The sequence below is a fragment of the Caretta caretta genome, chromosome 7 (assembly GCF_965140235.1).
Source record: "Caretta caretta isolate rCarCar2 chromosome 7, rCarCar1.hap1, whole genome shotgun sequence".
Lineage (NCBI taxonomy): Eukaryota > Metazoa > Chordata > Testudines > Cheloniidae > Caretta > Caretta caretta.
Window position 1 is genome coordinate 110428336 of NC_134212.1, and position 72089 is coordinate 110500424.

Below are 72089 nucleotides of genomic sequence, written 5' to 3' on the forward strand. Positions count from 1 at the left end.
AATAAAGTAGAAAATGTTAGAGAGAAAGACAATGTGCAATTATGTATGAATACTAACACCCTAAGGGACAAATTACCAACAATGACAGTAAAAAACTGCAGACTTCTTTGTGTTGCTGCATAATTGACTTATAGCTATACTCTGGTTAAAAGAAAAAGCTTAGCTTGGGAGAAAAATTTTAAAAACTGAAATAGTACATTCACTGGAGAATGTATATTCATTATTTTTCAAAGGTATACCTACCGGCAATATTTGTTACTCTTATAAGAACTTATTCTTCATTTCAGTGACTTACTTCTATTTTTTCATGATACAATTTATTGTATGTCTTCATGGCTCCATGTATTCTATAGTTTTCTAACAGTGTTTATTTAATTTACTTATTTGATGCATTCAGCATAAACTCTAAAATAACCCCACCTGGGTTTATGATTTATCTCTGTTAATTAAAAGAAGAGAGAGAACTCTCCATAGTGACTTGGAAGAGCTAAACACCAAAGGGCCGATCCTGCCCATCAACTACGTACTTCGTAAAATCTTCTACGCAGCATGTGAAAACAGTAGCTGATGTTACACGATAAGCAGTGATGCGCAAACACCAATTTCAGGGCAGAATCGGGACCTTAATTTGAGTTTTGTTGTTAACCTCAAGGAAGATTAGAGACTGGTCAAGGTTGGTTGCTCAGAATTCAACCCACCTTTTTGATTATGTTTGCAAAGTGAAAGTGATTAGATCTGAATTTTTTTTTTCAAAATAAGTGCATCATCTATCTTGTTTTCTTTAAAACAGCAAAACCCAATGCCATTACTCATTAACATCCCTATGATAACAAAAGCATTATGCACAACCCAGCTCTCACAAGCAACCCTATAATATACTGATATGCTTGCGATGGCTTTTCCAGATGAGGCATAAGGAAGGTACCCTATCAATTAATGCCTCCTAACAGTACCTAAGAAAAAAGGAATCACCATGACAGAGATAACGTATCTTCCGATGAAGTGAGCTGTAGCTCACGAAAGCTTATGCTCAAATAAATTGGTTAGTCTCTAAGGTGCCATAAGTACTCCTTTTCTTCTTCCCTTGTAGGTCAATTTTGAAAGCATTTGTCACATGGAGGAATTTACAAGTGTCCTGTTGGAGTAGGATACATACATATAGTTACTACTGCCAGTATTCATCTATGCATTTTCTATGCCAGCATTGATAATTCCTACAAAAAACATTTTAAAAGACAGAAGGAGAAATAAGATCATTTATTTAACATCACATGAAAAATTCGAATCAGGTTCAATTTAACAGGGGAGGATTTAAATGACCAAATCTGGAACTATATTATTTAATATCACCCTGAACATTTAAATCAGAAAATTACATGCTCAGTTTAACAAAGAGTGATGTAAATGGCTGAATCTGGGACTGTACTACATAGTCTGGCTCAACCGAATCCTTAAATTAATTGACTCTGCTCCTGCCCACACTGTATGCCAAGAGGATATATTATGATTTGCGTAAATTACACTGTTCTGTCCTTAGCACAAAATATCCAGCCAGGTCATGGTTCTGTTAGCAAGTTCTGCAAAACCAAGACATTTGATGGATACTCATGAAATATATAGAGCTAATACATATATATCATCCATCCATTCTGAAAACTCCTAATGTTAGAACTGGAGTGATGCTGCTAGTTGAAAGCTAACATCAAACAGCTGGAAATGTGCTTGATGAAGGGTCTTTAAAATCTTTTGGTAGCCTGATGCAACAACATATTTTGAGAGCCTTAGAAAAGAGACAGCATCATCTTTTTTTAAAATAATGCTAACAATCTAATGCATACCTCAAATTTAGCTAGGCAATCAGCATATTGTAGACAGCTCTTAATAACATCCATGGCAAAACTAGGGCTAAAATGAGGCTTGATGTAATATGGCCATCTAGGGAAGTCAGGCCCATACTCACTTCTGCATGACCATATTTAATTTTGCTACATCCTAAGCTCCTAACACTACTCTTTTATTTTAAACATTGTGTCCATTTCCTGTGTTCTATACACTGAACTAATGAGGTCTCAGCTTTCCAGTCCATAGCCATAGACTAATTAATGTATTGTTTCAGGAAAGTTCAGTTCCAGTGACAGTAGAAAATACAATACAGAAAGATTATGGCTTGCTGGATTGCTCTGTTGGTTCCCTTGTCATGAACCCTGTGCTATAATCATTTATCTTACCAATCAGATCTGAACTAGTGTTGCCACTAATAAGTTTCCATATCTGTTGCCATGCCTGGTGACAGGAATGAAGACAGAAAGGGACAGTTCTTAAGGCCTGAGGATGCTGATCAGTCCTAGATTTCCCTGTGCTGAAAATTCCTCTGTTAACACCTTCCTGTTGGTAGGGTATTCTCCTTTCTTGTCCCAATAATTCTGCCATGCCGCAATGTAGCATTCCTTCAATATCATTGGATCCATTGCAGTGATGCCACTTCTTTGCAATTGACACATGATCCAAACATAGAAGGTAGAAAAGACCAGCAGCTGTGCCCCAGGACAGGCCTGAGGGAGTCAAAAAAGCTCTACCTGTGGTCTCAGCATCAAAATGCAGCCTAGAAACCATATTGGTAATTTGGTTGCACATCTATAATACGAGCTGAGGGAACACAGCATATACTGTCAATCTTAATAAAAGTTTTAGAGTATGACTGAACAATGTCAGGGATCTGGTCTCATTAGTTGCCTCCTTGCCTCCATTGATTGAACTGCTAATAGGCCTAGGAGAGGTTTTGCAGAGAACAACTGAAGAACTTCCAGCAGCTATTGTCTGTGAAGACACTGAAGCTTGTGTCGTTTTTGCCTCCTTAGTTGATTCTAGCCAATATGCTCTCTTCTCCAGGCATGGAGAAAGACACAGTTTCTGATCTGATAATGGCTGAGACGCACAGAATCTCAGAGTGGATTAGAGTCAGGGAGGGAGTGATATTGGTGACTGACTGGTTCAGCACATGAGAAGTTCCCCTCTGACCTTATGCCCTTACTGCATTCAATGGCCTTCTTCATGACTTTGACCCTAAGCTATCAGATAAGATTATGTGGCCTTCTTCATGGCTAGGCAAGATGTTTTGGCCATATTTGCCTTATATACATATATATAATAAAAAAAACCTCTCTATAAAATATATAGTACACACTTCTGTAGCATCTTCTATCCAAAAATCTCAAAGTGATTATACAAAGGTTAACAATTAACTAAGGCTTCACAACATGTGAGATAAGGGAGTATACTATCCTCATATTACATATGGGGAAAGAGGCTTAGAGAGGGGAAATGAGTTGCCCAAGGTCACATGGTTTGTGGTGCAACCCCCAAAACAAAGGAAATTCACAAGTACTTAAACACCTCTGCAATTATGGTCTGGATCCAACTCCCATGATAGTAAATGTGAAGTTTCCATCAAGTGCAATGAAAGTTGAAGAAAACCTTTAATATTCTCAGCAGCTTACTGTGAGTAGAAGGGTTAGTTTTTAATTTCTCAAATGTAACACTTTTTTCATAGTGTGATGATGATGTGTGTCAGTGACTTGGGTTTCCCCCCTTATTTTTTAGCTATATGAAAATTTGCATGCCAGCTGGTTAAACTGGCAAATATTAGCTTAAACACCTGTGCTGCAGACATATATGTTAATACTACCGTGTGCTGCATATGCCAGTTGCATTACTTACGGTGGTTTGGGATAAAGATTCATTATAGAAAGTCACAGGCATCGTTAAGATGCATGGCATATATTTTTTGTCTCCCTGAACTCCTTTAATCTTCTTAGGCAATGATCAGGCTAGGTGGTTTCGGTGTAACTGTGAGCATATAGTATTTGAACTTCAGCCCACATCCAGATGTTTGTACAGTATGGTTATGTGCAATTGTTTTATTGTCTATGGTGTTTATAGCTTGAGTGCGCCAGCTGAGGATAAGATAGGATACACACACACACAGAAATACCAAACAGTAGTTAGTTAAGGGGGACCCCCAAAAGTTAAGAAGTTGTTCCTAATACTTTGCTGTCATTAGCAGAACTATTCTAACACTTCCCTTTTTTTGTGCTTTTAAAGGATACGTTTCAACGTTCAGCCTGTAGCTTCAGAATATATAGATGGAGAATATTTGATTGTAGGGAATAAGTTGTGACAAAGTTTCTCCTCTACCGTGGTGGGTCCCGTGCTTATTGGTGGATTTTCTCGCCTCAGAGGTTCATGGCAGCCCTCAGTTTGGCCACTTTTGTGGCTCAGATCTGCCATTCACTCAGTTAGCCTCATCACTGGCCAGCATGGGAAAGGAAGAAGAACAATCCCTGCAGTCTCTGCTGATCCACTTAGTGGATCGGGGAACAGGCCAGAGACCCTCCCCTCTGGTGGAACCCACAGTCCAGTTCAACTCCTCCGGTATCAAGTAGGGAGTTGGGGGGATGGAGGGATGGGGGGAACCTGGGCCCACCCTCTACTATGGGTTCCAGCCCAGGGCCCTGTGGACTGCAGCTGTCTATAGTGGCTCCTGTAACAGCTGCGTGACAGCTACAACTCCCTGGGCTACTTCCCCATGGCCTCCCCCAACACCTTCTTTATGCTTACCACAAGATCTTCCTCCTGATGTCTGATAATGCTTGTACTTCTCAGTCCTCCAGTAGTATGCCTTCTCACTCTCAGCTTCTTGTGCCTCTTGATCCCAGCTCCTCACACGCACCACAAACTGAAGTGAGCTCCTTTTTAAACCCAGGTGTCCTGCCTTAATTGATTTTAGCAGCTTCTTGATTGGCTGCAGGTGTTCTAATTAGCCTGTCTGCCTTAATTTTTTCCAGAAAGTTCCTGATTGTTCTGGAACCCAGGGAAAAGGGACCTACTTAATCTGGGGCTAATATATCTGCCTTCTATTACTCTCCTGTAGCCATCTGGCCCGACCATGTCACAATGTGTAAAGATGCTGGGGATTTACTGATCCTCCTGAGTGGAAAAAAAACTTATGCAAATGATTTGTTGCTCAAGAATAAAGTCATTCAAAGGCTGTCCAAAAGTTCTGTAAAATAGCACCAAGTCTCTCATTTTAGAAACATGGTTGGATCACATGAGCACGTTCCAGACTAATTCAGCTGCACACCCTTCTATCACGCAGTGGCCAATTCCCAGTGAATTCTGCAATATAGTGACTGTAATGGAAAGCAAAATGATCTCTAAATAATGGTTTAAGATAGTTACTTGATAAAGGGTACCACAATAATTATGATCAACGGAGCATGGATTCAATATATATTGCCCATTTAGATGTACCAGATTAGTTTAACAGCTTTCTTTAATGTTCTGAGTTTGTGTGTGTGTGTGGGAGAGAGAGAGAGAGAGTGAGCACTGCAAATTGCAGTATATTCTTCATTACTTCATATTTATCATTGCAGATGAGTGACATGCTGAAAGGAAAAATCGAACTTTAAAAGTTTATGATCAATTGAGGAAAAACAAAGCACCAAAGGAGCTTTTTGGGGGCTAACTTTGCTATGTTCTATCAGAATTCATATATACATGCCAACAGACAAGTGGGAGGATTGTAGTGTGTCCACAAATAATATCTTTAAAGGTTTCTTGACATACTCATGTATAATAATAGTACAAATTTGGATATTATGTGCTGTTGGTTTGGCAGAGTGGTACTGAAAAATGGAGAGCTGGTTTAATACTATATGATGATAAATATTTTAGCATCTTGTGCTTATGTAGCACTTTTCATTCCAAAGCATTTCACAAACACTTAGTTATTCTGTGAGGTATTATTTTGGCCATCTTTTCTCTAGGTAAACTGAGGCACAAAGACATGAAGTGGTTTGCATACACAGCACAAAGAGCCAAATTCTAGGATGTAAGTGGGTGCAACTTCACTGAAATCATTTGAGCCATATGCTCCTGGCTCAATTTGACATACAATTAGTTCCAGAGGTGGATTAGATGAGGACACATGGCCATGTTTTTTCTAGGACAGAGCTGGACACAGCCTTCTAATTAACATTTATTGGAAATGGTCATTTGTCATCTCACCCTTTTTGAGAAATAAACAGTGATGGGACTCAGGCTAAATTGTAAGGTGTTCAGGATGTACCAAAGAGTTGAAAAGTCATTAGTTTAGCTTCCCAGGAATAAAGTGGTGAGAAGTACAAGTTTCTGCAGTAAAGTTCAGTATTAACTTGCACCCTCAACAGCTGATTAAAAAGTCACCTCTATAACAGCTCAGCTGAATAAAAAATTTCATCTATAGTGATTCCTGCTGAAATCAATGGAAGTTTTTCCACTGGCTCCAATGGGAGCTGAGACTGGCCAGTAGACAGCATAATATAGTTTACTAATATAGTTTGGTCAGACAATATCCCTTTTTGGAGATTCCAACACCAGCTCTGCCACGCCTTGTGATCTTGGGCAAGTCACATAATGCAGTAATGCCTCAGTTTTTCTTTCTGTAAAATGGGTGTACTAATATTACCTACTTTACTGGGAGATTGTGAGAATTAATTAATGCTGTAAGACACAAAAATGTTCAGATGAAATGCATTATATAAGTATATTATTGCACTGTGAAAATTCACAGATTTATTGGTAGCTGTAGATGGGTTCAGTGAAGATGCCCCATGTGCCCATTAGGTAAGTCAGTCCATTATGAATTTGCTTCAAATTTTCCATGAAAAATACTACTGAATATAACTTCTAAATGATAACACTTCACTCTTAAATAGCACTTGTCACCCATAGATCTCAAAGCAGTTCACATAATAAGTATCATTATCACCATTTTACAGATTGAGGAAACTGAAGCACAGAGTGGTGAAGAGACATGCCTAGGGTCACACAGAAGATCAGTGCCAGAGCTGGGAACAGAAGTCAGAAGAACAGAATAGAACTGAATGGAATAGAAGTCTCCTGATCCTCATTCTGAGGCCTAACCACTGGACCATTTGATATTCCAAATGAAGATAGGAAAAACAATCTCTGTATTATAGATTGACTATTACTCTAAGTTAGGGACAAATTCTGTCTATGCACATAAGTCCCAGTAAAGTCAATGTGAATTACTCACACCGAGGGCAGGATTTGGCCCATAGTTTTAAAGACCAAAACCTGTTTTTGAGTTGCAGAGTCAATGGGGGGAAAGCTAGTCTAACTAGTGGCTACTGTATGAAACCTGGTCTTATTTCCATGGGAATGTAGTTAGCTTCAAGCATCCCAAAAAACAACATAAGGGTATTCGCTTCAAAATAACTGGCAAACTAAATAAATATTAAATGAAATACTTCCTTTAACTGTAATACTGCACTCCTGGTCTGGTTAGCGAGAAATGATGACGATTCTTGAAATGATAGTAATGTATGATATACAAATATTTTGGCTGAAATATATAATCAGTTAATTGGTTTATTAAATTATAAAATCTTTGTTTGCTTGAAAGAGCAATAAAACTAACTAACTAAATGAACATTCGCCCCTTTGAAGACTTCTTACATTAATTATGTTTATGCATCACTTGCAGCAGTAATGTTAGACAAAGGGAGCTTTATCTTTATATGCCATAGCTACATTGTATTGTGGTACAAATGATGGCACCGACTTTGTGTCTACATAATTACTGAAATCTTATCCCTTTTGTGTTTGCACATCATTTTCCATTTTTTGGAATAGTTAAACTCCATTTTACTTTTTAATAACATTTTAGAAATCATTCTGATTCAGGTAAACAGAATTTGATTGCTTTGATGGATTGAAAATGGTTAGCTCAGCCAGAGCTTATTTGATTTGTTTCTTCAGGGATTACAAAGAATAGGATTTTATCTCTGAACTGACAAAAGAGGCAATCTCTGCATTTTTGCCTATGAAATGGCAGATCCACTAAGCCATAGTTCCTTCATATAGGAAATGTATTAGGGGTTGCTTTTTATTCATTTTCAAAGTTTTTATTCTATATTGTATATGGTGTCAAGCTTCTTTGCTCTTACAAATTAATCTGGAAAAAAATACAGTCAAATACAGTTTGGGGAGAATCAGTGGCCCAGTAGATTTAAGAAAGATATTTAAAACAAACAAGCTCTTTTCTTGCTAGTAATGGGCATCTTATGTAAATGCTCTTCAACGAATGCAATGGATTTAAAAACTTCAAGTACCTAACTGCTGATTGCTTGCCAAAGTTGACCCTGAGCATTCTCATGTGGGTTTTCTGAGAGCTACAATCCAGATTATGTGGTTTTCCTGGTACCACTCTTCATTTTATCCTGTGTGACATGACATTTGTAAAGCAGACAGAATCAAGAAAATGTCAACATACAGTATAGAGATGATACAAGACACCTTTAATAATGTGTTTGCAAATGTTCTTACACCACCCAGCGTGTTCACTGAGTCCGCTTCAGAGATGCTGCCCATCACCTGGGATCTTATCCTTGTTCTCTTTATTTCAGTAGGCTATCAGATTATACTACATTGCTCAGCAAAGCAATGAATAATTCTCCAGTGTTTTTGATTTAATAGCTTGTCATGTCTCCTGGACCCCCATAGAAAACAAAAGGGGGGGGGGGGAACATAACAATAAAACAGTAATTGATTGTTAGTTTGTAATACTGCATATAGACAGCCACAAAAATGTATTTCCTTCTCACAAATTTCCAGTATTATCTCCATTTCTATTTGGTCCTTCCTGATACAGGGAGAAGTTTCAGCCCTGAACCCACAAACATTTATGCACATGCTAAGCTTTCAGCATGTGAGTTATCCGATCAAAGTCAGTGGGACCACTCAGGTGCTTAAAGATAAGCCTGTGAGTAAATGATTTCAGGATCAGGGCCCAACTCATTACAAAATCAAGAACAGAATTCAGGCCTCATGTGCTGAAATCAAGAGAACACAGCTGGATTTCTTGTGTGCACCACAAGTTCAGTTTGGTACAGTAGATGCTCTCTTGTCAAAAGAGGCCAAAGACTGAAATAACAGGAATGTTCTAAATTAAGACTGAGGTGCACAGGCACAGTCCAGGTGGAAAATTTAGAGTGACGGCTTATGTAAAACTGATCTCCATGTCATCCTCCCCGGATATCAGATCTTGGGTTTGGTATGTAAGAGTCAATGTGCGCTTTGTGTGTTCTTTAAACAATGCAGTGAAAAGTAACAGCAACAATTAACAATTTCATTCAGTATAACAATGAAACAAATTAAACTGTTTACCTAAGATTTAAACAAAAACAGTTAAACTAGTAGTTTACATAATCACGGTAAATAGGCTCAATGGCCTGTGACGGGATGTTAGATGGGGTGGGATCTGAGTTACTACAGAAAATTCTTTCCTGGGCATTTGGCTGGTGAATCTTGCCCATATGCTCAGGGTTTAGCTGATCACCATATTTGGGGTTAGGAAGGAATTTTCCCTCAGGGCAGATTGGAAGAGGCCCTGGAGGTTTTTCACCTTCCTCTGTAGCATGGGGCACAGGGTCACTTGCTGGAGGATTCTCTGCTCCTTGAAGTCTTTAAACCACGATTTGAGGACTTCAATAGCTCAGACATAGGTGAGGTTTTTCGCAGGAGTGGGTGGGTGAGATTCTGTGGCCTGCGTTGTGCAGGAGATCAGACTAGACGATCATAATGGTCCCTTCTGACCTTTGTATCTATGAATCTATGAGAACCTCAGTTGCCTGTATTTCACTTATGTGAGATGAGAGAGAGTCGTGCCCTGCTCTGTCTTTCCCCCGGGACACAATGGAGCTGTCTAGCTTCCCCGATACCACTTGAGCATGGGGAAGCCTACTGACATTGGGTGCCCAAGTGAAAAAGCATTAAGGGGGTCTGATTTTCCAAACTTGCTGGATACCTACCCTCTGAATATCAGGCCCTTTTATCAAGTGTCCTATGTTTAATAGTCTCAGTTCTCTGTGGACAATTACCACCATCACAGTATCAATGAGCACCCATTTCAGTAGTCTCAGGGAAGAAGCTAGAGGTTAATGGTAATAGAAATTGCATGACCAGCTCACCACTTCGGGTCAGCCTTGAGGCACATTGCAAGGACCATATGGAGAAGCTCCTACTGCCATTGTCAATTCTAGGCCTGTCTTCCCCCAAAACAAGATGTAAGTCTGCTACTGTGCTGTCATGCCATCTCCATTCATCAATAATAAAGTGTACTTTAAATGATATCTTACCCCTTACAGAGCATCATCCTCACACACCGTACTTTAGAATAGGTGGACTCTACCAAACAAACAAATTCCTGCTCCAAAGCACTTTTAATGTAATGATATGATTTAGTACAATACCAAGCACAGTAGAGACAGAATGGTTTATGGCCATTTATGGCTACATGCATGGAGGCCCATTGCAAAGGATGGCGTCTGCTTCCCTTGCTTCCTTAATCTTTGTTCCTGTTCTCTCTCACTCTCCACCTCACTTCCCCATGGCCATGCACTTGATAATAAGCCCCATTCCCCTGTCTCAGAGAGAGAGTTGCAAGCTCTCCTTGTTCATTTGAAATCCCCATTGGGCCTGCCATCTACACAAAGCTACTTGTGCATAAAAAATGACTTCTTCAGTATAAAAGCCACAGCTGAGCATAAAATTGAATGTGTTTCACAAGCCTTGTTCATGGGTTATTTAAAATCATACAGCAAATGTGTCTCTCTATGTGGTTTTTTTTTTTTTTTTGTAGGCATCTATTGATTACAGAAGAACATCTTTTTTGAATGTATTTTGCTTTTCTAATTAAGGAGCATCTTCTTGAATTATGGGATTCTGATGGCAGAGAAAACTCAACTGACGAAACTTCCACGAATCCCTTAATCAATTTACATACCATATTCCTGTTGGCCAGAATGCAGTAAAAGTTCTTCTTAAACTCAAAGAAGCCACAGTGACCCACTCTTGGCTAACCTTATCCCAATATTTTTGAGATCTGGTATTACAACATCGGATGAGAAACAGATGTGTCGAACCACGCTTTTGAGGAACTCTAGAAATCAGAAGTGTAGCATTGGTGCTAATAGCAGCCCTTCTGACACATACATTTTCCTAAATGCTGGAGACCTGGAGCGTTTTTGTGGAAGAAGTGAACTTTGATCTGTAGCAGCTGAATCTGTATGGCAATATTCCATTCACGCAGAAGGCTATGCCATGAAAGAGTTAAAGTTTTTCCAACAGTACCAGGCTTGATCATGAAGTTTTCAATGTTTTACAAGGCCAGGTGAGCTCATTCATGAACATCAGTAAGTTCATTGGCAGTGCCCCTGAACTCCCCCTGCTTAAACCTGAGATTTGAGTTGCATACCTCTTTGGCTTAATCCTGTATTTAATTAAGTGAAGGTCAGGATTGGGGTCAACTAGACTAGTGAACTTAATCCAAGACCCACAGGTTATACAATAGCTGCTTTGGGGAAGTATAATTGCAGATAGGAATCAAGAGAAGAAAAGACAATATAATTGAACAAGTTATATGATAAAAGTTGGGAGGGAGGGGCAGGGGAAATCAGGACTGACTTAGCCTGAATGTATTTTACAAAACTAGCCACTAGATAGCAGAATGAGCATGAGAATCTCAGTTGCTTTGTTGGGCCAAAAGAAAGATAAACAATGCCTCAATAGAGGAGAATACAATGTGTATGACTGTGTTCAGCTGGTACAAATGTTCCACAGTAGACAGAGGTTTTTCAGCTGCTATTCAATATGTTGTTTCCTGCTGGTCTTATCGCAGTCTGAGCTTTTTTTTTTCTTTCCTCCAGCCGGGTGAAAGAGTAGCTTTTTTTCCTAACTGCATCAAACCCTGACTTTGATCAGGAGGAAATATTTCTTAATGAAGAAGAAGATAGTCAGCTCACTTCAGGGGAGTGCCTGGCCAAATAACCTACCAAAATAACCCCAATGCTTCCCAATCAGAATGCACACCGCACTGACAGCGGGATGCTTGCATTCATAGCGGGAGCGTTATTTGCCACGTGTAAGTGTTCCCAAGTTTTAACTGAAAACTTTTTGATATATGCTTCATGGCATGTGATTTCTGATGGAGAAATATTCAAGTTCCCATTCTGACTTGCTACTCCCCTTAGCACCCCCTTAGTAGCACCCCTTCATTGGAGCCATACTACCAAGGACACCCTTGACCCTTGCTACTAGTTGTGTCCTCCATCAAAGGAGATTCCACATCACAAAGTAATTTATTGCAGCTTCTTTACTAATGGCTAATATACTGCTCATGGATCAATGTTTGCTACGACTGTGATAGCCCAACATCCTGAAAAGTCTATTAGGCCATAGGCAGCCTCCTTACTATCTTTTCATCTGCTCATCTTATTAGACAATAAAAATTGATGCCAAAAACCTTTCACTTGACATTTCAGGCCTATATTACAGCTTACTGGTAATTAGATAATGATATCCCTCTCAAAGGGCTAATGTGGTTGTCTTAAGATGGCCACTCTCTTGTCCACCAGATCCAGAAAACCAGCCACTTCTGCTTTTGAATTTGACCCAGAACCAAAACTCCTAGGGGCAAGTTCCCCCCCAGATTTTGAGTAGGGAAGGATTTTCCTTGAAGCTTATCTCTGGGTATATCTATAGGTACTAGTCAAAATTATAACAGTGCCAAGAGAATGGATAGAGTCTATGGCCCTGATGCTGCAAAAATTTACTCACTTAAATAACTTTATGCATGTGAGTAGTCTCACTCAGTTAAAAGTTACTTGCATAAGTGCTTGCAGGGAGACTAAATTATAAATGCCTTCTTTAGAGGATTTTTTTTTATATTGACCAGCTAGACCTGTACAGATTTCAGAGTAGCAGCCGTGTTAGTCTGTATTAGCAAAAAGAAAAGGAGTACTTGTGGCACCTTAGAGACTAACCAATTTATTTGAGCATAAGCTTTCGTGAGCTACAGCCCACTTCATCAATAAATTTGTTAGTCTCTAAGGTGCCACAAGTACTGCTTTTCTTTAGACCTGTACAGTCTATTGCCGGGAACAGATCAGGAATGGAGCCTTACAACTCCTGTAAAGTTAGTAAGTAATCTAGCTAGAACATGCGTTAGATTTTCTTTTGTTTAATGGTAATGGTAAAATAAGCTGTGTCTTTTTGCAACTTAAGGTTTTGCTTAGAGGGATTCTCTGTTTTGAATCTGATTACCCTGTAAGGTATTTACCATCCTGATTTTACAGAGGTGATTCTTTTACCTTTTCTTTAATTAAAATTCTTCTTTTAAGAACCTGATTGTTTTTTCATTGTTCTTAAGATCCAAGGGTTTGGGTCAGTGTTCACCTGTGAAAATTGGTGAGGATTTTTATCAAGCCTTCCCCAGGAAAGGGGGTATAGGGCTTGGGGGGATATTTTGGGGGGAAGACGTCTCCAAGTGGGCTCTTTCCCTGTTCTTTGTTTAAAACGCTTGGTGGTGGCAGCATACAATTCAAGGACAAGGCAAAGTTTGTACCTTGAGGAAGTTTTTAACCTAAGCTGGTAAGAATAAGCTTAGGGGGTCTTTCATGCAGGTCCCCACATCTGTACCCTAGAGTTCAGAGTGGGGAAGGAACCTTGACGACACCAGTGCCCAAAATTCTGATAGCTAAGAATTTTGTCTTAAATTGGCCTAAATTTTTCTTCTGTAGCTTCAGGCAGTGGTGAGCTGGAGCCGGTTTGCACTGGTTCGCTAGAACCGATTGTTAAATTTAGAAGCCCTTTTAGAACCGGTTGTCCCGTGAGACAACCAGTTCTAAAAGGGCTTCTAAATTTAACAACTGGCCAAAAGTGGCACCTTAGGCGCAGACTCCGTGGGTGCTCCGGGGCTGGAGAACCCACGGGGAGAATTTGGTGGGTGCAGAGCACCCATCCGCATTGCCCCGCCCCGCGCCCAGCCCCAGATCACCTCTGCTCCGCCTCCACCTCCTCCCTTGAACGCGCCGCCCTGCTCTGCTTCTCCACCCCCGCCCTCCCCCCGCGCTTCCTGTGAATCAGCTGTTTGTGTGGGAAGCCGGGGGGCTGAGAAGCAAGCGGTAGCTTCACGCTCACGCCCAGGGAGGCGGAGCGGAGGTGAGCTGGGGTGGGGGCCGCGAGGAAGGCCGCCCACGCTGCAGCAGGTAACCTGGGGGAGTGGGGGCGCACAGGGGAACTGCTCCCTGTCCCAGTTCGCCTCCGCCTCCCTGGACCTGAGCACGAAGCTGCAGCTTGCTTCTCAACCCTCCACAGCTTCCAGCGCGAACAGCTGATTTGTGGGAAGTGGGGGGTGGAGAAGCAGAGTGGGGCAGCACGTTCAGGGGAGGAGGCGGAGCAGAGGTGAGGTGAGCTGGGGCTGGGCGCGGGGCACGGAGGGGAGCTGCCAGTGGGTGCTCTGCACCCACCAAATTTTCCCCGTGGGTGCTCCAGCCCCAGAGCACCCATGGAGTCGGCGCCTAAGGCGCCACTTTTGATGTGATCAGTGGGGGGAGCGGCTGCTCCCCCTACTCCCCCCCCAGCTACGCTACTCTGCCCCTAGGAGCCAGAGGGACCTGTCGGAGGCTTCCTGGGAGCTGCCCCAGGTAAGCACCGCCGGGACTCCCCACCTCGCCCCCCCAGGCAGGTCCCTCTGGCTCTTAGGGGCGGGGTGGGCACCACTATGGGGGAAGTCAGGGGACAGAGGAGGGGGGGTCGATGGGGCAGCGGTCCGGGGGTGGTGGCGTCAAGGAATGCGGGGAGTTGGGTGGGGCAGGAGTCCCTGGGGGGCGGGGGTGGGCCACGACCCCCTCGTGGGGTGAGGAGGGAACCGGTTGTTAAGATTTTTGGCAGCTCATCACTGGCTTTAAGCCATTGCTCCTGCTATCGAAATCTGAATTTTTAGCTTCAAAGCTTTGCTGAAATTAACAATAAATCCATATAATTCTTAGTGTGAGGGATTTACATAAGATGCAGTCAATCAAAAAGGACCTCAATGTGATCTTGACAACAGGGGAGATTTTACTACGTTGTGGTTCAAAACCAGATTGGTAACTTTTGAATGATAATGGAGATATAGTGACAAATTTGAAAGTACATCAGCTATTCTAAAATGTTTGTTAATGCCAGGAGAAAGGGACATTTGACCATTATTATTCAGTTCCAACCTTATGTAGAATGGACCCAAAACTCCATTAGTGATCAGTACACTAAAGTTTCACTAACATCAGTGCAATTTCCTTGCATCCTATCCTGGGAATATTTACAAACAGATCTGATATATCTCTAGAAATATATCATAAGGGAGAGACTTGCTTTGATGGGTGATGGGCTGTGTGGTTTAATAGGATTTTTCCATCTTTAATTCCCATGGTCCAGAACCTGAAACAGCCCTGCGTTACCATAAGGGTCATAGAAACCCTTATTGCTGGATGTGTGGGCTCCACATTAGCCTGACTGACACTGAGAATGGTTGGGCACACTGCAGGTGGGCAGAGGAGGATCGCTGTGCCCAACCAGCAGAAATGCAGATTGGTGGTATGGAGCGACCCTATGGGGGCAGGGTGGGTAAGAGTTAGGAAGCTTCTGCAATTGAGTTCTCTGTCCCCACAAACAGCTTTCTGCAGACCCTGCCTGCCCCTGCTTTGGGCTGTAGCAACCATTTTGGGGCTGGGCAGCCCATCACCCGTCAAAGCAAGTCTCTCTTAGACTTTTACCTTTTGGAAAGGGTTGTGGGAGAAGTCACTTGTAGGAGGATACCTCTCTTCCTGGTCCCAGCTGCTGTGGGAAATCTTTGTCATGATGAGCCTGCAGTTCCCCAGCTGATGGATCCATTTACAAACAGTCAACTGGGAACTCTACTGTTAGGTCTTTTCATTCTCTCCAGCTACCCAGCCCATTTGAGACTCCACAGTTGTCCCTTACCCAGGGACACTTCATCCTCCTGCACATATCTTAGGGGATCGCTATCTTCCCTGGTGTCATCCCCCAAAGCTCCAGTTGCCATATATAGAAGTTGAGGGTGCAGTCAGACAGACTGCCCATCGAGACGAGACAGAGCCAGGCAGCCACATGGGAGCTATACGGTCACACCAAGGAGCAGTTGGTGTGGAGCACGGGAATGCCAGGGAGCTTCGATCATGCTCCATCATGTGAAGGCAGCAAGGCCAGGATTTGTTTCCATTTCAGTTACACTCAGTTGCAGTTACATTGATTTTAATGGGGATGGATGGAGGGAAGAAGGTGGGCCAATAGTTCCATGGTTCTGCAAGTTACAACAGCATCAAGCATAAGTCTCCTTTCAAAGAGCAGGAATACCAAATCAGTGTTTGCAAAGGGAGCCTGCTGACCAATAAGCAATGGCTGATTAAAGAAATAAATAAGCTAATTGACCATACTAGACTCATTCCTCTAGGAGAAATGCAGGTTTAACATTGTCCACATCTGCCAGTTTACATGCAGTGCAAGACTGTTGGTGACAGAAAGCATCGTTAGCCTAAAGGAAAGAAACATAAGGAACAAATAAAAATGGCCTGGCTATGTAATTAAAGGAACTAATCAGTGAATCATTGTTGTAACCAGTTTAATTATGAATATGATTAAATAAGCAATTAGTTCATATCCTGTCCCAGATGAACAAAATTAATTTCCTGAAATATCACCATCTACCAAGAGGATTTATTTTTAGACAACTGTAAGTCAGGTGAAGTTGGGATGTTCTCATGTGTGTTTTTATAGTTCTACGTTTGTTATGAACAAACAGTGTTTTTTTTATTTCAGGCTAACCGAATGAAAAGGACATAGATTGCCATGCTTTTAGACCTCTTGACTATTTTGAGGAACAACATTACATGCATGTTAAAAAGCAGATGCTCTGAAACAACCTGCAAACAGGGTAGGATACCTTTACCTAATGGTTTATTTACCATTGACTCACTAAAGAACTCTATAGTTATTTACAAATATCAGCTGCTCTTTCTGTAACCTGTATTTCTTAAATCTATTCTTACAGCTGCAAATGCAGCTCTCCCCAAGTTTGTTTCCTCTCTCAAGTTTTTGATCTTAGGAAGTGACCCAAAATATAAGGACAGCAAAGCTAGTTGACCTCAGCATGAGCCAAATGCATCTCAGTCACAGGCAGGTGGCACTCCCTAGCATCTGCCAAGGCTCCTGGAGTATCTAAATGAGGTCACTGAAGGGTCAAGGCTCTTGGGAAAAAAATGCTTTGGAACTAGAGATGAGACAAGTCAATTACAAGAAATGAGCTGTAGATTATCTGCTGAAAATCGAAAGGATTTTTAGCAGGTGGATTTACTAAATGGCATGCATGTCTCTTGCTACAACCTATTGAGTGAATGACTTGTACATTACAATAATACTTTGAATGTACATTCCGCCTTTCCTCCACATAGCCCAAGAGAATTTATAAACATTAAGGCCATAGTGACTAATGATTTTGGGTGCCCAACTTGAGACACCTTAATGGGACCTGATTTTCAGAAAGTGCTGAGCATCCACCCTCTGAAAATCAGGTCCATTTAAGATGCCTCAAATTAGACACCTGAAATTCTTAGTCAGTTTTGAAAACCTTAGCCCAATTCATCAGAAGCCTCATAGACTTAAGAACATAAGAATGGCCATACTGGGTCAGACCAATTGTCTATCTAGCCCAGTATTCTGTCTTCCAACAGTGGCCGGTGCCAGCTGCTTCAGCAGGAATGATCAGAACGGGGCAATTATCGAGTGATGCATTCCCTGTCATCCAGTCCCAGCTTGTGGCAATCACCTCTGTATGTTAAGTAAATTTCATTAGGCCCACTTCTCAGATGGGTGAAACTGCAGTACAAAGAAGTTATAGGTGGGATTTTCAAAAGAACCTACATGACTTAGAGGCACAAGTCCTGCTAATTTTCGCTTTTGACTTTCAATGGGATTTATGGGAGAGATTTTTCAAAAAAAGCCTAGGGGCTTTAAGAGAGCAAAACCCTCTTCTCATGCTTCCTAACCACTTCTGAAAATTCCACCCTAAGTGATTTATGCAAGGTCCCACAGCAAGTCATTAAAGGACCCAAGAATCCCCGTTCTTTATCCTCTTCTCTAACCATCAGCCCACAGCACTATAGAAGCTCCCATTTTAAGAAGATATCATGGTTCATAAGGAATAACTATGTCAGAAATAGTTGTTACATAATATTTAATGTAATTATTATTGACTACTGAGATAACCTTTATTCTTTATTCTGCCTCTATATACAACCTCTTAGTCATTTATTTACAGGGTTTTTAAAAAATAAACATCATTTTATAAGCATGCACTTAGCACCTTGAAATGAGAGCCACATAAGATTCTGATCGATTGCTATCTTATAAGTACTCACTGAAACTCAGATACACAAGGGTGAGATTTTCTTTGCATTAGATAGAAGGAGAAATTCACTTCTGAGCTGAGGATCAGCACAGGTGCTATGTATCCCTTAAGTCTCATTTAGGCCCTGAAGTGGGACTTAGCACAGAGCCTTGTGCTTGACCATCTGATGGGGTGAATTTTACTCACAGTAAGAATGGGCACAGTTTTGCAGATTCCAACAGATACTCATGCAACTAGTATTTAACAATCACAAACAGTTCCATACTATGCACGAGCCAGGCCTTAAATTAGTAATGGCTGCAGGATCAGGTGCTTATATGCCTACCAGATGCAGAAGATAGACATATATGTGCCTATTGCAATAGATAAATTGCCCTATCTCAGAATGATTCATTCGTGCCATGGTATGGCCTTTATAATGCTGTCAAAATAAGCACCAACTTGAACGGTCTGCTGTCGATGTGAGACTGACCTTCCTTGGAACAATAGAATATGTCTAATTGCTTTTAAAGAGTGACGGGAATTACAGAACTCTGCACTACCAGATAAGCAAATAAGTGATACTGCATCACAAATAAACTTTACCAATTTCTTTGACAGGTGTAGTTTAGTTTCAATTATTCCTTACTAGGCTTCTTGGCATACTAGTTAATGCTCTGTAGTATGCTTTGAAATGTTATAAATCCTGGTAACAAGAAACCTTACCTTAATATTTTGCTTTTAAATCTTTGCTGAGATTTTAAGCGAAATTACTCGGGGTTGTGTGTGAATTATGCAGTATGAGGATTACTGGCATTGAAATTAATAAAGGCCTACTCTAGTCTAATTAGTGCACCCATGTTTTCAGATTTTTTCCCTTAACTTATGCATTGTTGACTCAGCCCAAATTATTTGTCTATGTGTCCGAACCTGGCAGCACTGCCTCATGGTGGTGATCTGGGTTGTAACACCCAGTGGGGAGAGTCAGTGGCTATATTGACCAGTGGTGAGACTTAGTGGCCAGGAGTAGGGGAACCCAGGCCCTCCGTGCTTCAAGCCAAGATCATGTGAATAAGAGTGCTGATATGTGGCCTACGGGCAGGCATCCTTATGCCTGTTCCCTGGGCCACTTCCTACCCTGGCTTTGGTTCCTTCTTCAGTGCCACTGGTCCGGTTTGAGATTCCCCCTAGAGTTCTCTTTGAATGCACACCAAAGGGTCTTCCTCTATCCGTTGTGGTCCATCATTCCCAGCCTCTTGAAGGGTCTGTGGTGGCTTGGCAATGGGGCCTGGTCTCAGCTTCATGGAGCCCTGGCAACTTCTCTGCCGGAGCTTGCAGTGCACAGATCCTCCCCTGCTCTGTCCGCCCAGACTCTGAACCACTCCCTTTTGAGCTCAGCCTCCAAAGTGAGCATGCCCAGCAGGTGTGACTGGGCCATCTGGGTCCAGAGCTGCTGTTTAACCCTTAGTTCATGCACCCCATCACATTCTCATTATTCTGCATCTTTTTCATGACAGGTTCTGAGTGGTTTGGGAAAAAATACACTCTACGTGTGTCTTATTTCTCCATTGGGAGGGAAATAAGTGTCTGCAAATGCAGAACATTATATTCCTAGTTTATAGAGCTAGTCAATATATTTTCTTTAAAGAGTAAATGTTGACAAAAAAAAAGCTTTTTGCTGAAAGAATATTTCCATGTAAAAATTTAATTTTCAATGACATTTTCTGGTTTTTCAATGAAAAACTAAGTTATCTGGTAAAAAAAAAATCTGTTTTCAGTTTTTTTAAAAAGTCCATCAGTTTTCATAGTTTTTACTGAAAACAGAGGGGCGGGGGGAACTCCTGAAAACAGTTTGGAAGAACTAAACATTTTTACCATAAACTTTATTTATTTATTTATTTAAACCAGAAATATTTCCCTGGAAATTTTGACCAAAAGAAAATTGAAATTTCCCATAAAAAATAATTGGCATTTAACGTTACTAGTGTATTTTACACACAAATATTTGATACTCTTGAACAGTGGCCATGGTTTACCTCCCAATTCCCTTCAGCGGGACTGGACTATTTACCTATTTAACGTTAAGTGTGTGCTTAAATCCTTTTTTGATTTTGGCCTCTTGTCCCTGCTTCAAGCCAAGGATCCAGAGGCTGTGGCTATTTTCCAGCCTCAGAGGGCTTTAGGCTCCCTCTCAAAGGGAGAGGATCCAAGAACTGATTGGAGCCAGACTGTAGTTTAAGTTATCCCTCAGGGTTATGAAGTGTGATTGTTGTGGGGAAGAGGAGGGTCAGAAAGTTAGGGAGGCCAATCCAGGCCACTTTCTTGAATCAGGGCCCAAGACTGGAAATCCAAAGTGCATGCTAAGCTGGAGTAACTACCTTACCCACAGTACTAAGGGACTGTGGGTAGGCGACACTATGAAATGTTGGCTGAAACTCTTGTTGTTTTCGTGTGTCCAGTTACTGCCTGAATTGATCTTTTATGAGAGGTTAGTGGAACAATAAGATGCTTGAACAAACAATTTGGCAAACTTGGAAACCACCTACAGTATCATTTTGACATTATGGTCAGGTAGATGAAACATGAAGACATGAATATAATAATGGCATAATGAGACATCTAAGCATTATTCAGGGCTCTGCGTTAAGAATGGTTAAAAGCTCTGAAATTGTATTTAATTGTCATAGTCTAAGTTTTAATTATAAGATCAGGGCCAATAATTCCTTTTGATTACTTATTTCAAGCCCATTCTTCAAGGGATAGTGAGGCATAATTCTAATGATTTTTGTCACTATTCCCCAGAATATTATTTTTCCGTTTTAAAAGAATCATCCTAAATGAGTAGAGCTCTTTCTATCTAAGCCTTTTAATGAGACAAGGTAGGTGAGGTAATGTCTTTTATTGGACCAACTTCTGTTGGTGAGAGAGACAAACTTTCGAGCTTTTCTTCAGGTCTGGGAAAGGTCACCCACCTTGTGTCTCTAATATCCTGGGACTGTCAGGGCTACAACTACCCTCCATATGCCTTTAATTCACATTAGCAAGTTGACTCTCAATATCATATTTAAGGCCTGCGATTTTCTTACTTTTCTTAAGGATTTCATGATGTCACATCAACAACAATGATAATAAATGAATAATTAGTATTATTTATTACCAGTAGTGCCCACAATTTACTGAGCACTATTTGGTTACACTGTGGTTCCTTGAAGTCCAAACTGGTAGAACTTCAGATTGGTTGGTTTTACAATAACGAATACACTGCAGTTGAATGTTCCAGGGAAAGTGGAATCCACTCTTTACAATCCAACCTTCAAACCATAGATCCTGAGGTCCACTGACATCTGAAATAAAAATTGGGATGCCTGTGATGGCTTCAAGTTTTGACCTGACTCCTATAAATTATGGAAAATGTGTCATCCACATGAACAGCCTAGAATACCAGTTGCCAGCTGTAATATGAAGAGGGATTCTACGGAAACTGAGAACTGGTTATGGCAGATATCCTGTCAAAGGAATGATTTATAATCTGGAAATACAAGCAGTAGGAGAGGCCCACCAGCTAGGCCTGTATCATCTGAAGCAATCAAATCCTGCAAATATAAAGCAATTTAGTATTACCATTTCCAAGTGTTCCCTACAATAAGGACTCTTGTACGCTGAAGTTTAATATTCAGAGCAGAAACCACAAACTCTAACAGCCACTCCTGGTCAAGATAGCTAATAAGAGTTCCCAGGCAAAGGCACTGTGGTAATAGTATTGCTTAAAGCAGCTGGGGATTTAGTTGTATGTCAGCCTCTACATCTGAAGACTAGGAAATGATGGTGGGTCAGACATCCATTTGCTTTATATATTGATATAATTTCATCAGAATTTATGATGTGGGAATTATTGCACTGGCAAGAAATGTAATCTAACCTTCATCTCACACAATGTAGTACAGATATTATTATTTTGAGAAAAATATACTGACTTGTTGAATCAGATTACTCCAAGTGCATTCCTAATGGATTTCAATATTCCCTTGGCTAAAGCACTGCTATTTGTATAGTATTTATTACATTTTAAAAAAACATATACAGGAGATAAAACCTTTTCTGACACTGTATGTTCTTTCATTTTGTAACGTACAAACATACATTTGTTCATTAATTTTAATGTCGAAACTTCTGCACAGGTAATGTTCACCACATTTATTCAACTGCCAATGATTTGGCTATGTATTCTGAATGTATAAGCCGGTTTAAGTACAACTATGGAAAACCATATACTGTCCTCTTTCATCTCCTTGAGTAGACAGTCTGGCCTTAACTGTCAAATTGATGCAGATATTTACAGTCCTTAATTGTCTATGCAGGTCACATGACATGAGACCTGACACTGGGGTTATTCCCAGATCTAGACGGGGTGTCTGTGGAGGCACACAGCACGATCAGGGTATCTTGTATTCTGATATTCCTGGGCTAGGAGAACAGCTTGTAGAGTAGTGCTTTTCTAACTTTTTTTCTCACAATCTAGCGGAAGAAAAACGCTTATCCCCATGACCCAAAACAATACGCTTTTGTGACTAGCGTTTTCATAAAAGCACAATAAAGGGCAATACATGTTTAGCTGTAACCACTTCACATCAAGTAGTAACTAAAATTAGACATTGATGTTACTTGTAAAACATTTTTAAATACAGTGAAAAAGATGATCAGGTTGAGTTTCAGTTACTTAATGTGATGGGTGGGCTTGCCTTTGGTCATGATCTCCTTCCAGTCTGGACCACAAGATGAAAGTGCTCCCCACCTACCAGGTATGCTGTTGAGTCAGTGTCTTTCTTTTGTTTTTAACCTTGTCAGAGTCGAAAATCCCCGTTCACACATGTAGGTTGCTGTGAACCATAGCAACAACAGAACGCTAATCTCACCTAACAGTGAATATTCTTTGAAAACACTTATCCAGAACTGTGACAACTTTAATGACTTGAGTGGTGGTGTGTTGTGAGTGTGCTACCACAGGTGAGTTGCAGCAGCAATTTTTGTTGCTCAGGCATCAAGTTTAGCTCCATTATTGATTCAGGATTTTTGAAAGCAAAAGGATCTTTCACCCAACACTTTCCCTTCAAATTTTCAACCCCCTCTGCAGGGAAATAGCAACTAAAATAGTGTAGACAGCGCAGCAAGATGGAACTGCCTGACACTTTTCATTTCATTCCCTTTTTCTTCCCTGTTGCTGATCTCCTCAGTGTGTAGTAACAGTGTTGGGAACATGTAGTAGCTTGGACAATTACTTTTCAGTCATGCTTGCCAGCGTGCTTCTGACTTTGGGAAAGTTTGTGTCTGTTCACAGGGTTGAAATAAATCATTGCCCCTTCCTTGTAAATTTCAGATTCGATTGGTTTAAAATTGAGAAAATGGCCGCTAGATATGACAACTTTATTAACCAACAGTCATCGTCAAACAAATTTGCCAAGTTAGTTTCTCAAGCAGAAAAATGGAAATCTCATTCCTGAGTTCATACACCCTTCCAAGCCCCCTGCCCCTGACAGCCACCATACTTCAGTGTGAAACAATAAATGAGTATGATCCACTCCCATTTCTGAGCACGACACTTCAATTTTCACTACTTCCTTCGGTACTGCCATAAGATCAGGGGACATACCCTTGGACGCCAAAGCTTTGCTGTAAATAAAATAGTGATTCCAAACACTGACCATTGATCATTACCAGCAGCCTCAGATAGTTTTTTCACAACTCTGTTATTTCTACCTGTTATAGTTGCTGCACCATCACTTATAAGTTCTTTGCAATTAGCCCTGTCATAAATAAAGGGAAGGGTAAACCCCTTTGAAATCCCTCCTGGCCAGGGGAAAGCTCCTCTCACCTGTAAAGGGTTAAGAAGCTAAAGGTAACCTCGCTGGCACCTGACCAAAATGACCAATGAGGAGACAAGATACTTTCAAAAGCTGGGAGGAGGGAGAGAAACAAAGGGTCTGTGTGTCTGTCTATAGTCTGTCTTGGCCGGGGATAGACCAGGAATGGAGACTTAGAACTTTTAGTAAGTAATCTAGCTAGGTATGTGTTAGATTATGATTTCTTTAAATGGCTGAGAAAAGAACTGTGCTGAATAGAATAACTATTTCTGTCTGTGTATCTTTTTTGTAACTTAAGGTTTTGCCTAGAGGGGTTCTCTATGTTTTTGAATCTAATTACCCTGTAAGGTATCTACCATCTTGATTTTACAGGGGGGATTTCTTTATTTCTATTTACTTCTATTTTTATTAAAAGTCTTCTTGTAAGAAAACTGAATGCTTTTTCATTGTTCTCAGATACAAGGGTTTGGGTCTGTGGTCACCTATGCAAATTGGTGAGGCTTTTTATCCAACATTTCCCAGGAAAGGGGGGGTGCAAGTGTTGGGAGGATTGTTCATTGTTCTTAAGATCCAAGGGTCTGGGTCTGTAGTCACGTAGGCAAATTGGTGAGGCTTTTTACCAAACCTGGTCCAGGAAGTGGGGTGCAAGGTTTTGGGAAGTATTTTGGGGGGAAAGACGCGTCCAAACAGCTCTTCCCCAATAACCAGTATTAGTTTGGTGGTGGTAGCGGCCAATCCAAGGACAAAGGGTGGAATATTTTGTACCTTGGGGAAGTTTTGACCTAAGCTGGTAAAGATAAGCTTAGGAGGTTTTTCATGCAGGTCCCCACATCTGTACCCTAGAGTTCAGAGTCGGGGAGGAACCTTGACAAGCCCAGTCCAATTTGTATTTTCCAACTATGCAGTCATGCAGTGCTTCAACTATCTGTGCTCCTCTTGTATTTCTTGGTAAAGTCAGACAACCAGTAAATCTTCCATAAGGTCATCTTGCCATACATACCTGATATAAACTAACAGTGTTTCACAATTTGAAATATCAGTACCCTTGTCACGTTATATAGCAAAATCCTCATCTGACTGTAACTGAAATATAAGCTGGGTTTCCAAGTGCTCTGCAATATCACATATTCACCGAAACATTGTGTTATCACTGAGAGGAATACTTCTCAATTTTTCAGCAGGCTTCTCATTGAAACTTTTATGTGCCATATCCAGAGATGCTGGAAGAATAAGTTTTTTTGGCACTTGTATGGGCCATTTTCTCCTTTGCCACACAGTATGCAATCAAATATGATGCCAGCTGTGTCTTATCATTCAAGGTAGTTGACTGACTAGGAACTTAGGCTGATAACTTTAATTTCTGTTGCTTCCTTTGAAAATATTCAGATGTTTATCAACAAGTTACAAAATATTACATTATTATATTACAATACATTACCATAATATATTACTAATTATTATCCAAACCTGTAATCACATCAAAGAATTAAATCAGGTTTTTTTAACAAGACCTATTTTCTATAAAACCAGGTTAACTAGCATTAATTATATTCATGTCCTTTAATTCTTTGTCAGTTGAATCCTGTATCAGGTTTCCATTTTATGTCAGGCTAACCAGCCTTAAGTTACTTGGGTCATCCCATTTACCCTATCTGAATATTGGCACAACAGTCTTCTGGAACTTTCATTGTATTCCAAGATTTATTAAAAATTAACATCTATTCACATCCTCAGCCAACTCTTTTAGGACTCTTGATTGCAAGTTTTGTGGACCAGCTGATTTTAAAATGTTTATCACGGGCAGATGTTGTTTAGCATCCTCCATAGCTAATGTACTGAAAGTATTTTATTCTCATGTGAGATGAGTACATAGTCCTGCTTCTTTCCAATACAGAACATAAATATTTATTGAACCTTTCTGCCTTTTCTGCTACATCATTAACAATTTTACCATCTCCATCTACTAACGTACCTATACCATTGCTAGGATTTATTTAGTTTCTAATATACTTTAAAAGAAAAAAACCTCCTCTTTATTGTTCTCAGACCTGCCAGCCATGGAGTTTACCCTGGTGTCCTTAACTTCCCTTATCAATTTTCTGCACTTCATTTCATAACTTCTAATTTATCTTGATTGCTATTACCCCCTTCTTCCACTCGTTCCATTTCCACAGAATCAGCATGACTTTTTAAACTGCATATTAAAACATACAATACAATGCAAAATAAAAAAATTAAAACAAAAAATCAAAATATTTTTTATTTTGAAAATGTCAAAATGGGACGTTTCAATGCAAAAAAATTTTTTTTTTGTTTTACTCTTGACCAAAATGAGATTTCTGTGAAATTGACACAATATTGCCAAGAGTATTGATTTGGACAGAACTGCATTTTGCATCTGAAAATGGTTCCAATGAAGCTTTTCCAACCAGCTTTATTTTTCAGTATTCTCATTTATGATTCAGGGCAATTAATGTCAGATTATTGAAAAGAACATGTTCATTTTCTGTAATTTTGGGCAGATCATGTTTAACAAAAGGGGCAAATGCATGTGTCAAATACACCTTTGGCCTGATTCTAATTTCACAATCAGAAGTAACTTCACTGAACTCAGAATTCCACTGAGGCAACCTTTTATATTTACTCACACAAACCACAAAAATAAAAACCCAGGCTTTACTTTTATTGAAAAGTGTACAGTACATGCACAGCAGACATGTCACACTCAAGGGCAAGAAGAGGGCTTTTCAGCTAGTTATTTACCATGATTAAGTGGTAGCGTGACTATTCTACAGGCAGAAGCCACACATGAGATTGGAGCTGCTTCAAAGTGCATATTTCCCTGGGCACAGGTAGGAGAGTTTCAGAATAAATGTGTTGTGTCTCTTGAGATTTAGATCACTGGTTCCTTCACTTATTCTTTTATCCTCATTTTTGAGGTGCATCAGAAAGCAGTCATATTAAAGTATCTATCAGAAAGAAAACTGTAAGATAGTAAAATCTCCTGAGGTTTGGCTGGGTATTTTTTTGTCTGGCTCTACACAAATGGACCCTTGATTTTTAAGCACTTGAATCTAACATAGACCAATATCTTCTGGTCAACAGATCGCAAATGACATCACCATATAGTAGCGTGGGGACCTATTCTGGTAAGAATTGTCTTGGGAGAAGAATTCCATCTCCCATTCTGCAACACTTATTTTGACTTGTGCTTTGTCAAGGAAAAGAATTTGGCCCTCAATGAGAAAAGCAATGTGATATTAATAAAAGTAGCACAAAATATTGTGTGTGTGTTGTAGGGAGGGGCTTGGAGCATTACCTAAATGCATTTATTACAGAGCGCAGCAATGAAACCTGAAGAAGCACCGTTTCAAAACAAATCAGTCAGCATTTTATTGGTGTCGGCCCAGCTTTGTACTAAACACCCAGATTAATGTTAAATCACAGCTCAGGAATTATTCATGAGATCTCATACAATGTAATTGCTGATTTTGGCATCAATAGTCTGCAGTCCCTTTATTTCCTAGATTAACTTCCCTTCCTGAACTACAGTATGTCATGCCAGAGACAATGATCTTGTGTGACATATCTGGGAAAGGGGGACTCACCTATTTTACATAAAACAACCTTTGTAGAATGTACTCATGTTGCTGAGCTGCCAGTTCCTACTGACATTTTACTATGAGCGCAGGGACCCCGCTGCGACGCAAGGAAGCGGCGTGCTAAATGTCTCCTTTCAGACTGTTGACTGAATGGTTAGTTTTATTGCACATCTTTATAAAACACTAATGAAATTACCCTTCACCTATCCTGAAGGATTAGCATTAATGCTCAGAACAAACTGCATGACTACTAATCTCTTAATGTCCCCTAAGATATGTACAAAATGAAATTTATAAATAATAAATGAAATCCAACTTTTTCTAGAACTACTAAACCAACTTCCTTTTTTAAATGGGAATTTTGTGCTCATGGAAACAGAGAGGCTAGTGGGGCTGGGGTTCAGGCTGATGCAGCCCTAGGCACATCACTTGTGCTGTCATCACTGTTTGAAAGTTAAACCTAATAGCGGTTTATCCAAAAGAAAATGGGTCTATTTTTCAGAGGTGCTTAGTACCCCAAACTTCCATTGACTTCAGTTGGATAAATGAATATGAGGGGCGATTAGCTTTGCACTTATAATTTTACAATGGCCAAATACACGGTTTTCCAGTTTTGCCAAAATAACATAATTAATAATAAAAATAAAAATAATAAGAATCAAATTACCTTGAGGCTGAGATCCTGTGCCTCATTTCAGCCCAATTTTCATGGCTGCGTTATCAGCGCCTGCATATTTATAATGGAATTACTGACAGCTCCTTGGAAGCAGACATTGTTGCTGTAAGACAAACATCCTCAGAGCTGGAAGAATTTAGCACGCACAAACCAAATACTAATAATGCTTTTGGTACACAGGACAATATAGAAATGAGAAGATACGTTTTACTTTCTTCACAAAGACACACAGCACATTCATCTGTAAATGATTGCATTTCTAGCTGCGACAGAATGGTCGCGCTGGGCATATAAATCTCACCTTCAAAATAAATTCTTTCCTTCTACAAAAAATGGCAAGAACCAGAAACTTCAATCAATGTCCTATACTTGAAAACTATGACACTGTCAAACTGGTGTCATTAAAGCTAACTAACCATATTAAATGAATATTAAAATATAGGTTTCTTTGCATAACATAATGAGTAAAACTGCTTTTAAGTTTTTCCCTGTGCTTTGAGGTGTAGGTGGCATTTTCATTCCAAAACTTTGAAGTCAGAACAAAATGTGCAGGTAGAGGGTACTAGATCAAATAATAATCAACTTCAAAAAGCATTTTGGTTGTTAGATGTCCCAGGGCTAATTTCCTCTAGACATTTTAAATGTAAATGTCTAAACTCATTTAAAAATTGTAAATTGGTCTAGGTTCAATCAAAACCCATCCTGACACAGAACAGGGAGACTGAGCTAATTGTCATTTGTTTGTCAAATGAATTCCATTTGGAAAGCAATGAAACCTCCAAGCTAATTCTTTTAAGGTGAGCTGGTAGTTGTATTATCAGTTAAATGCAGTAAAATGGATAATCACATGATGATAATGAAAACTGAACCTATGTTACCACTCAGGCTTAGTGTGCCACCGGGCATGTAGTGATGGAACTTAAGTACTGTAATGTTCCATTGGGCACAATGGCACCAAGTCTGCTCTTTAGCCTTACAGACACTTTCTTTGCATTTTAAAAAACTTTTATCAAAGCACCGTGGCAATATAGAAAATGTCAAAGTGAAATGCACTGTAGGCAAATTGAGATTTCATTAAGTTTAAATTTATTGCTTTTGACTGATGTATTACCATGCTTGTTAAGAACCAGTAATTTGGAATATCTGCCTGCCTGGTAAAATAGCTTTGTCTCCTTGCGTAATATTTTCCATGGACTTTGAAAGGCCACAGTAATTCAAAGAAAGTGTGGACTATTTAATTTTTTTCTAAAGAACAATTTCAAATATTTGAAGGCACCTGACTTAGTGGACTGATCAACTTAGGCAGTAGTCCTAAGTGTTTTGTTGGCACACTTGGTAGTTGATCGCAACATTCATGTGTTGTAGTTATACGAGAGTCATAAAAAACATTTCATTCATTGACAATGGAAGCCTGGGAAGAACTTAGTGATTCTACCTGGTCTGTTGCTTCTGAGAATATTTATATTGGAAGCAACTGGAAGTAGCTATGAGAGATAACAAACCCAACAGACTGGTGTAAGAGTGTGTTTTGGTGCAAATAGCCCAAAGTCTATTTACTGACAGGTGGTTTTGAGTGTCAGCCCCGGCACATTTGCCACATAAAGGCTTTAAGAGATTGGTGAAGAGTTAAAACATACATATTCTTACAGCAGTTTAAGAGAAAGTGTCCAGCTGCAAACTGGAGCAGAGGTGTTGTCTGGAGTCCTGTGGATTGTAAGATGCAGCTTGCTTTTACTATATAAAATCTCTATTCCGAAGCCTAGAGAACCTACTGTAATGAACTTGGACTAAGATACAGCGTCCTGTTACTGGAAAAACTCCTCTCTCTCCCAAAAGGAAACAACCCACTCCAGATGTCAGACTTTCCTGACTATTCAGTAGCTGTGGTTAGAGGGTAACAACCAAAGGAAGTGGTTGCTATTGCAGCACTGTGGACCAAATTCATCTCAGAAATAGCTTTGACTGAAAGCTTTCATTCCCATTTCTGAGCTGTACTGACCAGCTCCACTCCCAAGAATAGGGGGATGCCAGGAAGCTTGTGTCATCATGCTCCTCCCCATAGATGGGCTTTCTAGCACTATAGGTCTGCAGCCTGAAATCAATCCCAAAGTACACAACACAGAGTCAGTAAAGCCCTGAGTGTACTGTGGAGTCCTGGTAGCAAAGAGGTTGGCTTTATCTACTGCCACCCCATAAGAACAACAAAAAGGATTCTTCCCTTAGCCTCAAACAGGCTTCAATCACCACCGATGTCCAAAATGCTGGTATAAAGTCACTTCTTTGGCTGGCATAGTCAGATCCTAGTCCAGAACCCTGTACACCACTGCAAGAAAAGGGATCAGAGCACAAACATCCATGATCACTTCTGACTTTCATTGATCTGGCACACGTGTGTGTGTGTAAAATAAAATAAATGTTTGTGATTTTCTACATCTGCCTTTGTCCCCTTCCCTGTCTTCTCACTATAAATAAAAAGTTCCAGAGGTGGCTGCCTTAGTATTTTTCACAGAAAATTTAGAATGGGTGAAATTCTGAGCCAAGAGTGAATTTTGCAAGTTGATCTGCAAAAAACATTTTGGGCTCTCAGAATGTCATATGAGGACATGAAAATCTTGCAAACACAGAAGTGACATTTTTCATGCAGAGTTCTTGCAAACTTCCCTTCCCTGCTGCCCACATTTCAACCAGACCTTCTACCAGTATCTTTTTTGAAACAGCATCTAGAGACTTCTAGCTTCATCAGGCCCATAGCACCAGATTATTTCATTTAGGTTTTAATCATTCCTTCTCAGGCAAAAGATCCCTTGATTTCAGTGAGAGTTTTCACTGAGTAAGGACTCTGTGAAAAAGGAATAAGAATGTAAGCATTTGGCTCAATGGCTCCCTGAGTTCTCATTTATGTCAACAACAATTGTGTGTATGCAACAAGAGAAAAATAACACACACAGACAGGGTTAATGAAGAGGCATATGTATACACACTTATGTGCAGGGATGCCAAGCAGGACAGCAAAACACTGTAGACACCATGGCTGAGGTTTGAAAATCTGCCTAAGGGATTTGGACACGCGGGCCCAGGTCCTCAAAAGTATTTATGTGCAATTGATTTCAATGGGAGTTACGCACCTGAACACCTTTGAGCATCTGAGTCCCGGTTTCCATTAAAAAGAATGAGAACTGGACATCCGCTTTTTTTTGTTTTTACATGTTGCACAAAGGTTGAAATAACTAAATAACTAAAATAAGTGGAGTTGGGAGCTTAAGGTACAGAATTAAGTAATAGCTGTTTATTTGATAAAATGCCCAGTTTTGCTTTCAGATACATGTGTGTAACTTCCTTTCAAGTCAGGGGGAGTTTTACATGTCCACACTTAAGGGCAGAATTTGGTCCAATGTGATAACACAGCAGTTTGTAATCTGAAAGTGAAGAGCACTTATAGCATTTTAAAGAAGTCTGTAGTTAACTCAAAACAGCCAGAAAGGTATAACATCTGCAAATAATTTCTCCATCTCACATTACAGTAATTTCAACAAAATCACTACCTTTTTTTACTCTTACTTTAAGGTACAGAACAAAATTTGCATTTTGGAGTGAGCCACTAGGTGAAGCTGAAGACCTGTAGAGCAAATTAAAAACATTAAAAAAACGAAAAGAAAAGAAAAGAAACCATAAGGATAGAGATTTAAATCCAGACTTTTTAAGGCAGGCCTGGAACTGGATTAGGACAATGATTTTTGGATATTGTCTTTGCTATCATCTGGTAGGAGGACATAAGAACTGGCCTGGAATCTGAAAACATCTGCGTGCTTGAGTTCATAGTTAGCTAAACTGAACTGGGGGGGAAAGTCTGCTATTTAACAGCAGGCTGAATCAAAACAAACAGTGATTGAAAAGAGCTTTTAAAAAGTGCCCAAGGGAGCAGTGAAACAATAAAAGAAAGGACAACTTGAGATACCACAGAAGCAGTTAAAGGCAGAAATTAATTGTCAGCACAGTTTTAAACTGAAAGGGAACTACGTAGAAAAACATAAACCACCTAAAAAACGGATTGACCCATTTGCCTTTAATTACTGACAAAACAATAAAGTCTCTTCCCTACATACAACAATTTTAAAAGACAAGTAGTATTACCTATGATCATGGTTTCAAACTAACAGAATAGTTCTCCTTTGTAGATAAATAATCCCATAGTAGTGGCAATCAGATATAATGCATCAGGTAACAACAGAGCACTTCCTGTTTTGGAAGGTCAAAATAAAATAATTAGACATATGGCATGTTGGTGTCTTTTGATTCATTTAAAAAAACTTGAGTGAATCAACACCATCGTAAGAGTTTGCCTCTGATTAATGTACTGTACCGAGACCATTTAGTTGTGTAGTATCCACAGAAAAACCACCTTGTTTCACTGTTCTGTTTCAGCACAGCAAATGTATAGTTTGTAATGATGCACTGAGTGATTCAGAAAGACTCCATTTCTACATCTCTTTGTGATCCTCGCCATTGAGTTCTGACAGGCGTTATATAGACATGGAAAATAATATAAAGAGTTCCAAATATCTGTGTATATATTTTTTTCTTGTACTGCGTGAGACTGAAACAGTCAATCAGAAAATTCTCAAAAATGTGATGGTGCCATTCCAGGAATAAGGTTGTCAGCTCTGCTAAATTACAAAAAGCATTTTCTCTGTCCTCATTAGGCTTTGCTGCTCTGCTTTAGCGTGCTACTTACTTGTTATAAATTGATCTGATTGGGAGACTGAGGCATATAAAACAATATGGTCACTGTTGGCTGGCAGCCATGGTTTTACTCAGTCATGGTGCTACCAGTAATGAAATTCTGCCCATTGTGACCCTATATCAGAGTCTTATTGCACATTTCAGACAAAAGTTTCCAAAACTATTTTTTTTTTCATTTAAAGCAAACTTCATTGAGGCTTGCTGGCATCCAAAACACTTTCATAGTGTTCTAGTATGCCAAAGAAACAGCAGTCGCAAGACTGCACAGCTCAGATAAAGCCAGTAAGCCATCCTTTTCCTCAGGGTAGCGTGAGAAGTCAGGAGACTTGTGTTCTCTTCCCAGCTCTGTCAATGACTAGCTGTGACCTTGGGCAAGTCACTTCACCTTGCTGTGCCTCTGTTTCCCCTCCCACCCTTTGTTTGGCTTGTCTATTTGAACATGAAGCTCTTTGTCACAGGCACTGGCTCTCACTATGTGTTTGTACAGTGACTAGTACAATGTGTCTGTGCCAAAGAGCTTATTGTCCAAGCCTGATTGGGCCTCTTGGCACTACTGTAATACAAATAATAATAGGGCACTCAAGAGTGTGAAATAAAGGGAGTTGGAAATTCTGGAAAATCATCACATTGTCAGGAAATTATGAACAAGACCAATTCATAACTGTTTAGACTGTCATTTTGGGCCCTGTGATCCAGTCTTTGCAGGGCCTGGGAATACCTGACTGTTCCAATCACACCTGGAATGATGGTGGAAGTAACCTTATCATGAAGCTGGTGTCAACCATGCTGCTCTGACTTCTCCTGGTGTCATGTGTCACTGAGCTTGGGTATTACTGCATGTACTTCAGCACAAGAGGACAAATTAAGTTCAGAATGTCAGCCTCTGCTTTGAGTTTCATTGACTTTTCTCAGCCTTTGATACAAGATAATGCTAAAAACTAATGGCCCAGGTCTATGACTGGGTTCCCTTAGGCACTACAGTAATTCAAATGAATAATAACAAATAATAATGAAGATAATATATTTGTGGTTTGCATTGATTCCATGTTTAGGAAGACGCTTTACATTCCAGAGGAAAGTTTGGTTGTTTTCTATTGCAGACAGCATTAAGGGCCCCATGCCAGCTTGAATGTTGGATAGGGGAGGCTGTATTCAACCTAAGGACCAAAACCAAGTAGCTGAGCTGGATGCTGAGAAAAAGTGCCGGGGACAGTGGGCTGAGGGGAAGGAGTTCTGCCCCCAAGGATGAGGGGAAGCTGTAGAGTGTTTCTGTTTAGGTTACATTAGCCTGATGGCCAAAGTAGACCTCTGAACCTCATGTGTGTCCTTACTACAGGAAAAAGGACCAGAGAATCTCGGCAGCAGTGGTTCCTCTGGCCCTTCCTCTGCCCCTGCATGTTACTATACAGGGATCTGCTGCAGAGTAGGGTGTACGACCCTGCGTGACCTTCACACATGAGTCTTGCCAAGCCACACTATTACCACTGCCTAGGAATCCTTAGCAGTCTTGAAAGAAGGGAGAGAATTTGCCTCAACTAATATAATGACACATTACACGAGAGGCGTTGTGCTTCATGAAAGTTAGAAGTAGCACGACATGCAAGAAGAGGGAGTGAGGAGAAAACCAGTTAACCACAATGTTTGTTTTGCAGTGAGGCAGCAGCAGAGGATTTGAAGGCACCAGGCACAGCATGTTAAAGACCATTTTATACTAAAGGTTGGCTTTGCTGGGAAGTACCTCATGCTAGTCTGGTATAATGTGTATCTGTAAGAAATAGCACCTATCAGACAAAGACATTTGAGTCATTTACATAGCCTCATCAGCAGTGCAGAATGGCTCCTTGTGGAGTCAGACATTTGAAAACAGATAAAGCCCGTAAAGAATGCTCCTTTTCTCCCTAAAAGATTAATCTAGATGCGAACACATTAGCACTGTTTAAGAGAGAGTATTCTCTTTGACAGATAATTGGGATTGGGAATATTAGATTACCAAATAATGGACCTTTTAAATTCTGTCATCATTACTTATCGGGTACATTAGTTTCAAACCTGCAATTTTGAACTTAGCGTTATTGAGCTTTTGGAAGATTAAATTACTGAACTTTTGTTTGTGAATGTCTCTGTGAAATTTCCTGAAAAGGATAGTTGTCGTCCTTCATTGTGTAAATGTGAATGCCAAATAACATACTTTATTGATATTTATAGACATACAAATGATAGGACTAATGCACCTTAATGTCTGTCTACCTGAGTGGAAAAGCAGAGTGTTAGATAATACAGTGCACTGTATCCGCTTTGTACACTGGTCCAGAGGAGTTATCTCCCCGTCCCAAAAGCCTTATTTCAGAAATGGCATTGAATAGATAGCCTTGCACTAAGGGTTTCCTGTATAAATGTTATTTTCTTTTACCCACTTGATGTGACTCAGAAATACAGATAATCAGCACTATATAGGTCCTCATTCTGCCACCTTTGAGTGTAGCTTGCGAATGGAGCCAGCCATCCCAAACACATGAAAATAGACCTTGATATTGATAACGAGAACATCCTGAGTTACAGTAGACAAAAGGCATAAAATCCCTCATGCTTCAAGTCATAGATCAACCTCCAGGTGACAGGTTTATGAAGAAGATAGCCTTAAGGGGTATTTATTCCAGAATTGTTCACTGTGGGGTTTATTGCACCTTTCTCTGAAGCACTATCACAGAGAGGATGCTGGACTGGAAGGACCAATGGTGTGACATGGTATGGTAATTCTTATGGCACTTATCCTGATATTCATTCCATGCAGGTGGACTGCTGTTCCCGCACTGATCCCCATTGATTTCATGGACACAGCCATGCACTCACATATACTGAAGTGCAAGATCAAGTCTTTAGGCTGGGATCTTCAAAGGAACCTAAGGGAGTTAGTCATCCAAATCCCATTACAATGCAGTTCCTGGACACTACAGTGCTAATAAGCGATGGTCACATAAACACCACTCTATACCGGAAATGTACTGACTACTATACTTACCTACATGCCTCCAACTTTCATCCAGACCATACCACACGATCCATTGTCTACAGCCAAGCTCCATGATACAACTGCATTTGCTCCAACCCCTCAGACAGAGACAAATGCCTACAAGATCTCTATCAAGCATTCTTACAACTACAATACCCACCTGCTGAAGTGAAGAAACAGATTGACAGAGCCAGAAGAGTACCCGGAAGTTACCTACTACAGGAAGAAAAGGAGTACTTGTGGCACCTTAGAGACTAACAAATTTATTTGAGCATAAGCTTTTGTGAGCTACAGCTCACTTCATCAGATGCATTCAGTGCATTTCCACTGAATGCATCCGATGAAGTGAGCTGTAGCTCATGAAAGCTTATGCTCAAATAAATTTGTTAGTCTCTAAGGTGCCACAAGTACTCCTTTTCTTTTTGTGAATACAGACTAACACGGCTCCTACTCTGAAACCTACTACAGGACAGGCCCAACAAAGAAAATAACAGAACGCGACTAGCCATCACCCGACTAAAACCTCTCCAGCGCATCATCCAGGATCTACAACCTATCCTGAAGGATGACCCATCACTCTCACAGATCTTGGGAGACAGGCCAGTCCTTGCTTACAGACAGCCCCCCAACCTGAAGCAAATACTCACCAGCAACCACACACCACACAACAAAAACACTAACCCAGAAACCTATCTTGCAACAAAGCCCATTGCCAGCTGTGTCCACATATCTATCCAGGGGACACCATCATAGGGCCTAATCACATTAGCCACACTATCAGAGGCTCGTTCACCTGCACATCTACCAGTGTGATATATGTCATCATGTGCCAGCAATGCCCCTTTGCCATGTATATTGGCCAAACCAGACAGTCTTTGCATAAACGAATAAATGGACACAAATCAGACATCAAGAATTATAACATTCAAAAACCAGTCGGAGAATACTTCAATCTCTCTGGTCACTCGATTACAGACCTAAAAGTTGAAATTCTTCAACAAAAAAAACCTTCAGAAACAGACTCCAATGAGAGACTGCTGAATTGGAATTAATTTGCAAACTGGACACCATTAACTTAGGCTTGAATAAAGACTGGGACTGGATGTGGCATTACACAAAGTAAAACTGTTTCCCGATGTTTATTCCCCCCCCACACACACACACACTCACACACACTGTTCCTCACACGTTCTTGTCAACTGCTGGAAATGGACCACCTTGATTATCACTACAAAAGGTTTTTTTTTCTCTTCTACTGGTAATAGCTCACCTCACCTGATTACTGTCCTTACAGTGTGTATGGTAACACCCATTGTTTCATGTTCTCTGTGTATATAGACAGGTTTCAGAGTAACAGCCATGTTAGTCTGTATTTGCAAAAAGAAAAGGAGTACTTGTGGCACCTGAGAGACTAAACAATTTATTTGAGCATAAGCTTTTGTGAGCTACAGCTCACTTCATCGGATGCACAAGTACTCCTTTTCTTTCTGTGTATATAAAATCTCCCCACTGTATTTTCCACTGTGTGCATACAATGAAGTGAGCTGTAGCTCATGATAGCTTATGCTCAAATAAATTTGTTAGTCTCTAAGGTGCCACAAGTACTCCTTTTCTTTTTGCGAATACAGACTAACACGGCTGCTACTCTGAAACCTAATTCCCTTACACACTTTTGAAAATCCCCCCATATTTTCTAAAGTAGTTTGATAAGAGCAGGACTTAATTTTTGTTAACTTTTTCCACCTTTTAAGAAGTCAGTAGAGTAGTGAGCCAACAAATATGGTGAGTGATAAGCTAAAATTGAGAAAATGTGAGAGTAATATGCTTGTGAGAATATATGTTTATTTAAGTAAGTAGATATGAATTATGTTCATAAAGAACAAAATCAGAGAGAGAAAAGATATAGTAAATATGCTCTATTCTATGTTAGACCCCAAATGTAGGCACCTCCTACAACCACACAACAAAAATCACTTGGAAACAGTTTAAAATACATTTTGTTTTGGTTGTTTATTTATTTATTTTTAATTACCATATTTTTCTTGCTTCTGAGATAAAACCTGTCATATTTGGGAGCCAGACTTCAAATAGATTAATGTTCTGAATATGTTAAAAGAAAGGAAATCATTTCAAAAACAAAGTAGAAGCATATTTTTTCAATGGCTCCTCTTTCTCCTTCCCCGCACAAGTGAAATTTACTTTCAGTTTAGTTGTAGAGAACTGGCTTCAATAAAGAATTGGACACTAGAAGCGTATTCAAAAGTATCAGCTGACCTGACAGAATAGGGTTTATCTGCAATATTCATGAATGGTAAGCAGGTCAGCTGAATGACTTTATAACTCTTTGGTGTCTTTAATACATAACAAGGTTTTATTGATATACTCCGGTACTTGATAATCTAGACAAAGTGGAACCCAGTCATAAAAAAGCAGGTCTGTAGAATTCTGCTACTGCTAATGCTCATCCACTGAATGGAAGATCACAATGATATGTTGGATACTTTTTTATAATAAAGAAAAATGCCATGACCGCGACCTTCAATCTTACCAGGACTGCTTGCAGCCTATTTTGAAGGCTACCAGGTACCAAAAAGGGAGATTCAAACTAAATGTAAACTATTCAGTGGATTCCAAATTCATTTACAGTAGTCAGCTGACTAGTGTATTTGGACATTTTTCTTTACTAATAAATAAATGTAAAAAGATTCTAGGCAAGTGTCTTCAGCAAATCAAGATAAAAATGAAGGCATCAGACCACTGACCCCAAATCAACAGTGGAATCAATAGGGTATTAACTTATCTATTTGAATGAGACCAGCGACCATAAGGGCAAAGCCCTGCCTTGTGTTGTGCTGGTGAACTGGAAAGCAGGAAGCCATAGAGAACCTTTATTTCCTGCATAAGCATCAAAGCAGGTTGTCTCCTGAGTGCACAAGGATGTTCAGGATGAAGCAGCTGATTAATGTGCTGGCCCATACAACATGTCTCCAAGATATGAAGACATTACACAATAGCACTGAATATATCATTGATGTACAATACGAATTAACGGTCTAGTCTCAGTTGGGATGCTGCAGTCAGTTCTGGTTCACCATTTCAAAAACAACAGAGCAGAAATAGATGGGTGACAAAAATCAGGAGCGGAGTGGCCAGACTTCCATTTGTGAGGAGAGATTGAAAACACTGGGGCTGCTCAGGTTAGAGAGGTTTGTAGAAACAATTTAGAGGGAACATGGTAGAAGTAGGCAAAATAATGCATGGTATGGAAAAGGTGAATCACATGCATCTGTTTACCCTTTCTCATAATGCCAAACTAAGAGAAAGTCCAATGAAATGGAGAGGAAATATATTTAAAACTGATAAAAGGAAATACTTTTTTTAACGCAATAGATACTTAGCTATGGAATATACAAAATACCCCCCGAACACCAGGGCTTTGGACTGTTAAAAAAAAGAATTAGACATATGTGTGAATAATGAGCACATCAACAAATACACTAGATAGGATTAAGAAGCATAAGGGATGTAAACCAACCACTCTGCCTAGCATTAAGAAGAAACTTCCCCTCTTGTCAACCCCCATTACAGTGTTTCTTGTACCTTCCTCTAAAGCCAGTCAAGGACATGACACTAGACTGGATGAACCTCTCATCCAATCTGATGTTCTGCTTAAGGCAGGTTATAACATCCTCTTAGAACTCACAGCTGCAGGAGTCCCCTTGCTACAGAAACAACCTTGTATGATATATATAGCACATATCTATTGTGGATGGCATAGGTACTTACACTCCTATTCGTGCCATTTGACATAAGCTTAGTAAAATATTTAAGTCTATCTCCTCCCCAAGTAAGACATAGAAATACAATTGCCTTTTATAAAGCATCTTTCATACTTCTCAGCACAAAGATGCTTTACACTGAAAGGAAAAATGAAGAGATCACACTTTACAGAGTGACTAATGCAGTGACTAGTGCAGCCAGAAAAGAAACATGAGGTGCAGAGATGGAGGAGACAAAATGACAAGAGAGACAGAATTTGAAAATGGCAAAGATGCAGATAAATATTCATGCAGACTACTTAAGGTCAGCCTAACTCTTCTGTGATTGGGGTATACAGACTCAGAGAGAACCCTGAAGCCCTGGTCCATTGGAGTCCTAATGGGGAGGCTCATTGAGACAAACAATGGTCAAGAGGTTTAAGAGCTATTCCCAGCCAGGGTTCAGAAGTGAGCAGCTCGGTGGGGGGAGAGTTTAATTAGGTGCAGCTGTGCTGTTTAGACACAACAATTTAAAAGCAGGGTGTGTTGCTCTCCATGAGCAGTGCTGTGCAGAAGACTGGTCACAGAGCTCTGGGGAAGCACAAGAGTGACATTCTCTGCCTTGTTGTTTATGTATTTTGTTAATGTTTTTCATCATGAAACTGAATGAAAGGAAGATGCAGCTAGAAACTGGCCGAGGTGAAGGTCATTTGTGTTAAACCAGAAGTGCTGCAATACCATCTTACCATGAGAGGGTGATTTTATGTTCAGATTAAACTCCCGAAAATGTTCCCATTCTTCCTCAGCCCTGCTTGCTACATCCTCCAAAAAGGTTAAGGGTACAAAATCATGAAGCTGTCATTGGTGTAATTCTAAGGAAAACATATACTCTTTTTTATTTTTTCATATGGAATATCCCTGTTTAGTTCCATAGATTCCAAGGCCAGAAGGGACCAATGTGATCATCTAGTCTGACCTCCTGTACAACACAGAACTTCCCCCAATAGTGTTTAGAATAAGTCCGGTCTTCAAATTCTCATAACATTTTAAGTCAGAAATGGAGCAAATGTTATAAAAAGAAAAGATGCAAATTACAATGTCTAATCTCTCTGCAATGATCAGTGTACTCACTTTATCTGGTTTCCATCTGTCATTTGAGCTACAAGTTTACAGGCAATGTACTGTATGTCGTGAAATCAACATACCCTATTAGGCATTCAGTTTTCCTATCATGGAGACTCTTCTCAGGTGAGATATGAGTGGAACTGGCTTGTTTTTTTCCTGGGATACAGTCAACAAGAGCTGGGAAAATAGTAGGAAAAAATTTTCAGGAACATTTTGGTGAATTGAAAACTGAATTTTGCTTTGCCGTGTTCATTCACTTTACACAAACATTTGTGTTTGCCATGTTTCATTCCTGGGAATGTTCCAGGAAGACACATTCCAGACTCATACACAACTTCTGTTTTGTGACTGAATGTAATTAGTTTCCCACGGAAGTAAGAGAAGTGATGCTAACAGAGCTAGATGAGACAGAGCAGAGTATCACATCTAGAACTATGCTAACCCCCCAACCAGAGTCCCAGGAAAGAGGTGATTATATAAGACAGAGAAGCAGCTGTGACTCAGCATGCACGGGCAACACACAATCGCCGTGTGTTCGTATGAACAGAGAAACAATATTTAAACTCTGACCCCAGCCAATAATATCACGATTATCTAAGTTTTCTAGCACTGCTGTCTCAGCTAAGGCTGGTCCATAAAGGAAATGGTTTAACAGGGTGTAAAAATTCCCTAATCCTGACAGGGATGGCTCTAGGTTTTTTGTGGCCCCAACCTCCGAGAGTGCAACTGCCCAAGCAAAAAAAAAATAAATTCCAGAATGCTGGAATTGTGCCGCGCCAAGCACGTGCTTGCTTAGCTGGTGCCTAGAGCCAGTCCTGAATCCTGACATCCTGAACGCCTCTCTTTCTCCCCATTGCTTGTTAGGTCCTCAAGCTGATCCCTCAGGAATCTACACAGGATTGTTTCTACAGTGATTTTTTGAATGCTTTACCTAGTCTAGTTTTAAATGGAACTTTCTCCACTTGAACATAATAGATGTGCTGCATTGTCAATAAAAGGGTGAGGTAGAGCAAGCCATACTGGCATAATGACAATCAGGTCCAAATGTTGTGAAGTGCACGCCTGACTTGTATGTAACACCTAATATACAGTTGCAAGTTTGGGCTATACAAACACCCAAGTTGGGTGCACATAAAGGTGTGCATACACATTTGCACACGTGCTTTTTTAAAATAAGGGCACAATCTATGAATAAAAATCCCTCTGCACCAACAGGCCACTGGTGGCAAATCTGAGCTACTTGTGAACAGTTTCTCTTCCTGCTCTCTGTCCACTGAATGAACTGGTAAAAGACCAACCACCATCTCGAACAAAAACCTATAAAAAATTCTACTTGTAACAGGTGTTCCATGTAGATGCAATAAGCATTATGCTACCACCTGTGTTCATTTTATTCCAGCCAAAACAATAGCCTCTGCAGATGTGCAGTAGCAGACAGAATGGAATACTGCTTCACGTCCAGAAGAGAAAGGGACAAGTTTGGCTCAGCCTCCCACAACAAGCTTACAGTAGAAGAACATTAGTATTGATACCAGTGAATGACCATGGCTGTGTGCAAAAACACCCTTTGCTGTGTGGTTTGCTAGCTAGCAAACATGTATGGTAGTGCTATGTGCATGTCACAGCTGATCCATCTGGAGAAGATGCCATATGCCAGTTGCTTTACTTACAAGAATTAATTAAAGGATCTATTAGACAAATAGTCCACAGCACATCATATGTATGAATTCTTCTGTATATGACACTTTCTTGTTCTTTTTGCTTATTTTTTTCCTTTCACCCAACAGAAGTGATACTGAAGGCAGATGAGATCATAATTTGAGTAGCTCAATTCCTTGCTATCTTTGTAAAGTTCACGCATCAGACACTTTCAGTTGCTGGGTTGGCTATGAATAGAGGTGTAGAAAACTCCACCAGTGAACACGGTCCTCCAACACTTTTGGAGTTTTGGGCCTGCTCTTAAACTCTGCCAGCAAAGTGCTTCCCACTACTCTGCTCACATGGTGTTCCTCCTATTCCACCAGCGCAGATCTGGCCACTGGAGCCATAACTGAGACCTGGGAGTTCTTTGCTTAACTTGTTGGATTTTTGCTGTATATTGAAGGTATCTATTTACTTGCTTCTATTTATTGTCCATTGTTCTTCTCTTCAGTCAATCTGCTGAGATGTGCTGTGGACAGTGGGCCTCTGTCAGTTGCCGTTTGTCAGGAAGGACATCCATGTGAGAGACATATGCACTTCCTTCATTTGATAGACTTTGTTATTCAAAACACAGTTTAAAAAAATAGCTGCAGGAATTTAATTAGAAACTTCCATTAGGAGATTAGATGACGAGAACAAAGAAAACCAGTGAAAAGCCTCCTTATTAAAACCAGTAGCACTGCAGAATATTGATAATATAACAAAGGAAAGAGTGGATATGCATAGCAAATTATTAAAGGTTACAGATAAATTTCACACAGTAGCTTAGTTTCTAGCTACCCAAGTATATAGTGAGACCACTGAAAAAGGACATCACATAGTGCCAAAGCCCCATACATACTACAATGGATGGGGAGAGAGCAGAACAGTTAAGCTGTGTTGCTGAGCAGCACCTCACATTAGCTATCTGTGGTCTTCTGGTTTTTGTGTATAAGTTAGGTGTGAGCAAATCCACAGAAATTCATTGGCTGGGGCTTGGCATCCAGATACAATATTTGTTGAACCTGAACCTCTCTCGTGATGATCGGGTAATACTTTGAGGACAACTCATGATGAATCTCACATTGCAGGAGGGATCTGGCCACATGTCTGAGAAAGGATTACACCTATAATAGGATCCTATAACATCTCAGAATCGCAAATGTCATCAAGGAGCAATGTCAGCCCAGAAGAGCCTATATACCAGGAACCTGTCCCCAGATCACTGTTGCTGGAGGGGGCCAGCAGCTCACATGGGAAAAGAGACAGTCAAGAATGGATTTGGAACCAAAATCAGACCAGACGTAAGCAGGCTGAACTCTGTGGAAGTCAGTGGAGACACATCTGCCTGCACACTTTGTCAGAATTTGACACCAAACTACACTCCTGCCACCAGCAATAGTGTCTTGGAACCTCATGTTTCTGGGCTGACAAGGCCTGAAATGATGTTTGTGATGCTACATTAATGGCCAAACTCAGATTCCTTGGGTTGCAGAGAAGGCAGAAGTGTTCAATAAATATTTCTGTTCTGTGTTTGTGGGGAAAAAACCCACAGATGGTATCATCTCATCATATGGTGATAACACTCCTTCCATTCCTCAAGAATCTCTGGGAGATGCCAAACAGAAGCTACTAAAGTTAGACATTTTTAAAACAGGCAGCTCCAGATATGAGTTGCCCCCAAGAGTTTTAAAAGAGTTGTCTGATGAGATTGCTGGATGTTAATGTTGATTTGCAATAAGTCTTGGTGCACTGGGGAAGTTCCAGAAGACTGGGGAAAAAAATCTAATGTGCCAATTTTGTAAAAGGGTAAGTGGGGTGACCTAGGTAATTATAGGCCTATCAGGCTGGCATTGATCCTGGCCAAGATAAGGGAGCAGCTGATGTGGGTCTCAATTAGTAAAGAATAAAAGGAGGATAATGTAATTAATGCAAGTCAACATGGGTTTATGGAAAATATATCTTGTTACACTAACTTGATTTTTTTATGAGATTACAAGTTTGATTGATAAAGGTAATAGTGTTGACATAATAGACTTTTGTAAGGTATTTGACATGTTAATGCAGGACATTTTGATTAAAAAATTACCACACTTTAAAATTAACATGGCTCACATTAAATGGATTAAAAACTGACTAAATCATAGGTTTCCAAATGTAACTAAATAGGGAATAATCACTGAGCAGTTGTGTTTCCAGTGAGGTCCCAGTGAGGGATCAGTTCTTGGCTCTATGCTGTTTAAAATATTTATCAATGCTCAGGGAAAAAATAAAATCATCACTGAAAGTTTGTAGTTGACACAAAAATGGGGGATTACTAAATAATGAAGAGGGCAGGTTACTGATTCAGGGCAATCTGGATTGCTTGGTAAACTGGGTGCAACCAAACAATGTACATTTTAATATGACTAAATGTAAATGTGCACATCTAGGCCCAAAGAATGTAGGACATACTTACAGGATGCGGGGATCTATCCTGGGAAGCAGTGACTCTGAAAAAGATTTGGGTGTTGTGGTAGATAATCAGCTCAACATGAGCTCCCAGTGTGACACAGTCGCCAAAAATAATAATGTAAAATGAGCACTGTACATTTTCTATTCTGTGTTGTAATTGGAATCAATAGATTTGAAAATGTTGCAAACATCCAAAAATATTTAAATACATGGTATTCTATTATTTTTTAACAGTGTGATTAAAACTGTGATTAATCGCGGTTTTTAAAAATCTCACAATCTTGATTAATTTTTTTAATCGTTTGACAGCCCTAATTGGGACAATTTACCAAGTCTCATGATGAATTCTCCATCACTGACAATTCTGAAAACAAGATGGGACGTTTTTCTACAAGCTTTGCTCTCGGAATTATTTTGGAGAAGTTCTATGGCCTGTTATGCAGGAGGTCAGACTAGATGATCACAGTGGTTCCTTCTGACCTTGGAATCTATAAATCTATGAACCCCTTCTCTGAACAAAGCTGTCTGGAGCAAGTGTCTAGTTTTACCTGAATCATTCACCCCACCCTTGACTATAAACCATAGCTGAAGACCATTGCTAACCCCACATTTTAAATTATTTATTTTCAGGAGCCATTCATGGTGGATCTGTGCTGCTTCTAGGAGAAATGACTAGGGTGACCAGACAGCAAATGTGAAAAATCGGGACAGGAGGTGGGGAGTAATAGGAGCCTATATAAGAAAAAGACCCCAAAATCGGGACTGTCCCTATAAAATGAGGACATCTGGTCACCCTAGAAATGACAGAGTCAACCTTCCCTGTGGTCTTTCGTGCGATAGAACATAATAATGTTAAAATCTTATTAGCAATAAAGGCCAACACTCTTCACTGATGTATTGAGATACCTACATAACTTAATGAAATAAAGAATGAGGATTTGCGAAAAAATTGGCTGCACAAATGGGTGGAGTCTGTATTCAACGCCAATAAATTATGCACTGTAGGGTTTGACTACACAGGGATACAACCGAGAATTGCTGTTCTGCAAGATCTCCCTCAGTGGAGATTCTTATTCCACACTAAGAGCTAGATTGCCTTAAACTAAACTGCACAAAGGCACTCTGAATGAGGGAATAAGAGCACCCACATAGGGAGCTGGTGCGGAATATCTATTGTGTTTTAAATCCACACTCCAGCTTATTTCTCAATAGCTTCCTTTCGTAGACGAGCCCTGGTTGTGAAGGGTCTCCTGAGGTTTGTTTTTGTATCAGAAAGGGTAATTTATGAATAATGACAGCCCCTAGCCTGAACAACTTCTGCTCAGGCTTGGTTGCACCCCTCTGTCCCAGCACCTGGCCTCCTCCCCATAGAGGGCTACTTCCATTTTTCTTGAATTCAAGGTAGAGTCTAATGAGCCACACCTGCCCCAGTGAGTCAGGAGTAATTAATCTGCACCTCCCTGAAGGTATGAAAGAGTATGGCAATAGTAGAATCCTTCCACTCTATTCCAGACTCCATAAAATGATCTTTCTTTAGAGGATTACATTGATCATTCCTAATGATGTGCCACTTTTACCTAGGCCAATGAATATATGGTTACAGAAGTATTAACTATACGTTAACACAGGAAATACCTAGAATACTGCAGATATGGAAGGTGAAATTGTTACCTATGGCAACTGGCCAGTTATTAAGGATGTGCTTGCATTAAAAAAATAAAATACGCACATTAATTCTTAACACATGAAAATTGTATAGAAATAAGTTCTCATTGTTAGTACAGTCGACCATTCTAATGGTTCCCAGTTACTAAAAGGTTAATTAATTTAAATATTTCCAAGAAAAAGTAAGGATATTACAAGATGAATAGATAGATGGATGACTGTAAAATACTAGAAAATTGCTGATTGCTTTGCTAAAGGGCAAAAGCAAATTACAATCATTGTCTTTTGTTCTTGTGAACCCAAGACACTTTTTTTGGTAGTCAAGTTAGTGTAACTGTGATATTTCCATAGCAAGTGAATGTAACCCAATATATTAAAATGGGTCATGAATATATCCTTCAGAATCACCAGTGGATCACTTTCATATATTCTACCATTGAATTGGCATCACTCAGTGCGAAAGAGACTGAAAGGCGAGGTTTGAAAATGTGTTGAACAATATTCAAGTACTTTAATGTTGATTTTAGGACACCACAATCTTTCTCCATCTCTGCACATAACAGAAAGAAAGCTGTGAAAAGGCCTGTATAAAACCCCACACAGCTCATTGGTTGAAAATGTTCAAAACCATTTCTACAAGTTCCTTGCTGGGAAAACTAGACAGTATTATTTGCTGAGCCCCTTCAGGTGTGGTGAAGAGGAGGAATAGACACTGATGGGAGACTAAATCCAAAATAGAACATAACAGGCTTGGGTTTTGGTCAATGAAAAGTTTCAACGTTTATTACATTTACAATAATGCAATAATGTTTTTTGAATAATAAAAAGTCCCCCAAAGATCTGACTCTTTTGTGGAAAAGGGAACTTTTTGATAATGTTGTGATAATTTTTCATGCAAAAAATGTTTTTTTGGAAAAAGACAATTAAAAAAAAACCCCATTTTCATTTGTATAATTTAAAGTAGCCCAGTCCCTCCACTCAGTGCAAAAAGAGTGCTGTTCCTTCCGTTGAAATCCTGCAGAAGCCATATACTCCCTGGTGTAAGGATCGTCTGGGAGTGGGACGGGAAGAATGCCATCTTTCACTTTTTCTGCCATAGTACTTTTTCTTACAGTGGTGAGAGAGGTAGTAATCTCTGGGGCCACATTCTCCTTTATCTCCATGGGCCATGGCTCACGGCTCCTTTTTGAAGCTCAGCTAGGGAAGGCCTATTTTATGTAGTGGCCTCTTTAAATTCCTTCTCTAGCTGGCTTATTCTTCCCTGCAATGCTGGCAATCTGCGCCTGGATTAGCATTAGAACACTGGAGAAACCCACAGAGCATGCTCAGGAAGGTCTCTCTGGCACCATTCCCCAAGGTGACAAGCAGGCTGAGAAGGAATCTGAGAGCCTGGCTCAGAAGGAGTCAGCTCAGCAGCTGCTGCATGAATCTGCAACCAGTTACTAAGAGGAGGATGACCCTGGAGAACATTTGGAACTTTAAAAGTCAGCAGTTGTGGAGGCCTTTTGAGCCCCCTTGTTCTTTAGGGAAGAGCTCCCTGGATTTTCAGTCAAAATTACCCAAGTAGGAAAGACGTATTTCCTCAACCACACGATATCAGCTTTAAACGTATTTGTATATGGTAATATTTAAATTACAAAGCACTAGCCTTTCACCTCTAGGATCCTGACTGGATTCAAACCCTCTTCCTATGGGAAATGAGTTTGGTGGCCTAAGCTGAGTCTCTAGGAGACAAAAGTCCTTATCTCTAAACTCCAAACATAATTCAGCACATGGCGAGATTGGAAGTCCCTGCTCAGGAAAAGACAAGAAATGAGCTTGTCAAAAGTAAATTACCTAAGTAATCAAATCAATACTGAACTCAAAGTGGAAATACCAAAATTACCGTGAGTTGCTGTAGAAGCTACAAAATTGCTGTTTAGCACAATGTTTTCCAGCTATATTCAAAATGAAAAATGTCATTTAGAGGAGATAAACTACAAAAAATGAGGTCAAAGATGCAAAGAAGCATAAGCTTGAGAACCTTAATAAATTAAAAATGTCCTTGCATAGTGTCCTTATCTGCTTCAGAAGAATACATACAGTTTGGAGCTGCATTTCTTCCTCTGCCCAGTACATTACAACAAATGACCATGACCCACATCTCTGGTATGTTGGAAGGTGGCTGAGAATATAGTAGAAATATCTTTTAGAGACATGTCCGTAAGCAAATCTGACCAGTTCAAAATAGGACACCTCCAATTATGACAAAAACGTTACAAATGAATTAAAATACCTTATACTAATTTAAAACAGACTGTGGAGAAAAGTGCATTTTTCCTTCCAGGTTGTATTTATTTTAATCAGAAAGGGATAAAAAGAAGATGTGATAGGCTATGAACCTCTTAACCTGAGGCTGAAAAAGGAAAAATAAATGGCTCTGACTATACAAAATTTGTGATGTTACGATTCTTTAACTACCTTAAACTGTCTCCTGGCCAAGATATATGGGATTAGATATTCACTTCTTCCCTACATGTTCCCTTTATAATCTCAGCACTTTACTCACAACAAAATGGATGACAGTTTCATTATAGAATAGCATCACTTGTCAAACTTTGAATTACTGATCATAAAAATATCAGTTATGCTTTGAAGGATTGTTGGAGCACTTTTTTTTTTTATCAGCATGACTGTTTCATGCAACGTACACAAGGGGCTGAGGGGGGTAGTGGCAGTGGAAAGAAATCAAACCTGGCTGAAGAGCTATGAGTTTGCAGCACCCTACCCATACAAACAAGCTCCTATCGCAGTTATAGACAGCAGAAATAAAAGGCAGCTTTTTGGCTCACAGCTATAAAAAAAAATTATCATAGTGATGAAGTTCCTCAGCCATCAACAGAGCTGTGATAACGCTGTTTGATGATGATTTTCCCATGAATGTTAAACAGCCGCCACTGCGGAGGAAAAGGAGCTTATCTGCACCTAATACTGATCTCTAATTCCTGCCCTTCTTGAACCATCCATTTTCTAACAGCATTAACTGGCAAATTTACATCCCATCTTAATGCTGCTAAAGAGGACAGGAGATGAAGAGTAAATGACAGCAGTGTAATGAGGATGGCTTTTTTCTCCTTTCTCTTTAATGGCTGAAGATTTACACAATTGTCTGTAAGCTTATATAGAGAGCTTACCTGAACCTTTTGCCAGCATGGATTCAACTTACAGGAGCTTTTGTTAACTAAATACACGTAAATATTTTTAAGGAGGTTTAATATTGTGACTTCAAAGAAAGCTAAAAGACAGGATGAGAACAAATATTTTTTAGCATTCTGATTATGGGTAAAAATTGCTAATATTTCTTTCTATTTTTTTTCATACAGAAGCAGGGTTTTTTTTTAAATAAAAATCTTAGCATTAATGAAAAAAATATATTTTTTAATTATGTAGGGCAAGAATCTGCTTTCAGTTTACAGAATTTTTGTGAAGAATTTATCTCCAAACCTCAGAAATCAATGGCTATCCAAATACATTATGGAGAGCTGTGTTTCACATGTCATCCACAATATGGATTGCTTTCTGATCATGTAGCCTCCATCCAAATGGGAGATATTACATTGCTTGGGAGAAAAGAGAGTAAGAATGGAATGTTCTAATCTAGGAAAGTGCAGCAACAATACCTGGCTAGATTCAGTCAAAGCATTTCTGTATGTCCAGGTGATAATTTTCATTGTAAAAGATCCAGTCCAAAATGTGCTGTTGATATCCAAAAGGCTCTTGGTTTGGGTCAGTCTCTTGCTATGCCATAAAAAGCTACATTTAATAAGCAAGGTTTCTTCCTTAGGTCTTTTTCAATTCTTAATTTATTCCATATCTATTATTTCTCAAGGGCATGAAAAAAGCTGGCAGGGCTAATGAGGGGTAAGAAAAGGAAAATCCAAATATTTGTAGAAATTCAAGGGTCTAGATTTCAACAGCCAGGACATGAGAGTTTATGTGGAACCTTCTTCGCTATTCTGCCCTAATTTACAAATATTCAGGGTAGGAGCCAGGGCTGTGTGAAACCCTTTCAACAAAATGCAAAGACATTGGAATTTGGGAAATTGGTCTGATTTTGTCAACAACTGTACAGTTCAATGGGAGAATTTTCATTGAAAAATACGACTTTGTTAAATGTTCCCACTAATGCTTGCAAAAAGGTGAATATACATGTTTCAGTACAAAATCAGACATTTAATGAATACTTAATACATTAAAAAGAGGAATGTCTAACTTCATGAAATGTCCCAAAACAAAATTATACATATTTTTTGTGAACTGTTATGGAAATGTTTTCATTTTTTAACATCAGTGGGATAAGCCCCCGCCCTTTTTTTCCTTTCTCCTTTCCATGGGAAAAGACAGCGGACCACTAGACAAAAGCTACAATAATTAGCAGCAGTGAACTATCTACTGCTCATCAGCACACATGTCTTTTGTGATAGCGTTTAAAGCTGTTGATAGATGTGACAGATGTTTAAAGCAGTTTAAAAAACACTAAACTAGTGTTTGGGGAGTGAAACATTTGATCAGCCAATAATCCCAAACCTTGGTAGCTGGTGGTGAGAATGCATGTCTGTGTGTCTCACTGAGGGTTGTGTTTACTCTTCGCCACTACTGAAGGCAACATATTGTACTTGATGATCTAATCTAATATTTAATGTTTATGTTTATAAAATGTACTTCTCTAAGGCTCTAGGTGCATAAAGGCAAAGGGAGTTGCTTTGATCTGAACCTGGGACCTCCAATGCAAACGATTTGCTCTTGCATTCAGGTACATCCCCTGCTATCAGGTCTGACTGGGTTGCTGGGCAACTGAAAATTTGCCCGGTCCACTGCATGGAACTCTTGGAGCTGACAAGTTGACTGGACAAAGCAAACTAAGCCCCAATTTGCTATCACCAGGCAAAATGAGCTGAGCACTTATCTGTGTTCTGAATTACCCTGTGCAGAGACCCAAATGAACAATCAACCACTATCCTCTGGCCACTTAGAGACACCTTAATATCCTGGCTATACATAAACCTCTGGGTGAATTAAGTAGATTAATTCTGGATTTACTGGGGGGGGGGGAGTTCAATTCAAATAACATCTTTAATACCAGATTTTTAAAGCCCAATTTCTCGCTCTTTGTACCCACAGTTTGTGAGTGCAAATAAATGCAAAATGTATCTTACTACATCTAATTGAATGCCTTGCAATTAGATGTCTAAGTGATAATAATTGTATCTGCAACTGCATATGTGGATGCAAAAAGGTACCTCTTTTGGGGTAAAATCTTGTTTTGTTACGTTTCTCCTCTAGTCTCCATCTTGTTCTGTAAAAACAAGAAGTAGGACTCCATTTTGGATGCCCTCCTTCAGTGAGAGCTTCCCACCCTTCCGTGTGCCTTTTTCAAATTAGAGCAGGAAAAGTCAGGAGCAGTTAGAATACGTAACTGCGTAGTCTGCCTAGCAACAGGTGACCACCTCACTCATGCTCGGGGCTGTCCATCCTAGTGACAGCCAGTGTCTCCTATGTTATCAGCCTGTGGAAGGAGTCCAGCTAGGCCAGGATCATAGCATATGATATCAGGTTCCATCGTTGTCATATACTGCACGCACCCATTTTTATTTCCACCTGCAAGTCTGCATACTACCATCAGGATGATGCATAGGGAATGGAAGACAGAAGGAAGAAGAGACAAGCCACTTACCTGATGATCATCGCATCTTGTTCCAGGGTTCCAGTGTGTTCCAGTGTTCCTGTGGTCCGGTGTCTCCAGTCTTCATTGGCTCTGTCCAGGATTCCAGAACCATCCTCGTCATAGCCAGGGTTCGTTCCGTGGGACAGTTGGGGTCCATCCCTTGGACAGTCGGGGTTCATGCCAAGGACAAAGAGAGAGATGGGACTGTAGTGTCCTTTTAATATCTTTTGGTTATCCCAGTGTATCAAGTTTGTGGACTCCAGACTTTAAGTCCATTTCCATCTACTGTTAACAACCGAGTCATTTGTATTTACCTGTGCTTTGTTATTGCTTGTGACAAGGGTTCTGCTTTTAAGACCATGTTGGTCTAATAAATTTTATTGTATTTGCACCTTACCCTGTTAGTTTCATTTTTAATTACCCCAGTGACAGACACAGGATTGAGAAGGGCCTGCAGATAAGCCCATGTTCTGAGCAGATTCAGAAGGTAAACACTTTAACAACTGTTTTGGGCTAATACCTCGGCTTTGAAAATGCTGGTTCTTGGTGAAATTTTAATCTACTTCTATTCTACTTATATATAACAGCTATATATTAACTGCCATTCAAACACATTCAGCTATTGTGTTAAACAGCAATAACATAATAAAAATTATTAGTATATGCATTGTTTTTAAGATGCCAGTTCAGTTCCAGGATTTGCCAGCCAAAGCTGCTGGAAGGTTGATTACATAAGAACATCTGAACAGCCATACTGGGTCAGACCAATGGTCCATCTAGCCCAATATCTTGTGCCTTGACAGTGGCCAGTGCCAGATACTTCAGAGGGAATGAACAAAACAGGGCAATTATTGAGTGATCCATCCCCTGTCATCAAGTCCCAGCTTCTGGCAGTCAGAGGTTAAGGAATACCCAGAGCATGGGCTTGTGTCCCTGACAATCTTGGCTAATAGCTATTGATGGAACTATCCTCCAGGAACTTATCTAATCCTTTTTTAACCCATTTTTACTTTTGGCCTTCACAACACCCTCTGATAATGAGTTAGACAGGTTGACTGTGCATTGTGTGAAGTACTTCCTTTTGTTTGTTTTAAACCTGCTGCCTATTTATTTCACCAGGTTACCCCAGTTCTTGTGTTATGTGAAGGGGTAAATAACACTTCCGTATTCATTTTTCAACACCAGTCATGATTTTATAGACTTCTATTATATCCCCCACTTAGTTGTCGCTTTTCTAAATTGAACAGTCCCAGTCTTTTTAATCTCTCCTCGTTGCAAGCTGTTCCATACACCTCATCATTTCTGTTACTTTTTTCTTTATCTTTTCCAATTCTAATATATGTTTTTTGAGATGAGACAACCATAACTGCATGCAGTATTCAAGATATGGGTATACAGTGGCATTATGATATTTTCTGTCTTATTATCTATCCTTTTCCTAATGGTTCCGAACATTGCTAACTCTTTTGACTGCTGCTGCATATTGAGCAGATTTTTCCAGATAACTATTCATGATGATTTCAAGATCTCTTCCTTGAGTGGCAACAGCTAATTTAGACCCCATCATTTTGTATATATCATTGGGCCATGATGAGTTGCATCTTTCTTCACTTCCCCCCTTTGATGGGAAGATTAGGCTGCTCTAATCCCACTGTTCATGGGGAAGAATGGGCTGGCCAGTGAGGTACAGGTTAGCATGGAGTCCTTAAAATCTCAGGAGTCCAAACAGTCATTTGTGTAGCTCGCTTTCAATGCCAGTGCTGGTTTGGAATGATATTTTCTCTCTTGTTTGCAGTATTCCCTTATAAAGTTTGGAAATATATTATTCCAACTGATTTTATCCTTTTCATAGAATGATAGAATCATAGAATATCAGGGTTGGAAGGGACCTCAGGAGGTATCTAGTCCAACCCCCTGCTCAAAGCAGGACCCATCCCCAACTAAATCCTTTTTCCTTTTGATGCACATATATTACTTTTTTTAAGAGATGAAATTAACATATTTGTTATCATGTTATGAAAATTGACATTGGATAGCATTGTACAAAGCCATGCCCATCTGTACACCTCTAGAAATAGTATTGGCTAGCTGGCTGCTATTGCAAGGCCAATAAAAGGAGCATAACTGTTTTTGTAAGTCTCACAAAAGGGCATTTCATTTTTTAAAATCTACACATTATTAGTCATGATTCCTACTAAACTGTAACCAGTTTTAAAGCAGCTCAAATTTTACACTTAAGCTTTACAGTGCATGTGTACCAATTTTCTGCTGAAGCCACTCAACTTGTGGATACATATTTGGCACGTGGAAAATGAGCATTTACCTGTCTATTAGCTTGCATAAGGCTCAAGCTCGTAAATTTATTGGCTGGGCTGAGGCCAGCTGAAAATTTGGTCTAATAGGTATTATGTGAACAAAACAGCCACTTATTAAAACCAAACTTATTATTCATGGCTAGATAAATGCTCTTGCTGTTGTATCTTTGTGTGGAATTAGTGACACTTAGTAGTCATTTACAGTAAACCAACATGCATAATACATTATTTTATTATTATGAATTTCTTTATGGTAGAATGAGCTAGGCAAAATGAAGTAGGCTACAGTGAACTAGGCACTGTTCAGACATTCAAGAAGGGATGGCCCTGATTCAAAGAGTTCACATTATAAACAAAGTCAGAAGGACGAGACAACAAGGGAACAGCAAGTAGAGAATTTGTATACAAGTCAACTAGATTCACTGTAGGAAGCTCAACAGAAGTGGGTCTGTATGATTTAACATGGACATAGTAGGGTTTATAAAACTTGCCCAGAGGTTAGAGAATCCATGGGAACACCCTGCAAGATGGCATGGAAGTGATGGAGTGAGAATGTCTAACAGATGCGGCTGTGAATGCTGGCAGAGAGGAGATGACAGGGATAACAAGAAAAGGAAAATAAGTTGGGACAGGCAGAGTTATTCAGGGCTTTGAAGATAGTGGCAAGAAGCTTAAACATACAGCAAGCAATTACCTGTGCAAATCTTTCAGAACAACCTGGCTGCTCTGCAGGTCACAGGGCTTTCAAGCAGATCTGGTGTGCCAGAAAGGTGTCCTGCTCCCATCTCTTTTCTAGATACAAACTGCTCAGAGACCTTCTTCTGTTCAGACAGCTTGTGAAATTTATTTACAGTGTTCTCCCCACCACCTTTACAAGCTTGTGCAGCTCTGTATCTACAAGCATACAGTGCTTAGCTCACTCAGTCAAGGGGCGGAGGGACAGACAGAAGGTATCTTCCCTCTGAGAGATCTCTCCTGACTCTGGCTCTCAAAAGCTTGCTAGTCTTGTTTCATCTTGTCTTGTTTTGTCTTCCCACTCCCAAGCACTTCCTGCCTGTGCCTTTTCTATTTTCTGGGCTAATGGAGTAATTCGCCTTTTGGACTTTCCTCAGACCATCCTAATCTTTCAAGTAGGTCCAGTTTTGCCCCTCAATGTTTCTGTAATGTTTGGTAAAAATTAGAAAAGTTAATGTGCTTTGAAAATATTCCCTAAAGTTCAGTTCTGATTTTTTTCTAACATTTTTTGGCTTATAATAGCTCCTAAATAACTCCACCTAGAAACTCCATGCTTATTTTTGCTGACTGTACATAGAAGCACTGCCTTTACATATTTTGGGGGAGATAGATGTGATTAGGAAGTGGGGATGGGGGGCAGGAGGGAGAGAATTACAAAGAGATATAATAAAAAATAGCTTACGATAATACACACTGAGGTAGACAAATAAGGGGTTATTCAAGCAGGGTTATTCAAGCAGGGTTATAAAAAGGACCCTGTTTAATGCTAAAGGAGGGATACTGATGTGAAGTGGAATGGAGAGGGATGTGCAAAAGGAAAAAAACTCTTATCCATGCTAAACTTTAAGGGCTGGTGCTCAGCTGAAATAGGTCTGCATTGTTTCCTAATTCTTACAATTTTCTAGCTATAAAATTTGTAAGCACTTGAAGTTTTCCATATGGATAAAAGCCTTGTCCTGCCACTCCTCCATTGCTCTCCACTGTCCACTACCCCATATCTCACCCAGGAATAACTCCCTCCTTTAGTTTTGCTAAATTCTGCAGGAGGGGAGATCTGCTTTGATGAGCCTCACATCAAAGTCAGAGTACAGCTCTCTTCCTGCAGGGCTTGAGCTATGAACTAATTCAAACTTTCACCGCTCAATCAAAAGGTTGGGAAATTCACAATGAAAAAAAGGTTGTGAAAGAAGAGTTACGAATTGTTGTTTGTACTTTTTTGTTCTGTTTTTGTAAAAGTTGGGGCTCAAGTTAAGTTTGGGAAGGAGGTAAAAAGGTTGTGTGAAATAGTTAAATTAGAGAGGGGAACAGCCTGGATTCCTTAGGTGTATTTCCAATCATACTAAGATTTGGGGGTTTTAAAAGGTGTGCAATTTTTGTCAAGAAGGCAATATTGTATGTGGGGAGATTAGCTGGACTCTATTAAATCACTCTTTCAACCTTCACTGTTTCAGGAGAGGCAGTATGGTCTAGTGTACAGGGCACTGGCCTGAAGACCTGGGTTCAGCACCTCAATGTTGATCAGCTTTGTGACAAACCACCTTCTTTTCTGTGCCTGTTTCCCCTCCTACCCTCTATCTTGTCTATTTAGATTGTACGGTCTCTGGGGCTAGTATATATATGTATGTACATGCCCTAGCACAATGAGATCCCAGTTTCCGTTTTACATCATTTTAACTAATTTTTTTTTAGTTTGCAAATTTGCGCTAGTTATGACTCACCTTTGCAGTTCAGAGATGTCATAAACTCCTAGGTGTAATAATTTAATTCCAGGATAACTTAGGATAAATGCCCAGAACAAGTATTCAGCTTGTTTGGCTCCTCTCTATTTACTTTTCAATCTTTTCTATTCCAATCAAGAAGCTGGGAGTTCTTTGCAATGATAAGTACTGTGTACAAAAGATAATCTTCTTAAAGTGGCATCCTTTGACGAGAGTACAATTAGATGCTACTTATCTTTCAAATCCACCAATGAGAATGTTAAATAGAGGCCGCCTGCACAGGTCCATAAAAGGAATGGATGAAAAATGCAGCACTCATTTTGAGAATTATCCATTAGTGATGTGCAAATCTCAGACCTGTTCAGGAGTTAGAAGAGCCTGTATATGTCCCCAAAGGTTTGGATTCTATTCTAAATGTTATCCAAGCCTTCAGTACAGCTGCTTCTATGGGCTCGTTCTCCAAACAGAAATACCTTGCTTCAGGCTAGTATTCCTCCCACACAGCTGCCCTGTGATCCCCTTAAGCAAAGAGAAGTGTTCCTAGCCTGGTTAATGACCCTTCTTTCCTACCAGCTCTTAATAATCCTTTACTTGTGAATTCAGCTGTCCACAGACATCACTGTTCCTTTCCATCCTGCCTTCGACTTGAATACAGGCCTCCTAGGATAGCCAATGCTTCCATGATGCATATGCAACTTTCTAGAGAAGGTTTTACAACAGTGAAGTGCTGGGATTTGTAGACTTGAGGTCAGAGTAAAGGCAGACTCTTACATGAACAGCATCTAGGCCTGAAGACAAATGGATTGCCAGTCGGGGGATATAAGCATATAACATGGACGCAGGAGCTGAAAAAAATCCCATTCATATCTATCTATTCAGGATTATAACAAGACTTGTTACCAACTAACTGAGCACCTACATTCACACCGGAACTGGTCAGAAATTTTTCAATAATTTTTTTTTGTCAAAAAATGACCCTTTCATTGAATTTAATGAAATTTTATTTAGAAAAAAATGAAATGATGTGTTTTGACATTTTAAGAATAGCACTTTAAGAATAGCATTTTAAGAGTTCTGATTTTTCATTTCCAAAATATGTTCATTGCTTTGTATTTAAAAGGTCAATATTGGAATACAACATTTTGATTTTATCAAAGCAAAATATTTACATCAACCAAAGCCATTTATTAAAATTTAATTTAATGAAAAATGGGAAATTTCAAATTCATTTTTGATCTGTTTCAGAATGATAAAAAAATTCTAAATTGTGGAATTTCCCATAAAATGGATAATCTGGTTCTTGCACAGCTCTAATTCAGATACACACACAAGAGCAAACTGAGGATAATGTTTAGTAAGAATGTGATAATAAGGAACTACCTCAAATGAATTACACAAGACTATACATGATGTGTGGGAGGGACATACCTAATCTATTTATTAGAGCTGGGCAGGAATATTTTCAGTCAAAATGTTTTTTGATGGAAATGTAGTTTCTGCATGACCAACATTTTCAACTGGAATTTTAAAAAAATTATTTTGACAGGAATCCCTCAGTAAAACCATTTTGATGTATCATGGGAGTCACATGACCACAATGCATTATGGGAGAAGTAGTGTGGCCAGAGAGCCTGGCCCATAGAATACTGAGGCAAGAGGCACCCAAACTCCCATTAAACACTGCAATAGTTCAGTGAGACAGAGTTCAATGTCAAACTGAACCAAAACAAAACGTTTTGAGATTTCCAAATTGAAATTTTTCTGAACTTTTCCATTCTACTGAAAATTTCAATAGTTCAACATTTTGTCCCACTTTGCAATAAAAACAAGTTTTGAAATATAATTTTCCACAGGATGATAATTTCAATTTTTGACAAGCTCTAATACACACACACACGCACACACAGACTTACAAAATTGGGTTGAGTTTGGCAGAATGGTGAGCCGGCTGAGGTTCATTTCAGTATGGGAATCTTCTGAACCATTTTGCAGGCACTATTCAGCTTTGCATTTGTTGCCCACATTGTGTACCTATATCTGTATGAAAGAAACATGACTCTTGCAGAGATTAAGAGATCCATCTGCAATGCACAATAAAGAAAACCGAGACTGAAAGCTAAAATGTCATCATTAAAATCTTGTGGTATCATCATGTTGCAGCATACACTCTATAGAATTACTGTTAGTTATAGAGAGCTCACAACATGCTCACAACAGCATCTTACTTTAAATAGAGGATTTTTTTGTCCATGTAACAAATATTCTAGCATATCAGGACATGTCAAGGATGCAGCTTTAATCATACTTTGCAAATATTTTATTCTGAGCTAAAACCCTTAATATATCACCTTGCAGAGAATAGTATTTTGGGGGAGCATGAAGGAAGAGTGAAAATATAAAAAGAACCTCCAGGTTTAGAGTCTCAACTTCAGAGTCTCAAATGCCATACAAATTGCTTAAGTACACTATGATGTTCCAGATTCTGTTGTTAGCACTAAGCCTTACAAAGAGAGATGGGAAAGATGATGTGGCATAACTATGCAGTTAATCAAGGTGAATCCCTCTCTGCTGATTAACAAGCAAGGATAGATTTCCTGCTCTGATCTCCAATCTTATACAAGAATAAAGACACTGGGGAAATAACATCTAAAACCATAATAAGAAAAAGAGATTGTTAACTGTTGCTTAAGAAGTTTCTTTGTGTCATAGAAACAAACAAACTGAAGGCTTTAAAAATCAAAGGGCAATGTAATGTTGCAGTCCTATGCAAAGACAAAAGGACTAATAAAGAGCTGCTTTTTCTTGCTGCAGGTAGATCACAGAAGTCTTACTGTTTTCAGCATGTGGACAGTGACGTCCTGGTACAACTACCATATACCAGTGCTGGGGATACGTGACTGGCTGGCTTTATCTTTGAAACTGGATTATAGGCAGTTTGTGCCTGCCTTATGATTGTACCTGAGAGAAGAACTATACAAAACTATGTTCCTGGAAGAGAAACATTCAGCTTATGTGGACACGTGAGCCTTAAATTATTATACAAGATGAGACTCTTTCTGCCTCTACCCACTTTTCAGGATACAGGGCCAAAAATCCACTCCAAAGAGCAGCGTATAATGCAAACGGATCTTACTTTGCAGAAAAGATAAACTAAATGTGGGATGAACTCTCCAGAGTGGATGCACCCAGACAAGGCCAAAGAACAATAACAATCCCACCACTCTAGTCTGAGCTGGACCCTACTGCACTAGCCACTCGGGGGGAAGTTTGACCTGTTATATCTGAAAGAGATCCTTCCTGTTCCCTGCTGGCTAGTGAAAGCCAGTGAAGAGCAACTGGGTCCATTACAGACACAAATGAAGATTGCCCTCCCTGAAGGAGGCATTCAAACACCTACCTGGAGATAGTTATAGTATAACTGACATTTATAGTAGAAACAACACTTGCGGCAGATACTCTCTTCAGCTAGTGTCATGTCATAAACCTTCCTACAGCGATATTCTAAGCAGTATCAAGAGGATAATGTCAGCCAACTAACAGCAGCACCTGCTGATGTCCTGAGCCTTCACAGTAGGTCTTTGGAACCAGTTGCAAAATGGAGACCTCTGGCATTATGGATATAAATCCAGCTTCAATGCTTATTCAGTCTCTCACAGCCTTCAACACAGTCAATTGTGAAGCACTACATAGCATCTAGTGGAAACCCAGCTGCCTCTACCTGAAATCAGGCAAGATAAAAGTGGTGCCAGTGGAGAAAAGGAAGCATTTCAGGTGAAATCCAAGCCCCACTGAAAGTCAATGGTATTTTTGCCATTGACTTCAATGGGACCAGGATTGCACCTTTCAAGAAGCTAACAAAGGCCCTGACTTGGCCCACCACAAAAGGTATCTGCCCTCCATTTGTTGTCATTGTATGGAGTCTTGGTGTCTTACTGGACTCCGTGTTAAATGTACTTTATACCCAGGGTAAAATCCTGAGACCCGTGTAGCTCTCTGGTTTGGAAAAAAAGGGAGCTCTGCACAACTTGACCAGTCTGCAGTAGATGGTAAGAAGACAGAATTGGAAATCTCATGCAAAGGAGCTTCACAAATGCTGACTACCTTCTTCCCACCTTGCTCCTGGACAGAAGTAATTCCCAGGGAACCACCTGCAGGAGGACAGAGAGGAGGCTCTGATGATAGTGTTAAATGATATGATAAATTACTTTTCAGAGTAGTAGCTGTGTTAGTCTGTATCCGCAAAAAGAAAAGGAGTATTTGTGGCACCTTAGAGCGATGAAGTGAGCTGTAGCTCACGAAAGCTTATGCTCAAATAAATTGGTTAGTCTCTAAGGTGCCACAATTACTTGCATGTATTTAGCTTATTGTTATTTATTATGATTTTGTTAAGCGCCAGTATTATGCTTGGAACTGTACAAGACACTGAAAAAGATGTGGCTCTTGCCACACAGTGTTTACAACCTCAGGCCCCGGTCATGCCAAGGGATCAACCCACATAACCCCATAACTCTGCATGGAATCACATTGAACTCACCAGGACTCCATATGGACAGAGACCTAAATACACAAACATAAAATGTTTTGGAAAACCTAGAGGTTCCATCTTAGGTCCCCAGCTTCTTTCCCTTACCCCCTACCTCCCCAAATGTAGGGCCAGATTCTTATACCTTTACATTCAATAGTACCTTCATCCACGTGTGGTCCCATTGAAATAGGACCACTAATGGATTAACATAGTACTCAATATGAATAAGGGTATCAGAATCTGGCCCATAAAGAACTGGAGAACAAGCATTTGTGGACTGAGTTAGCACCTTTCATCCAATGACCAGAAAGTGTACTGAAGGATAAGGTTTGATTTCCTTGGTACTTCTTGTTGTTTGTCCTCACACAGCTACTCATTGATTTGTGCTCATAAAAAAGCCAATCCCTTTTTTTCAAAATATTGCTTTAACTATTGAACTCAGTGACAAATTTCTCTGGTAATGAACCTGGCTGGCTGACAATTCTCTGAATAAAAGCATTCTTTCATCAAAGACTGAATGTCTTGGTTTGTTTCTCCTATTTGTAACTGGGTCAGCCCAGTTAGTCATGAAATGACCATGTTTCCCATTAACTCAGGCATCAGAGTAAGACCACCCACTGTTCAATAAGGCCAGATTTATGAACAAATAGACTAAAGCTGCTGCTCAGATATATTTGCTCCTGAGCAACAATATATGCTGAAATATGCAGTTGGCTGTCAAGAGTCAACTGTATGAGTGAACATTAGCATGCAGGAACTTTTCCCTCATAGCCTTTGTCATCAGTCATCAAACTACTTTTGTGTTGTTTCCACTCATGATAATTATTATATATGGTTGCTGAACTCCATGGATATACTTTTGTTACATCTAGAAAGCCATGAGCCAAAACCCTGGATACAAAAATCCCCTCGACACTTTGGGGACGTTTGGATATAAATATGGATCTGGCTCTGAACTTAGACACTTAAGCCCATTTCTAGTTTCAACAATATCAGCGTGTGTGGTATATTTATGAAGAGCCCTGTTAAAGTTGTTAATGCTACTTAGGTACATCAGGAAACTTTCAAAGGTGCAGTGAACAAAACGGCATGTTTATTAGATTATTATTTATTATTCTGCTAACACTAGTTAGTCCTGCTCTGAACATCTAGGGACCAATCCTCAACTGGTATAAATTGACATGGCTTCCATGAAGTCAGTGGAGTCAGCTGAGGGTCTGGCACACAAAAACTAGTTAGTTTTTTCAGGAAAAACTAACTAGTTAGGCTAAAAGTGACCTGGACTTGTTATGAGAGTACTCTGTTAATTTTTGTTAATAGATAAGGTGCCAGTTGATGGTGCTCAAGGATATGTAACATAGTTCATGGGTTTTGTAGGACCGATAACACTTGTCTTGTTGTGTATTACAAATGTACAGCTTTTTATATGTTCTTTACAGAACCAATTATATTAAGTAAGGAATGGAGGGAAAAAAAGTAGGGTTGGGGGAAGGGAGAATCTACAGTGAAGAGTTAAGAGCACTTTCCTCCATACAGTTATGATAAAACTTATTGGTTACTCCCATGAATAGTCCCATTGAACTCACTTTGCCCTGGTAGTGTTTGTAGTAGTGGACTCTTAGGTCCCAATCCTGCAGCTTGTTGAAATCAATGGGGCTCCATTCATCTGCAGGAATCAGCCTGTGATGGGTCACTTCATGGCTTTTTGGACAGGAACCATAGCTTTGTCTGCTATGTATTGTGCCTTACCTATTCTTGGTCTTTAACAAATAATAAATGGAAGGATATTTTTACTATTACCATCATGGCCATTATTAGTACTGGATGAATAATGCAAAAACATTTATCCAAATATTCTGTTAATTTTTAAATGAATTTTCTTGGGCCACATTTGCATCCCTGTTGTGTTCATTTTCTGTGAACATGTGAGCAAAACATTGTTACAACCCACTCTGACATACAGTGCCTTGAATCCAAGGTGCTGATCCAGGCTGCTCATGCCAATGCTGCCTAGGGTGATCTGCAAAGAGCCCTGTCCCCATGAGACAATCACAGCTTGACTTTATGTCAGGCCATCTGATTGGTCACTCTGGATTTTACAGGAGATCAAGATTGGCTGGTGAAGAGGTCTGAATGGTGAGAAGCCCTTCTTCACCTCCTTTTGCTTCTTAGGGAGCCACCCATCTGCCCACCTATGTTCTGAAAAAAAGACCAGTTCTGGCTGGTTGTGAAAGTTGCATGTTAATTGTTAAGTTTACTAGTATATTGCATTGCACAACTGACAAAGTGCATTGCAGCAGAATTTTACCTAACGCATCTGGAAGCATCCTCAGTGGAACTATGAACAATTTACACCAGCTGAGGTCTGCTTCCAGGTATTTGCCACTACTGCAGATGAGATGCTTGATTAGCTGAAACAGTGGTCTGATCCTATATGACATGCCCCATGTTCCTGTGATGAAGAATCTACCACACCTATGTATTTGCCATACACAATATGTCTGCAGGTGTGCCTCTCCCTCAGCCAATGTGGTTGAGGTAGAGAGAAGGACCAGGAGTTAAAGGAGGAAGAGAAGAAAAGGGAATGGTGACATGCCTAAGAGTAACAATACTCACGACACAACAGTGAGCCAAACTGTTCACCAGATCTGATTAAATGACTGGAGGTTTTGAGCAAGGTTCAGAAAGGAGATGTAAGGGGGGGCGGGGGGCGCAAGAGATAGGGCTAAATCTTCAGCCAATCACTGTAATAATGCCCATAAGTTTTGCGTTTCGCTTGTAGTCGCAGACCTGCATTTGTCTTTGTATGCGCAAAATTATGATGATGACTTATAAGGCACTAGTGTGGATTTGATGATTTAACTGGGAATTGGTCCTGCTTTGAGCAGGGGGTTGGACTAGATGACCTTCTGGGGTCCCTTCCAACCCTTATATTCTATGATTCTATGATTCTATGATTCTACTTGTGGAAAAATTATTGCTGGTGAAATTTAAGCAGCCAGCGTTGGATATTTAGCCCATAGAGACCTGACGAACAAAATTAGATTATTCCAAAATTTAAAAATAGTTCTTTACTAATTAAAGAGTGATGAAGCTTTCAGCCTATCTAGGTCAGGAAGCACAGAACACAAGGAAGCCAGGTAAAGGTAGTAATGAATGGTGTCACAAAAAAGATTTGCCACATCAGTCCCCCCAGATGCTGCACATGCTGTTTCCACCATTTCTGCTGATAAAGGGGAAACAAACAGCTCTCCACTTCTGCAGTGAAGGCTGAAGCTAATGTTAAGCTGACAAATCAACTTTTAGAGCCCTGGGAGACTTGGCAAAGCTATCAAGAGGCACAAAGGCTACTAATGCTTATGTCATACTTCTCAACTCTCACATTTTACCCAGGAGTCACCACATTTTCCGGCTTAAAAACCTCTTGATTTTTGTGTTCTCTTGGGCAAAATCAAAGCAGATCTATGAATTCAATGAGCACACACATTTCTCTGCTTGATATTTTTCTCCACAAACCTCTCACTGTTCACTTTTTGAGGGAGGGAAGTATACTCTAGTTTGATACTGGTGCTCTGAAGGCTAAGAGTATTAGGAAACTCAGCATACAACAGGATCCCAGCTTCTGTCATTCATTGCATCACAGCATTCAGAACATGTAGAAACTCATATGCAGGTGGAGAGACCACCATATACCACAATGCAACACTTAAAAGAAGACTGTAGAGTAAATTGCAATGAAGTGTTTCACTAATATGTGTGAAATAGGCATGGCAAGTAGTATGGTGGTATCAGAACCTATTTTCTATAGAATAGAGTACAGAGCAGTCTCACACTTAGGGACAAAATAATAGACAACTAGAAGTAACCCATAAAACTTTTGCACTTATCGAGCAATAGTCAGGTTCATCTCCTCACAGATGTTGGCATGGTCACACACACAATTGAGCAGCTCTGACATTTCACCTAGCAGAAGGCAGTGGTGTGGGAAGATGGACAGAGAGAGACAGACGTGACTTTATAAAAAGACATGATATAATCATTATAAAACACTTTTCTCACAATTGGCCTAAATCTCTTCAGTCTCACAATCCTTAAAGAAAGGCAAGTTGTTCAAATCCCTTGAAAACTATTGTGTTGTATTACTTGGAAAAATTAAAAGGATTTAGTCATAAAGGCCTGAAAAGGAGGAATTCAGAAATGAGGGTTGCAACAACTTAAGGTTCAAAAGGTGAACAAAGAAAAATGTATGGTCAGTCAGCCTAACATCAGTACCTGGTAAGATACTAGAACAAATTATTAAACAATCAATTTGTAAGCACCTAGAGAATAATAGGAATAGCCAGCATGGATCTGTCAAAAAACAATCATGCCAAACCAACCTAATTTCATTCTTTGACATGGTTAGTGATCTAGTGGATAGGAAGAAAGCAGTACATATGATAGATATTGATTTTAATACAGCTTTTGACATAGTCCCACATGATAGTCTCAAAAGCAAACTAGAGAAATGTGGCCAAGAAGAAATTATTATGAAGTGGGTGCACAACTGGTTGAAAATGATATTCAAAGAGTAGTTATCAATCATTCGCTGTCAAACCTGGACAACATATGTAGTGGGATTCCACAGGGGTCAGTCGTGGGTCCATCACTATTCAGTATTTTCTTATTTTCATTAATGACCTGAATAATGGAGCAGAGAATATGCTTATAAAAATTTGTGGATGACACCCACAGCTGGAAGGGGTTGCAAGCAATTTGGAGGACTGGATTAGAATTCAAAACAACCTTGACAAATTGGAGAGTTGGTCTGAAATAAAAAAGATGAAATTCAACAAAGACTAGAAAACCTGAACTATGAAGAAAGATTAAAAAAACTGGGTATGATTAGTCCTGAGAAAAGAAGATTGAGGGGGGACCATCTGATGATAGTCTTCAAATATGTCAAAGGCTGTTATAAAGAGGACAGTGATCAATTGTTCTCCATGTCCACTGAAGGTAGGAGAAGAAGGAATGGGCTTAATCTGCAGCAAGGGAAATTTAGGTTAGATATTAGGAAGACCTTTCCAACTATATACAGTAGGTAGTTCAGCACTGGAATAGGCTTCCAAGGGAGTCTGTGAAAACCCCATTATTGGAGGTTTTTAAGATGGATGGACCAAAACCTGTCAGGGACGGTCTAGGTTTACTTGGTTCTGCCCCAGTGCAGGGGCTGGACTTGATAACTTCTCAAGATCCCTTCTACCCCTACATTTATATGGATCTATGAATCTATTACACACAAGACTGCGGCCAGTGATGATAAAAGATCCCACGTTCATTAGTTAATAGATGGCAGAACAATGTCTCGTACAGCCCATGCTCAATTAAAATTCTATTAGAAGACACTGAAACGCAACTCCCTTTATGTGAAGAGGAGTTGTGCTTGTGCATCTGAGGGCAGAATCACAGTGAGCTGTAACTCACGAAAGCTTAATGCTCAAATAAATTTGTTAGTCTCTAACGTGCCACGAGTCCTCCTTTTCTTTTTGCACATCTTCTATGTTAGCACATTAACAAACCAACCTGACATATCATATGTTTACATTAAATCATATTCCATAGGGCAATAATCTTGGTGCTACTTTGAGATGAATGGTAAAGCTATGATAGAAACATGCAATCAATATTAAAAACTATATTCAGTTTCAAACCAAGCTATTCTTCTTTCATTCAAATTACTGATGATTTCTATAAAGAAAGAATGTATGCCTAATACAATATTCTTTAGCAAATGCCTGAGCTGAAAATTCAGACCCAGATTCAAAGTTCAGGGATGTTCAAAGTCACTGTTTTCATTCACCCTCCGATAGAAATATATGTCATGTCATGTTCAGTTCTGGATCCAAATTCAGTCTCCCTAAGCCTGAGACTGTTGGTTAGGTCCACGGTTTTAATTCAGGTTTAACTCTAATATTATTGTAATGCAGAAAGAGTAATGATTAGAAAAAGCAAGCAAGAGGAGTTGGGCTCATTTGTAAGAGAAAGCATAATTTCAAGGCTCTAGCAAAAATTTGGTGGGATGAGGAACATGAACGTCTAGTTATTTAAATACTGGAGGATGGAAATGAAAAAAAGAGTTGGGACATGGTATCGTGGAAAGCAATAAAACACGTATCACACAGCAAATGAGAGAAGCTCAGGTAGGAATAGAATCATTATAGTGCAACGAGAAGGGTTGTTAGTCACCTGGTTAATTGCAATCATCTATACAGGCAACCAAACATAGATGATGTATAGGAATAGGCCTTCCTTAAGGAACTAGAAAGAGAGCTTATAAAGGGCTGGTAGCTGAAATGAGCTGTAGCTCACGAAAGCTCATGCTCAAATAAATTGGTTAGTCTCTAAGGTGCCACAAGTACTCCTTTTCTTTTTGCGAATACAGACTAACACGGCTGTTAGTCTGAAACCTATTCAGAGAGAGTAGAACAAAGGCTGGGAGGGGATTCCTTCAAATACTGGATAAGAAATATTTGAATCAAATAGAAAGAGAACCAAGCAAGAAGGAAGCAATACTGGATCTGTAGTCCTCATAGAAGAAATTATTCATGACATGGCAGCAGATGGACTCTTAGGAGAAAGGGATCACAATGAAGAAAAATCAGTGCTGTTTAGGGGATCATGGGAATGAAAGGAGGAGAGATGAACTTTTAAAAAGCCACCTTTGTTAGGAAAAGAGAAAAGACAAATGCCATAGATTAGGCTTTGATTTTCAAATGGCAAGTAATAGAGGAAGGATGTCAGGAGACAATTTTAAAGAGATATTCGTAAATGTCCAACAGAAATAAGTTTCTAACTTACTGTGACCCTCTCAGTTCAGGTTGCCATTATAATGTTGGTACTTGTATTTCTGATTTTGTGTAATGAAAGGCATTTTCTAAACCCATTGGGGTAAGTAGGCACATACAATAGTCTTTTATTTCCTGGGGCCACAATTTTTTATAGTCTCTGGAAGGACTGTTCTAATAGAAATCTGTATCTGTGTACCTGCTGCATTAGTGATCATATGCAATGGCCTGTCAGTCATGGGAGATTATGGGGATACTGCAGACAGGGGACAAGGGATCAGCCAGGATGTGTACAAACTTCAAATTGCTGGCTACACCCCTGACTGAAGTCTACATAAATTATGTCCACCATGTTCTCATCATTTATTTCTTTTGTCATTCCTTCAAAGAACTCAGTCGTATTTTGTCTGACGGGATTTATTCTTGGTAAAAACATTACCGGTCTTTGCTTAATATCCCTTTTCTCCTATAAATACCCAGCCCTTTCATCCCTCATGATTGATTCTCATATCTTAACTTTCAGCAATATATCTGACGATAGCTATTGAAAAGCAAGTTTCAACTGCCAAAACAAGTAGGATGAATTTAGGTGGCCTTATGCTTAAAACATTTATGTATCTGTTTATCATTTTCTAAGGTACAAACAACTCATCATTACAACAACTGCCACTGAAGAAGAAAAAGACATTCAACAGTCAATCGATTTTAAGGGAGAATCCAGTGTCTGGAGATATCAGCTTGACTTTGTAAAACATAGAGAAAAACCTTTAGTGTAGATTTTCATTCAGAAATCCGTTTATTCTTTTACGTAGAGACAGTCCAGTTTGACCAGTGTACAGGGCAGAGGGGCATTGCTGGCACATGATGGCATATATCACATTGGTAGATGTGCAGGTGAACGAGCCTCTGATAGTGTGGCTGATTTGATTAGGCCCTATGATGGTGTCCCCTGAATAGATATGTGGACACAGTTGGCAACGGGCTTTGTTGCAAGGATAGGTTCCTGGGTTAGTGGTTCTGTTGTGTGGTGTGTGGTTGCTGATGAGTATTTGCTTCAGGTTGGGGGGATGTCTGTAAGCTAGAACTGGCCTGTCTCCCAAGATCTGTGAGAGTGATGGGTCGTTCTTCAGGATAGGTTGTAGATCCTTGATGATGCGTTGGAGAGGTTTTAGTTGGGGGCTGAAGGTGATGGCTAGTGGCATTCTGTTATTTTCTTTGTTAGGCCTGTCCTGTAGTAGGTGACTTCTGGGTGCTCTTCTGACTCTGTCAATCTGTTTCTTCACTTCTGCAGGCGGGTACTGTAGTTGTAAGAATGCTTGATAGAGATCTTGTAGGTGTTTGTCTCTGTCTGAGGGGTTGGAGCAAATGCGGTTGTATCGTAGAGCTTGGCTGTAGACAATGGATCGTGTGGTGTGGTCTGGATGAAAGCTGGAGGCATGTAGGTAGGAATAGTGGTCAGTAAGTTTCCGGTATAGGGTGGTGTTTATGTGACCATCGCTTATTAGCACCGTATTGTCCAGGAAGTAGATCTCTTGTGTGGACAGGTCCAGGCTGAGGCTGATGGTGGGATGGAAATCGTTGAAATCATGGTGGAATTTCTCTAGGGCTTCTTTTCCATGGGTCCAGATGATGAAGATGCCATCAATGTAGCGCAAGTAGAGTGGGGCATTAGGGGACGAGAGCTGAGGAAGCATTGTTCTAAGTCAGCCATAAAAATGTTGGCATACTGTGGGGCCATGCAGGTACCCATAGCAGTGCCGCTCATTTGAAGGTATACATTGTCCCCATATGTGAAATAGTTATGGGTGAGGACAAAGTCACAAAGTTCAGCTACCAGGTTTGCCGTGACATTATCAGGGATACTGTTCCTGACGACTTGTAGTCCATCTTTGTGTGGAATGTTGGTGTAGAGGGTTTCTACATCCATAGTGGCCAGGATGGTGTTTTCAGGAAGATCACCGATGGATTGTAGTTTCCTCAGGAAGTCAGTGGTGTCTCGAAGATAGCTGGGAGTGCTGGTAGCGTAGGGCCTGAGGAGGGAGTCTACATAGCCAGACAATCCTGCTGTCAGGGTGCCAATGCCTGAGATGATGGGGCGTCCAGGATTTCCAGGTTTATGGATCTTGGGTAGCAGATAGAACACCTCAGGTCAGGGTTCCAGGGGAGTGTCTGTGCGGATTTGTTCTTGTGCTTTTTCAGGGAGTTTCTTGAGCAAATGCTATAGTTTCTTTTGGTAACCCTCAGTGGGATCAGAGGGTAATGGCTTGTAGAAAGTAGTGTTGGAGAGCTGCCTAGCAGCCTCTTGTTCATATTCCAACCTATTCATGATGACGACAGCACCTCCTTTGTCATCTTTTTGGATTATGATGTCAGAGTTGTTTCTGAGGCTGTGGATGGCATTGTGTTCTGCACGGCTGAGGTTATGGGGCAAGTGATGCTGCTTTTCCACAATTTCAGCCCATGCACGTCGGCGGAAGCACTCTATGTAGAAGTCCAGTCTGTTGTTTCAACCTTCAGGAAGAGTCCACCTAGAATCCTTCTTTTTGCAGTCTTGGTAGGAAGGTGGGTTAGTATGTTGTTCAGAGGTGTGTTGGAAATATTCCTTGAGTCAGAGACGTCGAAAATAGGATTCTAGGTCACCACAGAACTGTATCATGTTCGTGATAAAGTATTTTGTTTTCTCATAGTCTGAGCTATATAGCAAAATCATGACTTGGTACCTGCGGCTGATAATATACATTTCCATGCTTGTGTCTTCTCTAGAGTTGGCTAATGCAATTCCATATCAGCATTTCTTAGGTCTCGCTGATGCATTGATCAGGAAACTTCAGTTAGTCTGGAAATCAGGTGCTGAAATTTTGACTGATACCATGCATGACAATCACATTACCCTGGTTGTAAAAAACCTTCTCTGGCTACCTGTAAAGTACAGGATTATGTGTAAAGTCCTAGTTATTAACTTACAAGTCCTTAAATTGACTTGGTTTTGAATACCTCAGAAACATTCTGGAACCATAGATTCCCAGTCGTTTTCTTTGGTCTCAGTCAATTGGATTAGTTCTTTTTGGCTGAAGACATTGAGCTACAGGGCATTTTTAGTGTTTGCTCCCTCCTTATGGAATTCATTAATCATGGAGGTCAGATTAGCTGACTCTGTAACATGTTCTAAATCTAAACTTAAGGGTACCTTTTCCAGATTGCTTACGACCATGTGTAAACTTTATATGATGTACTGTTTTTGTTCAATTTTTGTATTGAGTATATGCATATATGTGTAAATGTATTCTCAAATTACTTTTTTTTTACATATTTCAGAGTAACATTTAGTCTGGTCTTATGTTTTTTATGCTTCTTTTCCTCAGGCAATGTACTGAAATTATGCTGAAAGTCAAAGTCAACTTTATAATGTGCATA

At 39.9% G+C, this 72089-nt stretch overlaps 1 long non-coding RNA gene across 1 annotated transcript; it reads right to left on the reverse strand.

The window, feature by feature from the left end:
* Positions 1 to 21419: 21419 nt before the first annotated feature.
* On the reverse strand, positions 21420 to 59360 carry LOC125639949 (uncharacterized). The gene is made up of 3 exons (XR_007357643.2): positions 59240 to 59360; positions 52568 to 52717; positions 21420 to 21630 (listed from the first exon to the last, which is right to left on the reverse strand). It is a non-coding gene; the product is annotated as an uncharacterized LOC125639949 (long non-coding RNA).
* Positions 59361 to 72089: the final 12729 nt, after the last annotated feature.